Source organism: Molothrus aeneus, chromosome 29 (assembly GCF_037042795.1).
Source record: "Molothrus aeneus isolate 106 chromosome 29, BPBGC_Maene_1.0, whole genome shotgun sequence".
Taxonomy (NCBI): Eukaryota; Metazoa; Chordata; class Aves; order Passeriformes; family Icteridae; genus Molothrus; species Molothrus aeneus.
Genome location: NC_089674.1, coordinates 4,265,394 through 4,336,972, shown reverse-complemented (window position 1 = coordinate 4,336,972; position 71,579 = coordinate 4,265,394). Strand labels below are relative to the sequence as shown.

The window sequence follows — 71,579 nt, the reverse complement described above, 5'->3', positions numbered from 1 at the left end:
CTGCTGGAAATCCAAGATGTAATTTAGGATTATTGTTTGGTGTAAATGTTTGGGATGGATTTTTTTTCGCCCCCATGGATTTGTTCAAGGAGCTTCTGGATGTGGAACTTGAGGCTCTGGTCTGGTTAAAAATGTGGGATTTGGGCAAAGGTTGGGTTTGATCTTGGAGGTTTTTCCAGCCTTCGTGATTCTGTGAAATCCAAGCATCAGTGGGAAGAGTTTTAATGCAAGATAAGGAGTTTAAATGCAAGAGAAGGGTTTCTAATAATGGAAAAATAAAGCTGTGGGAGGGTGTCTGGATCCAGGAGAAGGGAAGGGAAAAAATTCTTGGGGTGCCCAAGGAGACACCGGGATAAAAAGCAAAAAAAACTAATCTCATATCTAAATGCTGAAGTCCCTCAGTGCTGCAATAATTTGGGGAAATATAATCCCAAGAAAGTAAGAAATAATTTGCTTTAATTTCTGGCTCTAATTTGATTTTCAGCATTTCCATCCAGCACCTTCTGTGTTCAGCTGCTCCTTCCAGGGTTTGATTCTCTGTTCTCCCCTTTGCCCTGTAAATACACAGAAATACACCGAGTCTTTGTTTGGAACATGTTGTTTTATAAATATCTCTGTGGATTCACCAGCACTTCCAGGAGGCTCAAATTAGCAGATCAATGGATGCAGAGCTGAAATTCTGCTGTGCTGTCTCAGAGCTCAGAGCTGGCAGCAAAACCTGCCAGCCAAGTTTGGGACTGAGGGGATATTTCAGAGGAACTGCCCAGTTTGGGGGATTTCAGCTGGAGCAGGAACGGAGCTGTCCCAGGTCAAATATTCTCCACTGCAGGGAATTTGTTCTCCTTTTCAAATTCCTTTTGGAATGAAAAATGCTGGGGGAAGTTGTCTAATTTGTCCACCTCTCCAAATCCTGCTGTTTCTTCATGTAGAAAAAAGCCTGGCTTTGTACTTTTGCCTCTTCCAGAGGAACTGCTCAATCTCTTTAATGAAAAAATAAGGGGAAAAAAGCCAAAAAAGTGACAAAATTCCCAGTGATTCCTGTGGCTTGCTGCCACCAGCACTTGCACCAATCCATCCCAAAGGCTCAGCTCATCCTTGAGGCTTGCTCTCCATCCCCCTGCCAAGCAGGAATGATTTTTCCCTGCTTTTCTGCAGACAAAGCTGTCTGTGCAGCAGATTTGGGATGGCTGAGCTGGCATTGGGAAAATGGGAAATTTGGATGCACGTGGTTTGTCCAGACTGTTGTGTTTGGTGACACCCACTTGAATTTCATTAACATTTGATTGTTTGTGCTGTAATGAAAAGGTTCTCAGAGCCTGAACCTCACTTTTTTACCTGCTGGAATCCCAAGCTTTCACTCAATGGAGATTTACAGGTGGATATTTAGCCAACAATTGAATTTATAGTGATGATGATGATGATGCAAAAGAATTCAAAGGGGGGAGGTGGGTGTGATTTCACAGGCTGAGCATGTGCTGGATCAGCTTTGCCTGGGGATTGGACAAACCCCAGATTGGCTGTGAAGAGAGGGGAGAACTCTTGGAGAACAGCTCCGAGCGTTGGACAGCAGCTGTTTGTCCAGGCTTGTGAGATGTGGTCTGGGGGTGTGTGTTCTGTCCCCATCTGTCAGAGGTGGGGCAGTTCTCTGCTGTTCATTGGGCCCTTTTTCTTTATCTCTTCCACACCTAATCCTCCCTCCAGGAGATCTCTGCTGTCCATGGGTCATTAATTATTAATTATCTGCTGTTCATGGGCCATTAATTATTAATTATCTTCTGTCCATGGCCAGTGAGTGTCCCTGCATGGCTGATCCAATTCCATCATCCCATGGGGAGATGCTCCGCCCAGGGGAGGAGCCAAGCATTCCTACCTGGATCCAATCTGAGCTTTGGGACAGCACAGCAGCCTTTGCCCCCTGCATTGCCAGAGGAGCAGCTTCTGCTGCCCTGCATGGCCAGAGGGAGCCCAGGCCCATCTCCAGCAGCCCTGGAGCTGCAGAGGAAAACTCCCCCCTTGTGCAGGATCCCTGCTCCAGCAGAACCACAGCTGGCACTGCAGGAGGGCTGAGCCCCCATGGGATGGGGCTGTGCCACCCCCTGACACACAGGGGACAGGGACTGCTCTGACCCTGGCAGGGTTGTTTTGGTTTACTGCATTGTTTATTTTATTTTTATTTTCCCCCCAAAAACTGTTAATCCTACTCCCAGATCTTTGCCTGAGAGCCCTTAATTTCAGAATTATAATAATTCAGAGGGAGGGGTTTTTGCATTTTCCATTTCAGGGGAGGCTCCTGCCTTCCTTAGCAGACACCCATCCTTTCAAACCAGGACACTGCCGGGCTCCTCCCAAGCCCAGACCCTCCCTGCACTCCCTGTCCCCTCCTCTGAGCACAGCTCCTGTCACTCACCTCTCCTCAGCCTTCAAAGCCCATCAGGAGCACCCAAAATTAGGGCAGAGCTGTGTGCTGTCCTAATAATGGGCCGGAACTTTTGGGGTCCCTTCCCTGCCAGTCTCAATCCTATAAAAACCTCTCTGTGGGCGTGGGAGCCAAGGGTCAGCACCCAAATCCCTGCAGATTGAGGAGTCTGGGAGGAAAAGTCATCGCCTGGGGGTGTCCCAGGTTATTTTGGTTGAAAACTGGAGGTTCCTGGGTGTGAGAGGCAAAATCTCCCCACAGGGTTGGGTTGGCTCTGACCTTGCTGTGGTTTATCAGCGAGGAATTGAATAATTGCAGCTTGTTAATAAATGAAGTTTATCACTCATGACTCCTGCTGATTTGGAGACCCTGATTTCCCAAATCATCAGGAGAAATTTGGGAAATGGAGAAGATTTTCCAAGTTTCCATGTATGGACAGCGGTGACATCCCCTCCCTTCCGAGGTGTGTCTGGTGCCATCAGTCTGCTCCAGACAATTTCCATAATTTCCACAATGAGCTTTTCTCCTCTGTTTTTCCCACTTTTCCTCCCAAGCTTTCCCATCTCTTCAGAGCTGTCACTTCTAATCCAATCCCCTGCAGCGTTTATTTTCAGCGTGGTAAATATTTATGTAAATATGATGCACACAAGGAAGCTACAATAGGAAGGGAGCCTGAACTGGGGAAATATTTAGGTGGGGACTGGATGTGTAAAGATTTAATGAACACACAAAATTTGGAATAATTTCTTTCACAGCAAGAGAAATTCAAGTGCACAGTCAGATCAAAACACTTTTATTTGGTAGGACCCCACGCTGCTCAGAGGGAAAATGAAGTTCAGTCCCGACTTAGAGCATTTCAAAGGTAAATGTTGATTTTTGCCCTGCAGGCCTCGCTGTTATTTCTGGAATTTATCACACAGCTCATTCATGAACTTTAAAATACTTTTGTGTGTATTTCAGAATTAATATTTGGCTGTTGGTGGCTGACTCCTAATTAAAATGTTGTCTCTAAATGCCATTAAGGATATTAATAATTAAAGGAACAGCTGGAGTTGTAGTGTAATGAGTTACAGCAAGGATTTGGCTGCAATGCAGAATGAAGAAAATTCTGTGGAGGGGGATCCCTGGTTGATATTTTCTTCAGAATTCACTTCCATCTCTATGCACAAAGCAGAATATTTCAGTTAATGCCCTTGACATCAGAAGGGATTTCCCCCTATTTTGAGGGAAGGAAAAACCGGTTTTATTGGAGAATAAAAAGTGGTTTAGAAGGTCAGGCTGTGACAATGTGATGTCACTTGACCTTTGGGTGGGGGACACAGCCACTGATGCCATCACTGCTGTCCCTGCAGGGTTGCCAGGGACAGGGTAGGGGATGAGGGGGAGATAAAACTGGCCTTAATTAAAGGCTGAGTCCACGCTGAGCCCCTGCTCTGACTCAAGAAATTTCAATTTAAACCTGAAAGTCCTCGGGCTGCGCTCAAGGGCAGGGCGTGGTCAGGGCAGAGAAGTGCTGAGCCCAGGGAAAATCAGCTGGGAGGGGAATCAGGGAACCCCGGGGGGTTGGGATGGAGGGCACCTTAAAGATCACCCAGTTCCTATCCCCAGATTAAAACTACATCTGATTTCCAGGCAGTTTTTGGGAACTGGAACGATATTTGCAGCCAGTGGTTTGGATTTGTGAACCTTTGTCTCCACCAGCCGAGAGTGATGCTAAATGGGATATTTCTCATGGGATATTTCTCATTTTCCAGCCAAGGAAAAGTGGCTGAAATTCAGGAATTGGCTGATTTCCACTCACACCCAAGGATGCCATGGACACACGTGGAATTCTGCACCAGAGCTGGTCCATTCCATGAGTTCTGCCCCTCCTGTGCCTGGAGGCTCTGTCAGGACACAGGGGCCTGTTTGGGGGGAACACGGGGTCCCGCCTCAAATGTGAGCCCAGGAGGCAGTTCTGGGGTGTGGGAATGTGAGAGACAACTGCTGACTTTGAAAATATAAAAAGGTTTATAAAACCTTAACAAAAATACAACAACAGGACTACATAAGGAAAAAGCTGCAGCACTGGGAGCTGCTCCCCATGCATACCACATGGCTGGTTCATCTTCAAGATGGATGCTTGTTGTAGTGAGTTTTCTTTCTTTGGCGTATTCACCGTTTAACTTGTAGTTTTGCAATCCCTTTGTATTGTTCTCCCCCTGGTTTTGGAGTGGCACAGGCCCCCCATTTTGTATCTTATGTTTCTAAAATTAGATTTGTTCCCTCATTGGTATTCAGTCTAGTTAAGTGTCAGTTTTTCTGTTTGTTACCTGGCCACTCCCTGCCAAGTTTCAAACCCCCTCTCCTTCCCAGTTGTTAACCCCTCCTCCTGTCCCTACTCCCTTTCCCAGAACCTTCCTTACTCCTCCTTCCATTAAATGTCAATCCCTTCCTGTCCTGGTTGAGGGCAAATTTGGGAGAAAACCTCCAAAGGGGCCCCTCCAGAAAGCAAACCCACACGGCCCCTCCCCACAACCGGGTTGGGAAGGATTCCTTGGAGAGAAGTGCAAAGAACCTGTTTATTTAACAGGCAAAGCACCCCCAGCACACAAAAAGAACAATGCCAGATGACACCACTCTGTCACCGCTCTGAAAAAGATGACAACTTCAGAAAGTCTCTCCTGGGGGTGGTCGCTCTGTTCTCAGTCCCTCCTGTGCTGGGGCAGCTGCTGCACCTTGGCCACAAGGTGCAAACTCTCGGTGTTTCCCAGGTCCCCGTCCGGAGCAGGTTCAAGCTGGTCCAAAGAAAAGGAAAGGAGAAACAGTCCAGGGAAAATTTGGACTGCTCAGCTAAACTAACTAATGAGCAGGAGCAAGAGCAAAGCAAAAAGCAAAAGCCACACCCATGTACTGCCCTCTGTGTCCCGCCAGGCTGATAAGAAGCCCAAACAAAACTTTCACTCTTCAGAGCCAGTCTTGAAGGCACAGAACATGATATCCAGCATAAACAGAATACACAGACGGAGATACAAGCATCATAATGTCACCCGAGGACATTCCCTGAACCTGCCCTTCCCTTTAGAAACTTCCCTGTCTGTTCTGTATCCTTTGGAAACGCCATTAGTTTACTCGAGCTGTTCTCCTCCCTTGAAATCCTTCATTGGTTTACACATTGTATTCCCTGCCCTGTGTTCCACCCCCAATTCTCCAATTAGCTAGAGATTGTATCCTCCCCTGAGACCTTCCCCCGTTTATAAGCTGTGTCTGCCCTCAGTTTGGGGTTCTGGGATCCTGGACTTGGGGAGTTTTACCATCGAATAAAGTTACCCCAGTTGTAGAAGGCTCCAGGTCTGCAAGGGCCCCGTGGAGGGCAGGGGCCTAAAGATGGGAAATGCCATGTCCTGGTGAAATAGTGTAGCCATGATATTTTATGAAAAATCCTTTCCTTAGGATTTTTCCTCCTGAGAAGCTGAGAGGCCTCAGGAACAAAATGTAACCAATGGTTATCTGTTGCTGTGGAATGCAACAGGTGCATCTGGGATTGGTCTCATGTGGTTGTTTCTATTTAATGGCCAATCACAGCTGTCTCAGACTCTCTGTCAGAGACAGAAGCTTTTGTTATCATTCTTTCTTTTCTATTCTTGGCCAGCCTTCTGATGAAATCCTTTCTTCTATTCTTTTAGTACAGTTTTAATATAATATATGTCATAAAATAATAAATCAGCCTTGTGAAACATGGAGTCAGATCCTCATCTCTTCCCTCATCCTCAGACCCCTGCGAACATTGTCACAAAATAGCAAGAAGCCTTTTGGACCCAGCTTATCTCTCTGTAACCCCATAGGTCACTTTCCCTTAACCCCTTCTATTGGACAATTCTGGATACCCCTATACCCTATAGAATGGGCTGTTTTACCCATTCTGGTAAGAGGAGCCGTCGCTGGAACCCTTCACAGACCCCCAGTAAAGACATGGCTGTGGAACACCAAGATGGCCTTCTCCTCTTTTGCCAGGATCTGCCGGTCGGCCTGCAGCACCTTAGCAAGCAAAAGAGCCGAACTCAAAAGAGCTGATAATCACAAAAGAGCTGATATCCCTTATGCTTGCTAAAGGTAGCCAGCGACTGAGAGCTGCTTGGGTTTCAGGCAGTCTGTCCCCATAAGAGGACTGTGCTCCCCGGCCTGTACAGTTTGATAAGACCCAGATGTTCCGATTTGGGCTTATCCCCGAGCAATGCAGGCAATTCCGGATAGCTCAGTCCCTCTGGGAGACAGAGTGCTGAATACCCAGTCAGCTCGCAGCCGCCGGCCACCCTTAGCAAGCTTGGTGATTGATTGTCAGCTCTTTGGTGATTCTCAGCTCTCTTAGGATTTCAGCTCTTTGCTTGCTTGCTAGGGCACCTTTGGCTGAGGCTGAAGCAGACGCGAGAGAGGAGAAGGAGAGTCCTGGTGTTCCACAGCGATGGTTTATTGGGGGGTCTGTGGAGGGTTCCAGCGATGGCTCTTCTTCTCTCAGATGGGCTAAAACAGCCCCTTTTAATAGGGTAAAGGGGGATCCAAACTTGTCCAATAGTAGGGGTTAGGGGAAAGGTGACCTTTGGGGTTACAGAGATAAGCTATGGGGCGAGAGGCAGAAGACAGGAGCTTATTTTGCTGTCTCATCTTGACTCAGCAGTTCCTGCTGTTAAGTCTCAATCCCCCATGGAGCTCTCGCAAGCTCTATGGAGTCAGCTACAGTGCAGCCTGCTCGGGGGCAAACTGGCACCCAGCAGGAGGCTGAATTACCCAGTTCCACCCCAGGCCCGTGCTGCTGCCTTTTGTTCCTGCACCAAACCTCCACTGATGCCTGGGATTCTGCAGAGCTCGAAAGGGGGCTCTGTTGCACCCCTGTTATCATCCAGCCGGGACTTAGCGTGTGCACTGCGACAGATTCACAACAGATGCTCAGCCTCTTATACCCCTGGGGGTTGCATCAACCGGCCCTGGCCCCTCCCAAAGTCTGTCAGTCAGCTCTTCTTTGCCATTTATCAGTGGAAACTGCTTTCTTGTAACTGGAATGGAGGTCAGGTGTTGCCATGCTGCACCCCCAAGCTTTTCCATTCCCAGCTGCCCCAGGTAAGGGGCACATGTGCACACCTTCTTTTTTGTCACCATCATATTCTCTGGAAAAATCCCTTCACCAGGATTTCTGTCCTGGGAAGCTGAGAAGCCTCAGAGGAAAAAAGGAAAACAAGAATTATCTGATTTGCTTCTCCTGTGTTTTGCTGCTTTGGAATGTGGTTTGGACATTGTTTACCAACAGGAGCTTGTTTCATTGGTTTCATGTGAATTGTTTTTACTTAATGACCAATCAGGGCCAAGCTGTGTCGGGGCTCTGGAGAGAGTCAGGAGTTTTTCATTATTATCTTTCAGCCTTGTCTCTGTATCCTTTCTCTATTCTTTAGTATAGTTTAGTATAGCATTCTTTAATATAATATAGATCATAAAATAATAAATCAGCCTTCTGAGAACATGGAGTCAGATTCTCATTTCCTCCTCCATCTGGGGAACCCTGAAAATCCCACACTTTTTGCCTGTCCTAGACAACCCAGGCTGATGGTCACAATACAGGGAGGGAGAAAGGAACTGTTGGGAGAACAGAGGATATCTAAACCACAATAACATAACTATGCATCACTAGAGCTTTTCTTGATATTCACACAATAGTTATCCTTTAATTGCAAGAGCCAATCATCTCATTATCCATCAATAACAGGAAGCAGCTCCAGCCCGTTCCCATCCCACAGGTTCCCTTCCATCAGGCAAAGGCTGGGGTTGCTCTGTGATTGTGTCTGGCTGGGCGAGGTTTGCAGCCAAATTGCTGCCAATTAACCAGCCCTGTTCAATGGGATGTTGGGAAACATTTCCATTTGTCATCTCGCCTTTGGTTAATGCAGAAAACAAAGCAAATACCAGGGCAGAACATTCCTGCTGGGTTTGCCTGGCTGATTTTTCATCCATCTCCCCTGGAATCAAGTGCCATAAATTTTCTAAGGAGGTAATTGGAGTGTGCTTCCATTTAATCCTGCCATGATTTTTAACCTTGACATGAAGTTTCTTGATGATGCTTCCCCGCCCACCCCCAACCTTTTTTTTTTCCTGTTGGTTTTTCTTAATTGCTTGTCTTGGCAGCAGGACACTTCAGCTGTCCCAGTGTAATCTCCAATTCCCTCTGGGAACGTTCCAGCAGAGCTTTCTGCAGAGTCAGCCTTTCTGAAAATAAAGCAGATCCCGAGGTTAACATGAGAGGAGCGTGCCTGGAGGTCACATTGGAAGGGTTTTTTTTGTTCTCAGCATGTGAGAAGGACAAGATTGCCTTGAAATCCCTGTGTACCTTGAAAAAAAATATTTTAAAGAATTGCTTGGTTGTTTGAATCTAATTTTTGTTTCTAGAGTTATAATAGGAGATAGTAATAATAATAATGATAGAGATAATAATAATAACCTTGTGGAATAATCAAAGGTTTCACCTTAAATCCTGAATTTAATGTGAAGAATAAATGTTTTTATCCTATTTGGATACATTAAATCATTCTTCCTTGTAAAAATAATCCAGTTATAAAGGTGAGCTGTATTTAAAAAGGAACAGAGGGTGACCCAGCCCTGAGCAGCACCAACATCCCCAGCTCTGACACCAAACACAATAAAATTCACAAAGATTAATCCTTTGAGATAAAGCAGCTTCTGTGCCAGGGCTCTCCTCAGCCAGGCTGCTCTGAGACATTAATAAAGAGATTGCAGGGATTGGATTGAAGCTGGGAATGTTTTGTGGAGCAGCCCCAGGTGTGGGCAGTGCCCTCCTCCCTGCAGGCAAATCCTCCTGGGCAGGTTCAGGGCACAGCACTCACCTGTTTGTCACAGAGGCACCTGAGAGGGAAGAGGAGTTACCCCTCTGTCCCAGAGCGTGGGGAATGAACTCCAACCTGTCCCCACTCCTGCTGCAGGGCTGGTGAGCCCTTGGGGTGGGGGAGTTTGGAGGACAGTCTCAAGTTAGAGGACACAGTCTCAAGCTACATCAGGGAAGGTACAGGTTGGATATTAGGAAAAAATTTTTTCACTGAAAGAATAATAAAGCACTGGAATGCTCTTCCCAGGGAGGTGGTGGAGTCACCATCTCTGGATATGTTTAAAAAAAGCCTGGACATGGCACTTGGTGCTATAGTCTGGGTGAGGTGTGAGGGCACAGGTTGGACTGGATGATCTTAGAGGTCTCTTCCAACCTCATCATTCTGTGATTCTGGGATTCTGTGATTCTTGGACAGCAGTTCTCCTCCCACTGACATTTGCCACAGGACACTGTGGAGATCCCGAGCTGCAGTGGGATGGGCATTTATGGTCAATAATGAGCTTTGTTCAGTGTGGGAGAGGCAATTCCACCTCCCAGGGCCTGAGGGAGCCCACAGGAAAGGTGGAGAGGGAAGATTGGAAGGGATGGAGGGACAGGAGATGAGGGAAGAGCTTCAAATGGGGAGACGGGAAGGAATTCCTGGCTGTCAGGGTGAGGAGGGACTGGGTTGGAATTCCCAGAGCAGCCAGGAAAAACTGGTATTTTTGGGGTCCCCTGGACAGAGGAGGAAATTATGAATCTGACTCCATGTTCTTAGAAGGCTAATTTATTATTTTATACTTATATAAAAGAATGCTATACTAAACTGTACTAAAGAATAGAGAAAGGATATTTACAGAAGGCTTAACAAGATACTAATGAAAAACTCGTGACTCTCCAGAATCTGACACAGCTGGACCGTGATTGGTCATTTGTGACTGTGGTCACAAGGGTTTTCAGGATGAAGAAGAGACGAGAATGTTGACTCCATGATCAGAAGGCTTGATTTATTATTTTATGATATATGTTACATTAAGACTATACTAAAAAGCTATAGAAAGGAAAAGGTTTCTTCAGCAGCTAGCTAAGCTAAGAATAGACAAGAATGAAAAACAAGGATCTGTGTCTCAGACAGAGCAAGAGCCAGCTCTGCCATGAGTGCTCAGGAAATCCAAACACCCACAGGAGACCAATCACCTGTTGCATTCCACAGCAGCAGATAACCATTGTTTACTTTGGTTGCTGAACTGCAGCTTCTCACAAGGAAAAATCCTAAGGAAGGATTTTTCATGAAAGATGTCTGCGACAGTCATTAAGTAAAAACAATTCACATGAAACCAATCAAACATGCACCTGTTGGATAAACAATCTCCAGCCACATTCCAAAGCAGCAGAACACAGGAGAAGCAATCAGGTAATTATTGTTTTCCTTTTTCTCTCCGGCTTCTCAGCTTCCCAGGAGAAGAAATCCTGGTGAAGGGATTTTTCCAGAAAAGATGTCAGTGACAAAAATGCCAATCACTTGTTTGTAAATTTTAAAAGTTTAATAGTAATAAAATGGTTATAAAAATAGTAATACAAATGAGAGCAACAAGAATTTCGACAATCAGAGTTAGAACAATAAAGGGCAATAAAAAAGCAAAGAATTACGAACGTTCGGATGCTTTCCTTAAAAACAGCACACCTGCTAACAAAGGATTAAACCCTGAAAGCAATAGCCTGCTGCATATTCATATATCTCATACATGATGCATAAATTCTTTTCAAACAAAGGGTGTTCTCTGGTTATTGTCAACTCCCCATCCCCCTTAATCTTGTTGGGGCCTCAATGTCTGGAAGGAGCTGGAAGAAATTTGGTCTTTTCCGATAAGGGGGCAATAATTCTTCTCTTGAGGATTCAGATGTCTTGTTGCTGTTATCTCTGTGTGAAGAATTTCTTGATTATCTCATCTCTTTCTTGAGCGAGTTAAAAAAATATCTTACATTGCATAGTTTCTATTTTAGCATTATGTCATAACCTTAAACTATATTTACCACACTAGTTAAAAAATACAGGAGTACTAATTAATACAACATAGCACAAACAGTATTCCTTTTAATATCTGCAAAGAGCCAGTCATGTCATATGCACTTTTCACACCCTGCCCAGCACTGCAGAGGTTTTTGAGGAGCAGATTGAACATTTCCCTGGAATGTCCAGATCTTTGCAGGATTTTTGGCTTCAGGCTCCTTCGAGGACTGTGACTGGCTCAGGGCTGACAAACCTGATATTTCCAACCCATCTGCTCAGAGCCCTTCCCTTCTCAGGGAGCCTGGTGTGTTCCACCTGCCAGGGAAGGTGTGAGGCTTCCTGGGAAACCTCTGATCCAGGTGTCTCCCTGCTGGAGCAGCCCCCCAGCCCCAGGAATGTTCAGCTGCTCCTTCCCCTTGTTCCCACAATGTAACAGCAAAAACGTGCAAGGGAGTTTATGAAATTGAGCTTGGGCAAGCTGGGAAATCGATTCTGGGCTTAAATGAGGCTTGTTATTAAAATGAAGTTGGTGTGTGCAGCCCTGGATGGGAATAAATTCAATCAATAATTTAAACAATTGGATTTTTTGGGTGGGAGACAACTGGGAACAATGGAATGGCTGCTGCTTTGACTCTTGGCTGTGTTTGGGAGGATCCAGTCCTGCACAGGCTGTCAGACCTGGGCTGGAGTGATTCAATCAATAATTTAAACCATGGCACTTTTTGGGAGGGAGACAACTGGAAACAATGGAACTGCTGCTGCTGCTGCTGCTTGGACACTGGGCTGTATTTGGGACGATCTCACCCTGCACAAGCTCTCAGACCTGGACTGGAATAAGTCAGTAAATAAATCAACAGGATTTTGGGTAGGAGGCAATCAGGAATGATGGAGCTGTTGCTGGTTGACACTGGGCTGTGTTTGGGAGGATCTCACCCTGCTCTCAGGCTCTCAGACCTGGGCTGGAATAATTCAATCAATAATTTAAATTTAAACAACGGGATTTTGGGGGGTCAGAGGCAATTGGGAACAATGGAGCTGCTGCTGCTTTGACCCTAGGAGGATCCAGTCCTGCACAGGCTGCTCCTGGGGTGATTCCCAGTCTGGATAAGGGCTGGAATGAGCGGGGAAGAGCAGATAAAGCTGGGCTGAGGCTTGGGCATTCCTCAGTCATCAGCAGAGCTCTTCAGCAGGATTTATCCCCACGAGCTGAGCCCACCCTGACAAGGAGAGGTCACCACAAGGGTCCCCCTGAGCTGGGTTTGAAGCACCCAGGGCTGGCTCCCTGCAGGAGAGGATAAATCCCTGCTCTGGGGATAATTCCCTGCCTGGGCCAGATGGTGAAACTCACAGCTTTGGTTTGCCAGGATTTCCCTCTGCAGGCTCCCCTCACTGCAGATCAAAAGGGCTCCTCGTTGTGTGTTTTAATTTAAATACAGCAATAATAAAATCATTATTGAACTCACAATATTTACTGGTGCCTGCAGATATGATCAGCTCCCAATATCTCCCCAACATCACACCAAATAAATCCATCCTTGTGCTGGGGTCAATGCTTGGAAAACAAAGCTCGTGCTGGGGCTCCTCCTTTCCCTTTCCCTTTCCCTTTCCCTTTCCCTTTCCCTTTTCCTTTTCCTTTCCCTTCCCTTCCCCTTCTCCCAACCACAAACTCACTGCAGCTTTTGGGTGGATTTTAGGCCTTTTTAGAGCAGCTCCAGAAACCTTTCCAAACATTTCTCATGTCCCAGAGCTGCTGGTGCTGAAATCCCCCTCAGGGGCTGTGTGGGGATGGCTGGAAAGGTCCCCCAGGCCCTGGGCAGGTCAGCAATTCCCCGAAAAGCTGAGCTTATGGAAAAACCCTCCCATCCTGGGCTTGCAGGTGAACACACCACCAGGCACAGCCCAGCTCAGCACTGCTGCCCCACCCCAGGCCTTTAAAGGGATTTACAGAGGTCCATGGGAACCGCTGTGAGTGAGAGCCAGAGACAGTGAGCACCCAGGGCCTGCCCCTGCCCAAACCAACTCACAGTCCTGAAATGCAGGTGAAACCTCAAATTCACACAGCCCCAAACTCACTCACAGTCCTGAAATGCAGGTAAAACCTCAAATTCACAGAGCCCCAGATTCACTCACAGTCCTGAAATTCACACAAAATCCCAAATTCGCATTCAATCCCAAATTCACTCGCAGTCCTGAAATTCATGCAAAACCTCAAATTCACAGAGCCCCAATTTCACACAAAATCCCAAATTCAAACAATCCCAAATTCACACAGTCTCAAATTCATGTGCAACCTCAAATTCACACAATCCCAAATTCACACAATTCCAAATTCAGACACAGCCCCAAACTCACACACAATCCCAAACTCACACACAAGCCCAAATTCACACAATCCCAAATTCACACACAGTCCCAAATTCATGTGCAGTCCCAAATTCACTCACAATCCTAAAATTCATGTGCAACCCCAAATCCACACACAACCCCAAATTCACACACAACCCCAAATTCATGCACAATTGCAAATTCACACACAGTCTCAAATTTACACACAGCTCCAATATCACACAATCCCAAATTCACACCTAACCCCAAATTCACACACAGCTCCAAATTCCTGAGCAATCCCAAATCCACACACAATCCCACATTTGCTCTTTTCCTGTCCTCAGTTTAAACCCTCCAAACATGAGTTTAGTTTAAAGTAAATACACATTTTTAATTCCCATATTTCTGTAACTCCCAGAGAAATCTGTGTGGCCCTGAGGTGTGCCTGTTGCTGGGTGCTACAAACCCAAATTGAGCCCTCCTAACTGTGGTCAGGTATTCAAAAACACCTAAATGATTCAATACCATCATAAATATTCTGATTCATCCAAACACCTTTGATTTGGATTTTGTAAGACTTTAGTATTTTGTTTTTCAGCTAAAATAGGACATTTCTTCTTATTGCTCACAAAATAATCCCCATACACTTTGAATTATTTATTCCTCTTCGTGTCCTTTCAAGTTCCTTTCTCAGGAAGGGTTGAATATATTTATTTTTCAGGAGTTCTGTCCCCACCTGCTCAAATTCAATACAAATTCCCTGCCTGTCCTTGCAGATTGCATTAAGCAGTCTGGGGCTGATGGACTCTTTAATAAAGTGAGTATCAGAGGCAGATTTGATAAAAGACATGCCACTGCTAACGATGCTTAATGAAAATAAAAGCTTTGGGGTTTGGTGTGCTGCCCATCCAGTTAAGTGGGATTGTATTTATTGGCCATCAGGCAGCTTGGGCAGAAAATGGAATTTTAGTGTTCCAGTAAAAATAGAAAACAGCCTGGGGCTGGGGGACAAACAGGGATTGTCAAGGGCACATAAATCCATGGAATTATTGCCACTGGCTCCAGCAGGGGTGGGCTGGGGGTGATGTGGCCAGGCCAGGAGCAATGGATGCTGCAAATATTCCTGCAGCTGCTGAAGGTTTGATGTGGAGCAGAATCCTGGTGTTTTTCCCAGTGTTCCTCACCTGATTCTGGGAAAATGGGGATGCTGGACGTGGGTTTTCCCTCTTCTCATGAGGTTTTCCTGGCTGGGCATTCCCTGTGTTCGTGGCAGTTCCAGCTCTGTGTGACACAGGTGTGCCCTCATCTCCTCAGCCAAGTGCTCCAGAGACCCCAGAGCTTTCTCTGTGTGCTCTGCACACATCCCTGCACAAACAGGAATTCAATCCATGTCAATCCATAGAGCACCTCTGAATCCTGCAAACTCTGGGGCTCTCCAGAACAGAGCAGTATTTATGATTTCCAAGAGAAATGTGGTATTCCATGACTTTATTCCTTGAGCAGAGACAGCAGAATTCCTTCCCAATATCCCACCCATCCCTGCCCTCTGGCAGTGGGAGCCATTCCCTGTGTCCTGTCCCTCCATCCCTTGTCCCCAGTCCTTCTCCAGGGAATTCTGCAATGATTTTTGTTGGAAGGGACCTTAAAAGTCACCCAGTGCCACCCCTGCCATGGCAGGGACACCTCCCAGTGTCCCAGGGGGCTCCATCCTGGCCTTGGGCACTGCCAGGGATCCAGGGGCAGCCCCAGCTCCCTGGGAATTCCATCCCAGCCCCTCCCCACTCTCACAACCGGGAATTCCTCCCCAATGTCCCATCTAACCCATCTCTCTGGCAGTGGGAGCCATTCCCTGGGTCCTGTCCCTCCATCCCTTGTCCCCAGTCCCTCTCCAGCTCTCCTCCTTCAGGCCCTGGAATGGGCTCTAAGCTCTCTCTGGAGCCTTCTCCTCCCCAGGAGAACATTCCCAGCTCTCCCAGTCTGGGTCCAGCCCTTCCTGACAGGAATTTGGGTCAGGTGCTTCAGGGTGGGTGGATTTGCAGAGCAGAGCCTGGCTGGAGGTGTGGGAGGTGCCCTCAGTGGCAGCCACAGCTCCCGGCAGGATGAGCTGAGCCAGCTGGGGTGGCTCCTGTGCCAGCTGGGGTGGCTCCTTCCCAAATCCACAGCGGCAGCACAGGCAGCACCTCCCACCTCATCTGGGAGTCAGGCAGCTCCAGAGCCTCAGATTCCTTCTGAACCTCCCACTCCCTGCCGTGGCTGCCGCTCCTGAGGGGGGATTTGTACAAATAATCTGCTCAAACTGTCAAAACCCATCTGAGCAAAAAACACAACGTGAGAGACACCCAAAAACCCCACCCGGCCTTCCCTGAGAAGACACCATGTGGCAGTAGGACACGAAATAAAACGACACCGATGCTGGAACTTCTGAGGTAAAAAGAAGGGAAGTTTAATGTGAAAAATGTCAATCACTTGTTTTTAAATTTTTAAAAGTTTAATAGTAATAAAATGGTTATAAAAATAGCAATATAATTAGAGTAATAAAAATTTTGGACAATTTGGATTAGGACAATACAAGACAATAAAAACAAAGAGTTACAGACAGTCCAGGTACCTCTTTCAGGGCAAAATAAGCCTGAAAAAGGACCCACGTTAACAGAGGATTAACCCTTAAAGCAACAGCCTGTTGCATATTCATACACCTCATCCATGATGCATAAATTCCATTCAAACACAGGATTGGGCAGTGTCAGCTGCTTCCTCTGAATCCTGACAGCTCTTCAGGGCTGAGCAAGGCGGGAAGAAGTTCATTTCTTCTGTTAATGGAGCAATAAATTCTCTTTCTCTGAAAGATTCAGGTGTCCTGTGGTTGCTATCTCGTGCGAATCCTCTCTTTAAAAAAAGTATTTTACATAGCAGAGTTTCTATTTTAACATTATGTTATAACCTAAAACTATATTGAACACACTACTTAAGAAAATTAACACAGCATAACTTTCTAACATAACACATAATAATTTGAATATTTGTGAAAAGCCAATCAAATGATAGCATTTTTCACATTTAATTTCTGACTCCAACATTCATAGATTTTCAAAAGTGACAGTGGATTGGAGGGTGACAGTGCCACCTCTCTAATGACACTGCACAAACCAACAGTCCATCAAATTTCTCCTCCTCCAGAAAAGAATGTAAAACAATAATTATTTACAGAAAAGCTGTGAGAAAGTTCATTACAAGAATGTAAACATCAGAAGGCTTAGAAGGACTTAGAAGAACAGAGCAACACCAATCCATCCCATCCTGGATGGAACCTGTGGAATTGCTCCTGGTCCATCCCATCCTGGATGGAACCTGTGGAATTGCTCCTGGTCCATCCCATCCCGGATGGAACCTGTGGAATTGCTCCTGGTCCATCCCATCCTGGATGGAACCTGTGGAATCGCTCCTGGTCCATCCCATCCCGGATGGAAGCTGTGGAATTGCTCCTGGTCCATCCCATCCTGGATGGAACCTGTGGAATTTCTCCTGGTCCATCCCATCCTGCATGGGAACCTGTGGAATCGCTCCTGGTCCATCCCATCCTGCATGGGAACCTGTGGAATTGCTCCTGGTCCATCCCATCCCGGATGGAAGCTGTGCAATCCCAGGCTGGGGCTGGGATGTTCCCGGTCTGTCGCTATAGGACATGAAATAAAACAACGCAGACACTGGAATCTCCAGGGTAAAAAGAGGGAAGTTTAATTTCTGATTCTAACATTCATAGATTTTCAAAAGTGACCATGGATTGGAGGGTGACAGTGCCACCTCTCTAATGACACTGCACAAACCAACAGTCCATCAAATTTCTCCTCCTCCAGAAAAGAATGTAAAACAATAATTATTTACAGAAAAGCTGTGAGAAAGTTCATTACAAGAATGTAAACATCAGAAGGCTTAGAAGGACTTAGAAGAACAGAGCAACACCAATCCATCCCATCCTGGATGGAACCTGTGGAATTGCTCCTGGTCCATCCCATCCTGGATGGAACCTGTGGAATTGCTCCTGGTCCATCCCATCCCGGATGGAAGCTGTGGAATTGCTCCTGGTCCATCCCATCCCAGATGGAACCTGTGGAATTGCTCCTGGTCCATCCCATCCTGGATGGGAACCTGTGGAATCGCTCCTGGTCCATCCCATCCTGGATGGAACCTGTGGAATTTCTCCTGGTCCATCCCATCCTGCATGGGAACCTGTGGAATCGCTCCTGGTCCATCCCATCCTGCATGGGAACCTGTGGAATTGCTCCTGGTCCATCCCATCCCGGATGGAAGCTGTGCAATCCCAGGCTGGGGCTGGGATGTTCCCGGTCTGTCGCTATAGGACATGAAATAAAACAACGCAGACACTGGAATCTCCAGGGTAAAAAGAGGGAAGTTTAATTTCTGATTCTAACATTCATAGATTTTCAAAAGTGACCATGGATTGGAGGGTGACAGTGCCACCTCCCCAGTGACACTGGACAAACCAACAGTCCATCAAATTTCTCCTCCTCCAGAAAAGAATGTAAAACAATAATTATTTACAGAAAAGCTGTGAGAAAGTTCATTACAAGAATGTAAACATCAGAAGGCTTAGAAGGACTTAGAAGAACAGAGCAACACCAGACAGAAACTCAGCAGTGACCTTCCCCAACGCAGAGCAGCTTCCTCACAGGTTTATTTCAGGTGGAGAGAGGCCCATGAATTTTTTAAACCAATATTGAAGCTTCTCTTCTCCTCCTCTGTGCTGTGGGGAGCTCTGCAGATGGGCAGGAGATGGAGATGTGGAAGTGTTGGGGTTTTTTCCTCCCCTCTCTTCTCCACTTGGACATAATTTGGAATGTCTTTCACAAACGTCTGTGCTACCAGGCACGTTTTAAATTAGTGATGAGGAGCCCCCACTCCTCTGATTGCAGCGTTTCTAATGATGGCAGTGATTGAGGAAACCACTCCAGACTCGGGTCAGGGCAGCTTTTAAGGCAAGGAAATGGGACATGAATAAGGAATAGGTGGGAAATGTGATCATTCCAGGGAAACTAAACCCGTGGTGTTGGTGAGAATTGGAGCTCTGCTCATTTCTGTCCCCACTCAGGCTAAATTTAAAGAGTCTGGTGTAGGGTTTCATCAGTGAGGGAGGGAAGTCTGGCTGCTGCTTTGTGGTGTCTGGATGGATGCTGAGATTTAGTGATAAATGCACCTTTAAATCCCCCTCCCTGCCCATTCCCCGTGGGCTTTGTCGTGCCCAGACCCACAGGAATGAAATTCAGGAATCTGGCCCAGGGGTGCTCATCCAGGACAAATGGTGGCTCAGAAGCTCCAGAGACATCCTGGAAGGTTCAGCTCACCCAGGCTCCTGATGTGTCCTAAATCCAACCTCTGGACACCCCAAACCTGGAATCTGGCTGTTTTCCTTCATTTTAACCCACCTGAATTTTGGCCAAAAAAGGGAGAGTGACTCCACGGGGCTGCCTGAGGTTGCCTGTCCTCATTTGCAGCTCTCTTGCTGCTGGTGCTCTGCAGTGGGTCATGAATATTTCAGGATTCTCTTCCATCCGTGCGTGCCTGCAGCACCAGCTGATTGCAGCATGAAAAATTCACAGCAAAGTGCAGCAATCCCGGGCTGGGCTGATGGGGATGAGCTGGGCCTGGGGTCCACTGAGGCTCCTCTTCTCACGAGCTGCAGCACCAGGGAAACGGCCCCAAATTATGCCATTGTGCCAGTTTTTAGGGGAAAATCCATTGTGGAAAGGTTTGGTCAGCCCTAGCAGTGGAGTCACTGGAGATGGAGGAAAAGTGGGGTGAAGAAGGGTGGGAAATTGGAAAATTGGGTTATCCCAGAGATGTTGTAGATTCCCCTGGATCCCTGGAAGTGCCCAAGGCCAGGCTGGACAGGGCTTGGAGCACCCTGGGACAGTGGGAGCTGTTGGGGCTGGAATTGGATCCTTCAGGGCCCTTCCAAGCCAAACCATTCCAGGATTCTGTGATTCTGTGAATTCAGAGGTTGAAAAGAAACAGGAAAAAAGACATTTTTGTTTTCCCATGGAGTGAGGGAGGAGGAGGAGGAGTGGAATATTGACTCAAACCAAAACCAACCTGTCAATAAATGGCTTTTGGGGGGCTGAGGGCAGGGAAAGGTGCAGCCCACGGCTCCTGCCAGCAAATTCCAGCTGATTTGGGGATTTTTTTTCCTCCTGCACCGGGAGGGATTTAAATCCTGTGGATGTGGCACTTGGGGACACGGGTGTGTGGGGACACCGCCGGGGATGGGTGACTCAATGGGCTTTGAGGGCTTTTCCAGCCTCAGTGATTTTATAATTCTCTCTCTTTCCCCCTTTTTGGGGGCTGGGCTCTGCAGAGTCCTTGGAGCTGGGCAGGTTCTTGGTTTCCCTTTGCAGGGATCACTTCAGGGGTGGTCAAAGATCAAATCCAGCAAAGCACCAGGTACTGGCTGAGGTGTGGACATCAGGGGGTTAATGAATGTGCTTTGGGGCTGTTCCTGTGAGTCCTTCTTGCTGTTACAGCCTAAAAAACACCACCATGGGCCCCTGTCACGGGATCACTGAGTTACTGAGGCCAGAAAAGCCCTCCAGGGTCACCAAATCCAGGTTTGGCCAAATCCCACCATGCCCATAACCCACATCCCAACCCAGATTCTGACACTGCCCAGGGAAGGGAGGGGGGGCCCACAGGGGTCCCCCAGGTCAAAGAAATCAACCCAGAAAAGGGGCTGAGCATCCCCTGTGCAGCCAGAGCAGCCCAGCAAGGGCTCTGAGATCTGGGACGTGGGTCAGGGGCAGAGGAGCCCAAATCCTCCTTGTGGACACCCCAAGGTGAATCCTGGGGAGCTGAGGCTGGGATGGAGCTCCCAGATTCCAGGGGAGTGAGCAGAATGTGCTGGAGGGTGGGAAATGCTGGATTCCTGTGCAGCTGCCAGGAATGGGAGCCCTGGAATTTGGGAGTCAGCCCCTCCTGTGGCACCATCCCACCATGGAAAAGGGATCGTGGCCTTGGGATCTGGCTCCAGGAGCAATGTCCCTTGGGCAGGGGGGGTTCCTGCTGTTCCCAGGTGTGTTTGGGGAGGGAAGGTGTCCTGAAGGGCATGAATTGTGTCCTGAAGGGAATTGTGTCCCAAAGGGGATCGTGTCCTGAGGGGAATGGCATTATGAAGGGTGTCAATTGTGTCCTGAAGGGAATGGTGTCCTGGAGGGAATTGTGTTCCAAAGGGAATTGTGTCCCAAAGGGGATCATGTGCCGAAGGGGGTCATGTCCTTAAGGGGATCATGTCCTTAAGGGAATGGTGTCCTGAAGGGAATGGTGTCCTGAAGGGAATTGTGTCCCAAAGGGGATCGTGTCCCAAAGGGGATCATGTCCTTAAGGGGATCATGTCCTTAAGGGAATGGTGTCCTGAAGGGAATGGTGTCCCAAAGGGAATTGTGTCCCAAAGGGGATCGTGTCCCAAAGGGGATTGTGTTCCAAAGGGAATTGTGTCCCAAAGGGGATCATGTCCTGAAAGGAATGGTGTCCTGAAGGGAATTGTGTCCCAAAGGGGATCATGTGCCGAAGGGGATCATGTCCTGAAGGGAATGGTGTCCTGAAGGGAATGGTGTCCCGAAGGGAATGGTGTCCCAAAGGGGATCGTGTCCCGAAGGGGATCATGTCCTGTCCCAGTACTTCATTGGGAGACCCCACCACAGGGTTTTTCATTCTCTGTTAAATCATCTCGTGCTCTGAAGCCCCATCACGCTATGGAGCTGGGCAGGAGGGATTTTTGGGGTGACCCAATTTAGGAGCACGTTCAGGAGCTCTCAGCAGCTCTTTACCGTGCCTTTCCCACCACTGGGATCCTGGGATTTTCCTCTCCGTGATGGCTGCAAAATGGAACATGGAAAACACATTACTGCAGTGCACTCCAGGACAGGCAAAAATAGATGTGGAGCAGCTCATCCCTGTCTCCATGTAAGAACAGCTGTAACAGGGATGTTCTGTGTGCCTGCAGCCCCAAGCAGACACACCCGAGCTCTGTCCTCATGTGTTCTGCCTGGAAATCTCCTCCAGGCTTTCCCAGCACTTCTTTCCCCACTGGAGGAGCAGTTCTTTCACTCCATTTCTAAATTCCTGCTGAAATGGTGTGGGGTTTATAATTTCTGCTGTTAGCTGGGGCTGGGCACTCAGATGTGTTCTGTGAGGGTGTGACCCAGGGTCCTCCCTCCTCCCAGTGTTGCAGCCAGCCCAACGCCGTGGAACCACTTTCCCTTCCCTAATGGCTCCTGCAGACACATCCATCAATATTTCAGCCTCTGATTTTGCCCTGAGACCTTCTAAAGGCCGGGGCCACGCTTTTTGTGGAATTATTTATGGATCTCGTGTCAGGAGCAGCCTGTTAATCTCTGCCACTTTCCTGAGGGTGGCTTTGGGGGGACCTGGAGGAACGCTGGGGACTCCTGTTTGCTCAGCCCCAGAGGAGGTTGGAAGCATCCAGCAATGCCATACTTGGGAAATCATCATTAAAGGGACGATTAATGGCACTTCTCAGCCATTATTAAAGAAATTGAAGCGGCTGAGGCTCACATTTCAGCACTGGGGGGGTTCTTGGGGTGTCTGTGCTGGGCCAGGAGCTGGTTGATGATGCTGGTGGGTCCTTTCCAGCCCAGGATATTCCATGATTCCCTGGTTACTGATATTATTGTTACTGATATTATTGTTTCTGACATTATTATTACTGATATTAATTATTATTATTGATATTATTACTGATGTTACCAGCCACTGGCACAGGCTGGCATGGTTGGAACCATTTTGTGGCAGCACTGGGGACCATGAAGCCCAGTTCGGTGGCAGACAACGAGCAAGGTGTGAGTTCAGGGAAACCTGCACTGTGAATTTTCCCCATGAGTTTTCTCATCAGTGGGCTCATCCTGCTGCCTTTTATCTCCTCCTTTGTGCAGAAGGTGATGATTTATGCATTGCTACAAGGCTGCAGAAAATCTGCTGGCACAGGGAAGCAAAATCCTTAATTTCAGGTTGCCAGTGACATGAATTATTCACCTGGACAAGGGCTGCTAGGAAAAGGCTTGGGTTAAAACCTGACTCAGTTAGAACTGGCTCTTGCTGTGAGGAGCTCGGAGCCCGGCCTGGAGTGGAGTCACGTTTGGAGGGCTGGGATCAGTTTATTCCCTGCCTGGTGCCTCTGTGTCTGCAGATCCAGCGTTCCCTGGACACAGCCCAAGGTCAGGAGGTGCTGGCAGTGCAGAATTGATCCCTCAGCTCCTCCTTCCCCACAGCCCATTGCCCTCTAACGGCCAGCACGGAATGTGCACGGCAAGAAGGGGCCACAATCCTCAGAAACCATTTGATGAACAACAAAAGAGAGGGGAAACCCCAACTCTCTAGGAGGTCTGAGGAAAGACTGAGGAAAAATATGAGGCAATATTCAAGAAAGATTGAGGAAAAATATGAGGCAATATTTAAGCATCAACCCTGAAACAGCAGCCAGACAAATCTTATTAAAAACATATTTTGTCACCCAGGTGTGATTTAATACACAGAGAAAATTGGAGAAATTAGACAATTGGCAAGAAAGGGGATTGGAGGGTTTCTCAAGAGAAGCACAGAAAATGTACACCAGGAGGGATGAAGAGAAAGCAAAGGAAAAGGCCAGAGTAATGTTATCTGCCATTAGAGAAGGACAAATTTGGTTTTATTGTAAGAAAAATGGACACTTCAAGAGAAATTGCCCCCAAAGGGAAGGGGACCTGACAGTTTTTAAGAACAAGCAAAGAGGGGAGGTAAAAGACTAAAGATATCAAGGGCTTTGCTTCCTGCGGACAAAATCCATGAAAAACCCTTAAAAAATAAGTCCCCAAGAAGAAGAATTTAAAAAATGAGCAATTCTGAAGGTGGGAGAGGAATTCCAGAGGAATTCTCTCTGTTGGGATGCTCTGGATTTCCAGAACTCCCTAAAAACCTTCACAGAGAAGGTTGGGTTTGGGGTGCAAGGAGAAAAGGGGCTGGTAGCACCATCCTCAGGTGCAGGTGGAGGAAAAGTGGGGTGAAGAAGAGTGGGAAATTGGAAAATTGGGTTATCCCAGAGATGTTGTGGATTCCCCTGGGTCCCTGGAAGTGCCCAAGGCCAGGCTGGACAGGGCTTGGAGCACCCTGGGACAGTGGGAGCTGTTGGGGCTGGAATTGGATCCTTCAGGGCCCTTCCAAGCCAACCCATTCCAGGATTCTGTGATTCTGTGAATTCAGAGGTTGAAAAGAAACAGGAAAAAAGACATTTTTGTTTTCCCATGGAGTGAGGGAGGAGGAGGAGGAGTGGAATATTCACCCAAACCAAAACCAACCTGTCAATAAATGGCTTTTGGGGGGCTGAGAGCAGGGAAAGGTGCAGCCCACGGCTCCTGCCCAGCAAATTCCAGCTGATTTGGGGATCTTTTCCTCCTGCAGTGGAGGCTTTTGAGCAGCAGATGTCACATTTGTACAACACAACGAGAGGTTGTAGCTACACACGGAGTAACCACGGGTGTCCCGGGGCAGGAGGGGCTGGAAATCAGAACCTGCTCTGGGTGGGAATAAATCAGATATAAAATGATAGAGAAATTATAGAAAAATAGAATATTTTTCTGAAGTTTCTACTCCCGGTCACTCTGAAGGAGAATTTTTGATCTCAGTCCTGGGCTCGCCCTCTGCTCAGGGCTGGGAATGGAGGAGTTCAGGTATGAGCAGGTCAGGATTTGGTTTTCTGCAGGAAAAGGCAGTCCAGGCTCCTGGTTTGGAGCTGAATCTCAGAAGATAATTAAGAAAAAAACAATTGTCTAGATTTGCTTCCAATCTCACAATTCTTGGAAAATTCTGGCGTACTCCCAAAGGTTGGAAATCAGGAAGAAACAGATTTGAAGATGGCAGAAAAGCTGTGTTGGAATATCCTGTCAAGCCTCATTATAAATGGAATTCAGCTTTCCTGGCTGACTTGGCAGGGCTGACAACACCTGGGAATGATCTTTTTGCTGCAAATTGGGAGTTTTAGGGCTCTGGCAATGTCAGAAATGACCCCACTTCACCCTGGTTTTCCTGTGCTTCATGATGGGTTTGAAAGGACACAACAATTACTTCCTGTTCAGACAGAACTTTAATACAGAAATCTCTGTAAATACATTAATTACAGCTCATAAAAAATAACTTCTGGATTTTTACACCCCAGTCAAACCCAGGTGGAGATTCCAATCTGTTCCTGGCTCAAATAAAGCAGCAGTTATCCAAAGAGGAAGGAAGCTCTGCTCTTCCAGTAACATCCATCCTCATCCAACACAACCTCAAAGGAAGAACTGAAATTCCATCACATCCCTGTTTTGCAGGGAATGGCATCCTCAACAGGGAATTTAAGGATTGTGGAGAGAATCCAGAGCAAAGGATCTTCCCAGAACCATTCCCAGTGTGTCTCATTACTTATTCCATGTCCATCTCAGACCCTGGGGACACAACTTCTCTCCCCAGGGCAGGATGGGTTTGTTTTTCTCCATGACTTGCACATGAGGGAGAAATCTTTGTATTTCTGAGGGCAGAAAGGGCTGGAAAAGATCCAGAAATGGAGCCAAAAAAAAAAGTTTGCAATTCCCAAACCTGCAGCAGCCACACTGTCCCTGCTCCCCTCAGCTCTGGTCCCAGAGGAGCAGAGGAGGAGCAGCCTCATCCCACAGTGCTGGCCCAGCAGCTGGGGGTGTTCAGCAGCTTTTGTAACTTACTCCCAGTTTACACCTCGGTGCAAGTGGTGACTCTGCTCTGCCTCCCTTGGACAGCAGCTCCATGTCACCACCAGAGCTCCTCACTGCCTGAAATCCCAAATCTTTCCAGGCAGCTCTCAGTCAGTTCTTAAGGAGGAGAGGGAGATGGTCCAGGATACCTTTGCCAAAAGTGGAGGAATCGAGGGATGAATTGTCCCTGGAAACTTCAGGTGGCCCACCCAGCTCTGCCTGGGAAGCCTCAGACTCTGGGATTCATGGGGGGCTTTAAAGCCTGCAGGGAAAAGGAGCAGTTAAATCCCAGCAGTTTCAGGGAATTCCATCCCCAGAGAAATGATGGGAATTCCATCCCCAGAGAATGTATGGGAATTCCATCCCCAGAGAACTGATGGGAATTCCATCCCCAGAGAATGGATGGGAATTCCATCCCCAGAGAACTGATGGGAATTCCATCCCCAGAGAACTGATGGGAATTCCATCCTCAGAGAATGTATGGGAATTCCATCCTCAGAGAACTGATGGGAATTCCATCCCCAGAGAACTGATGGGAATTCCATCCTCAGAGAATGTATGGGAATTCCATCCTCAGAGAATGGATGGGAATTCCATCCTCAGAGAACTGATGGGAATTCCACCCTCAGAGAACTGATGGGAATTCCACCCCCAGAGAACTGATGGGAATTCCATCCTCAGAGAATGGATGGGAATTCCATCCTCAGAGAACTGATGGGAATTCCACCCCCAGAGAATGGATGGGAATTCCATCCTCAGAGAACTGATGGGAATTCCACCCCCAGAGAATGGATGGGAATTCCATCCCCAGAGAACTGATGGGAATTCCACCCTCAGAGAATGGATGGGAATTCCATCCTCAGAGAACTGATGGGAATTCCACCCTCAGAGAACTGATGGGAATTCCACCCCCAGAGAATGGATGGGAATTCCATCCTCAGAGAATTGTTATTCCTACCTGAATTACCTGGGGTGGAGGAGCGGGTTTGCCTTTGGGAACAGGCACAGGAGGAGCTTTTCTCTCTGGAGCCTGGAACAAAATGGGGTTTAAATGTCACTGGGGTTGTCTGAGCAGCTGCAGAACCTCCCCAGCCCCAGCCACCCTCAGCCTGCAGCATTTTCCTGCTGCAAAATCCCAGGAATTCCCATCTGTCCATGTGCAAGGGGGCAACAAAATACAAATACAAGGGGGCCAGGTCTGTTTCAGAAGACACTGAGCTATTCCCAATATTTAAATATCGATATCCAAGCTCACACAGTGGGATTTAAATGTGGCTTATAATTGATACATGGGGATATTTTATATCTTATATTTTATATATTACATTTTATATTGTCCTGACCCATGTTTGTGCAGGCAGCACCCCAGAGCTGTGTCACCAGAGTGAAGATGGATTTTACACCCTCCTGCCAGGGGGGCAGGGGGCTCAAATGCTGAGATGGTGAACATTTGAGGCAGGTATTTTCTTTTAATTAGGATGGTTTGGGTTTATTAATGAGAAATAGAACCATTCCTCTGGGTTCTTACAAATGTGAGACCGACCACATCTCTGCCACATAGGAACCCTCACAGGCACCTGCAATAGCAAAGTTACTCATCATTTACATTGTGTTTACACCTGAAATGCCTCTTGGTTTAAACTCCAGCCACTGAGTTTGCTTCTGATGCCTTGGAGGACTCCCTGGCTGAGGAGGGATATTTGTGCAGTTTAGGATTACATGGCCAAAAAGGTGATTCCTACCCTAAAAGTCTGCACTTTGAATAGCTGCGATTTTAAATTTTTACTTTAAATCAGAAGCTGCAAATATGAATTGGGATCTGATAGGGATGAGGGAAGCTGCAGGGTTGTACTCACAAACTTCTCCTCGGGGTGGGAAGAGCCAGGTTTGGGGGCAGGAACGGGAGGTGGGGGACCCTTGGGCCTCAGGGCAGGCTGGAAAAAACAGAACATAAACCACTTTAACCCTCTGTGTGTGCATCCACGCGTTCCTTGGGAATGTGCAGGCTGGAGCTGGATATGAAAATGCTTTAACGGGCTGGGGATGGGGGGGGTGCAGGGATGCTGTCTGAGAAAACCGAGCCTGCTCTGGAGCTCAGGGATGTCCCTTTGGGATCAGGGGTTTGTGATGTTCCCTAATCCCGCAGGAAAGCAGGGACATTCCCAGAAATACTCACACTCTGACGCTGGGGTTTGTTCTCCTGAGGTGGAGGCACGGGAAGAACTTTCTTATCAATTACCTGCGAATGGGAACGGTCACAAATGGGGTGGAGCCCTTATCTCACCTCCTGCCTTATCTCCTGCCTTATCTCCGGCTGGCCCTGCCCTGCCCCGGCTCACTGGGGACTCAGAGCCCCCCTCGTGCCGGCATTCCCAGCACTGTCCCTCCCCTCAGCATTTTGGGAATTTGTGCTGGGATTCCTCCCCTCATAATTTTGGGAATCTTGTGCTGGGATCACCAGCCTTGTCCCCTCAGCATTTTGGGAATCTTGTGCTGGCATTCCCAGCACTGTCCCTCCCCTCATAATTTTGGGAATCTCGTGCTGGGATCACCAGCCTTGTCCCCTCATCATTTTGGGAATCTTGTGCCAGCATTCCCAGCACTGTCCCTCCCCTCAGCATTTTGGGAATCTCGAGCTGGGATTCTTAGCACTGTCCCCTCAGCATTTTGGGAATCTCATGCTGGTATTCCTCCCCTCATAATTTTGGGAATCCCGTGCCGGCATTCCCAGCACTGTCCCCTCAGCATTTTGGGAATCTCATGCTGGTATTCCTCCCCTCATAATTTTGGGAATCTCATGCTGGCATTCCCAGCACTGTCCCTTCCCTCAGCATTTTGGGAATCTCATACTGGGATTCTCAGCACTGTCCCCGCAGCATTTTGGGAATCTTGTGCTGGGATCCCCAGCCTTGTCCCCTCAGCATTTTGGGAACTCGTGCTGGAATTCCTCCCCTCAGCATTTTGAGAATCTCATGCTGGGACTCCTCCCCTCATAATTTTGGGAATCTCGTGCTGGGATCACCAGCCTTGTCCCCTCAGCATTTTGGGAATCTTGTGCTGGCATTCCCAGCACTGTCCCTCCCCTCAGCATTTTGGGAATCTCATGCTGGGATCCCCAGCCTTGTCCCCTCAGCATTTTGGGAATTCGTGCTGGAATTCCTCCCCTCAGCATTTTGGGAATCTCATGCTGGGATCCCCAGCACTGTCCTCTCAGCATTTTGGGAACTCGTGCTGGAATTCCTCCCCTCCTAATTTTGGGAATGTCGTGCTGGGATCCCCAGCCTTGTCCCCTCAGCATTTTGGGAATCTCATGCTGGGACTCCTCCCCTCATAATTTTGGGAATCTCGTGCTGGGATCACCAGCCTTGTCCCCTCATCATTTTGGGAATCTTGTGCCAGCATTCCCAGCACTGTCCCTCCCCTCAGCATTTTGGGAATCTCGAGCTGGGATTCTTAGCACTGTCCCCTCAGCATTTTGGGAATTTTGTGATGGGATTCCCAGCGCTGTCCCTCCCCTCAGCATTTTGGGAATCTCATGCTGGGATTCCTCCCCTCAGCATTTTGGGAGTCCTGTGGAAGTGCAGTCCCTTGGGCTGATGGTTTGAGCCCTGGGGACAGTCCCCAGCTGTCCCTGCTCTCACCTTCTGGGCAGGTGGCACCAGCACAGGCTGTTCTCTGCAGCTCTGCTCCTGATCCACAAACACCTGGTTGGTGGCTCCGGGTCCCCTCCTGGTCTGGTGGCTGTCAAAGATTTCAAATCATGCTCAATTTTAGTTAACTGAAGAAAAAACTGTTGAAGCCCTGCCTTACTCCTGCTGGTGTTTTGTACCCATGTCCTTGATTTCTTTCTTCCCTTTATTCATTTGGGATTATTAAGGATTTATCAAGAGCTCCATTTCAACTCTTCCATCCCCTCCCAACCATGGGATTTCTGATGCCTCCACAAATCTCATGGACCATCTTCCTTCCCTTCCAGAGTCTAATTCCCCCCACCTCCACTGCAAACTCTGCAGGGTTTTCCTGGCTTTGGTTTGTGGGTTTTAGGTGGATGTGGGAAGGATTTACCTCTTGTGGAAGCCTCGGAAGCGGGTGAGCAGCACGGCTGCAACTGCAGTGACAGCCAGGACAGCCAGCACGCCAGCAGCCACAGCAATGCCTGGCAGGGACAGAAACAGCCCTTAAACACCAGGGATCACTGAGGGCAGGGACAGAAACAGCTCCTGAACACCAGGGAATCACTGTGGGCAGGGACAGAAACAGCTCCTGAACAGCAGGGATCACTGAGGGCAGGGACAGAAACAGCTCCTGAACACCAGGGAATCACTGTGGGCAGGGACAGAAAGGATCAAACACCAGGGATCACTGAGGGCAGGGACAGAAAAAGTTCCTAAACACCAGGGATCACTGAGGGTAGGGACAGAAAGAATCAAACATCAGGGAATCACTGAGGGCATGGACAGTCCTTAAACACCAGGGAATCACTGAGGGCAGGGACAGAAACAGTTCTGAAACATCAGGGATCACTGAAGGTAAGGAGAGAAAGAATACTAAAATACCAGGGATCACTGAGGGCATGGACAGTCCTTAAACACCAGGGATCACTGAGGGGGGACAGAATCATCTGTTGGGACAGAAACAGTTCCTACAAAATCAGTGGGGACAGAAACAGTTCCTAAACATCAGCAGGGACACAAACAGTTCTTAGAACATCCCAGAACCACTGAGGGTGGGAGAGACCCAACAAGATCCACTATTATTAAGAAGTTTCCCATCACCACTGATGAAGGAATTTTATTATCCCTGTTCTCATTTTATGGGTTCTTCTCCTGCCAGAAATGGTGATGGAAAGGGGTGAACTCCTGCTGGTTTTGCCATGTTTGAAGTCAGTTGTTGTTGCCTGAGTTAAGCAAACCCTGAACGAACCCTAAACCATCCCTGCCCTTTCCACTGACCCTCAAAAATCCTTCCCTGTCCTTCCTCTCCTCTGTCCCAGAGGCTGTTACCCAGAGAAGGGTGCAGACCTTCAAACTGCCCTCAAATAAAATTTCTTTCACAATTTTCAACAAAACTACTCCAAAGCCTCAGCCAAGCCAGAGGTTCAGAGCTAACAGTGCTCTGGAGAAGGTGAAGAGAGGACAGAAATATTCCATATTATAAATGAAATAAAGGCTTTTTTTCCCCCCTAACACATGAAAATCTGGACACAAATTATTTTCCCTCAGAAGTGGATCAGTTAAGGACCATGTAGATGATAAATGAACTTGTCCAGCTCCCTCACAGCAAAGCCTCTGGGATCCTGGCTCCACTGAGCAGAGAACTCGTTATTCCAAGAATAAACAGGAGAAGCCTGTTGCTCTCATCTCCAGGGGGAATCACTTGTCAGCTTAGGGAGGAAAACACCTTCTCTACTCCTCCCTGCAGGACTGAGAGGGGCTCAGAAATCAGCTCCCTGGAGATACAGCATTGGGATTTAGCATGGATATGAAGAGAAATTTCTTCATGGAAGGGGTTGTCCAGCTCTGGGACAGGCTGGAGCTCCCATTCCTGGAATTGTTCAAACCTGTACCTGTGGCAGCTGAGGACATGATTCAGTGCTGCTGGGCTTGATGAGCTTAATTATTCCAATTAACAATTGTATGAGCCACTCTGGTGCTGGGCCGTTCCCCTGGAGCTCCCCAGCTCCTTCTGATACCTTTTTGGGCAGATTCACAGAATTCCCAGAATCACTGGGTTGGAAGAGACCTCAAAGATCATCGAGTCCAACCCAGCCCCAACACCTCAACTAAACCCTGGCACCCAGTGCCACATCCAGGCTTGTTTTAAACCCTCCAGCGTCTGCACCCAAAATGGATAATGGGTCACAGGATTCACACTTTTATAAGTTTGGTCCATTTGCATTTTGGGGTTAATCTTCCAATTACAGCTGCAGGTCATGAAGTCATTGACCCCAAGTTTGCTGCCCCCAACTCCCTTTTGTTGCCATCTCTGGGCCCTGAGGCAGTGAGGTGTCCTTGGTTGCCAGGCCTGGAGAGGAATTGTTGTGTCTGCCCCAAATGGGAGAGCAGCAGCTCCCACTGGGTATGGAGTTCAGAGTTATGCCCTAAAGAACTGCAGGATTACAGAGAGATGGAAAATAGAAAAGCTGAAATCCTGGAGAGGAATTGTTGTGCCTGCCCCCAGTGGGAGAGCAGGAGCTGACACTGGGTATGGAGTTTAGAGTAAACATTAAAAAATGCAGGATTACAGAGAGATGGAAAATAGAAAAGCTGAAATGCTCAGGGATCCCTTGCAGCCAGGAAAGGACACATTCCACGGTGTGGCACTTACTGGTGAGGGCTGGGGAGCTGTCACAGTTGGGGGGTGCCCAGCCCTCCTCACACTGGCACTGCAGCTTGTGGTCACACACCTGGGGGCACAAACAGGGACACCAGTGAGTTTGGGTGCTCAGAAAGTTTCTGAGTGAGGATGCTGAGAGGTTTTTTTAATCTCTCTGTTTATTTGGGCTAAAATTTAGCACAGAAAGGAGCAGTTTGGGGTGTTAAAGGACAGTCCTGATGTCATGCACCTTTTGCTTCTGCAGGGAAAGCTTCTCTACAGAGTTAATCTATTTATCTGTAGGTCTCTGAATGGTCAAATACGAGCAGAATTCTCCTCCCCAAACCAAACTAATCTAAAAGAGAAGAGCTGTGATACCATGGCTCAGGGGCAGGGTCAGACACAGGGGCTGTGTCCATCTCCTGGGCAAAAATACTGATGTTCCCTCAAGTGAGATGTGTTTTCATAAAAAGTTTTTAAGTTTCTGACTCCTCAAATTGGACAGATTTGTATCAATGATTTAAACACTGTCAGCGAGGAGGTCTGAGGCCGATCTGCATAATTTTCTTGGGGTTTTAAAGTGAATAACATCAAATGCTGGTGTCTTACAGCATGGCCAGAGCACTTGGCAGAGCAGTTGGTGGATCTGAAGACCTCCTCAGCCTGGACACACTCCCCACGGCTGCACACCTGAAATGAGAGCAAACCACAGGGACTTGGAGCTTCCAGGACAGGCAGAGTTTGCACTTTATCCTGTGAGGGGATGGAGAACAGCTCAGGAAATCCCTCAGACCCCCTTTAGGAGTGGGAGATGAGGGGTTAATTTTCCATTTGGGTGTTTAGCAGAAAGGGGAGTGACAGAGATGTGCAGACATCACTGCTTCCCACTCAGTCCCTCATCCCTCCTTTCAGTAGGAGTATTCAAGGAAGTGACTGGAAACAGTGATGAGGGACAGCCATTGTGGAAATAATTAAATACAATAATTAAATGCAATAACACATTAATAATTTCCTAACCTCTCAGACAAAGCTGTGTTTCTGCTGCCACACATCTTTGTGTCAGTAAAGGGAACGAGGCAGCAGCCAAGCCTAAGGAAATGGGAATGCTGCCAATTCCTGTTTGCTTTGCTGCTGGGTTGGGATAAAAGTTGGGAAAACAGATCAGCAGAAGTTTGGGGTGCACTCACTCCTCCCTGTTTAAAATCTTCCCTGTACAGGGCAGAATTCTATCAACAAGACTGAAAGAGGGGGAAGAATAAAGGAAGAAGTGATTCTGCACTCACCATCCCATTCCCACACTTGGTTCCATCCAGGATCATCCCCAGGTCGTCCTCCCCACTCCTGGGGAAGCTGCCTTTGCAGGTCCTGAAGGACAGCAGGCTCCCATCCCGAGGCATCTCCCTGCCTCCAGAACAGAAGAGCTTCCCACACATTTTGTCTCTGCAAGGAGAACAGGAGCAGTTACCCCAAGGACAAGGCCCAGCAAACCCCTCTGAGCTGGGCTCTCCTGCAGCCTGAATTCCAAGGAAATGGCTGCAGCAGGGAATGCTGGTGTGGCACCTTGGTTTGAGCAGGTGACATGTTCTTAAATCCTGCTGAGCTTAGGAGGGAACACAAATTCATTCAGAGAAATGAGCATTTAACTGATATTCCTTCACTTCTGAGGTTCAAATTCCTTATCCCAAAATCCCTGGAGTTCCCTGCACACCCTCACAATCATCTTCCCCAGCAGCCCTGCACAGATAATATAATATAATATAATATAATATAATATAATATAATATAATATAATATAATATAATATAATATAATATAATATAATATAATATAATATAATATAATATAATATAATGTAATGTAATGTAATGTAATATAATGTAATGTAACGTAATGTAACGTAATGTAACGTAATGTAACGTAATGTAACGTAATGTAACGTAATGTAACGTAACGTAACATAACATAATATAATATAATATAACAAACCATGATGTAATGTGCTCTCTCACCTCATGATTTAAATCCACTTTTCTTAGAAATTACTTCCCACAGTTTTCAGACAGAACAAGAAGGAACACAGGGCTGTGCCTCTAAAATAGGGTGTTCCTGGCTTCTGTCTCCTGATTAGAGTAGGAATGGCCTCTCTTCCCAAACCCCAGCACATCCCATGGCCCAGTGCTTACTTTCTCTTGCAGGGCAGGTAAGTGCCATGCTCCTTCCTGCAGTACCCAAAGTACTTCCCCCTCTCGTTCACATTGTAGCAGGAGGCTTCGCCCACCGTGGCCTCTGCAGGGGGAAAACAATAAATGGGGTGAGATTGGGATCCCAAACCAGAGCTGGGAATATTCCAGCTCCTTCCTTTGCTCAGGAAATGGCTTTTCCCAGCCAAGGGCCCATGGGCATAAATGACTTTCTGGAGAAGGGAAAGCTGCAGTGAGAGCTCAGAGCCCCTTCCACAGCCTTAAGGGGTTCCAGGAGAGCTGGGAAAGGACTGGGGACAAGGGATGGAGGGACAGGACACAGGGAATGGCTCCCACTGCCAGAGGGCTGGGATGGATGGGATATTGGGAAGGAATTGTTCCCTGTTGTAATATAAGTTATAAAATAATTCGTGCTGAAGGAAATTAAAAACCACAGCATTTTGTGTACTAAAGGCAGTGTTGGGCAACAAGCAGTAATAGGCTGAGTGATGAGGATGGAGATTCAAACACCAGGAGGACACTGTCTCCAGGGATGGATATTTCAAGGGATTTTTTCATCTGACAAGACCCCAGCAGGAGGCATTTGATAGCATCATCTCTAAGGTAATATTCGACTCCAGATGTTTATCTCAGAACATTTTCACCTGACAGGATTTCAGCAATTATTCACCAGTTCTGAGAAACGTGGCAGCAAAAAAGAAAGCTATGACAATATGCTAAAGAAGGGCCCCTTCTAGAGCCCAAAAGACTGTACAAAACAAACTCTTTAGAAATAAATGACATTTGGAGACCGATGGGGATTTTGGTGCAATAGAGGCCAAATCTGGGTTTCCCTGACTCTGATCGCCTGGCTCAGAGTCAAATTGCTTGTGGCTTTTTCCAAATTTATGCTTTGATTATTTAATAAATTTCGTTAATTATTAAATTGGAGTATTCATTTATAACACCATGAAGGTGGGAAGGGGCTGGGATGGAATCCCCAGGGAGCTGTGGCTGCCCCTGGATCCCTGGCAGTGCCCAAGGCCAGGCTGGAGCCTCTGGCACAGTGGGAGGTGTCCCTGCCATGGCAGGGGTGGCACTGGGTGGGATTTAAGTCCCCTTTCAGCCCAAGCCATTCCCCAGCTCTATGAAATGCTGCTTTCAGAAGCACCAGACGTGCCAAATTTGGCTGTTAATTTGAAGGACAGACATTTCCTCTTCCTATCTGGCCAAAACCACTTCCCCAGCTCCATTCCAAACAACTCAGACATGTTCTGCGAAAGAGGAATGTGCTCCCCACTTCCCGTTTCTCTGGAAGCACAGAGCAGCTCATGAGCCACAGCCACTGACAGTGGGAAATATAAAAATCATCATTAATTACGCTACACACTGGAGTTTATTTTTATGGATGGGCTGTCACTGTCATATTTTCTGAAAAATCCCTTTGTGAGGATTTCTTCTCTTGGGAAGATGAGAAGCCTCAGAGAAAAAAACAATATTATCTCATTTACTTCTCCCTGTTTTGCTGCTTTGGAATGTGGCTGGAGGTTGTTTACCAGCAGGTGCATGTTTGATTGGTTTCATGTGAATTGTTTATACTTAAGGACCAATCACAGCCAGCTGTGTCAGACTCTGAGGGGTCAGTCACCAGTTTTTCATTATCATTCTTGTAGCCTTCTATCTGTATCCTTTCTCTATTCTGTAGTATAGTTTAGTATAGTATAATATATAACATAACATATTATTATAATAATATAATATAATATAATATAATATAATATAATATAATATAATATAATATAATATAATATAATATAATATAATATAATATAATATAATACAATACACTAATATATAATATAATATAATATAATATAATATAATATAATATAATATAATATAATATAATATAATATATTACACTAATTAATTTAATAATAATATAGAAATTGTTATATATTATTATATTATTATTATATTATTGTATTATTATATATCATATATTATATATTATTATACTATATATAAAATAATTTATTAAGAAATTGTTATTATAATATAATAATATATAATATAATAATATATAATATAATATAATAATATATAATGTAATGTAATATAATATAATATGATATTATATGATGTAACATAACATAATGTGATATGATATAATGTAATTTAATGCAATGTGATGTAATATAATGTAATGTAATGTGATATAATAATAAATTAGCCTTCTAAGAACCTGGAGTCAGATTCACTCATCTCTCACCTCGTCCTGGGGACCCCTGCAAAAACCACAGGTGGTGCCCTCAGACCTGCAGCCTGAGCTGAAGAGCAGCCCCACAGATGGGCTGTTCTGAGGTGCAATGGGTCTGAGGATTTGACGCAGAATTCCCTCCCCTGTCTCTCACGTGCCCAAGCCAAGCTGATTTTTCTGGTGCCACGGGGTACTCACCTGGCCCAAAGACATCTTTGCACTGGCTGTCGCGGGTGGGACAGGTGCCCATGTAGCAATATCCCTCTCCAAAGCTGCAGGGGTGCCCGTTGACACGGAACCGATCCTCGGGGCAGCTGGGGGAGTGCCCCGTGCACATCTCGGCCAGGTCACACTCGTCCTTCACCGCCCGGCACACCGAGCCCGACTTCTTGAACTGGGGAGGGAGAAAATGCCACACTCAGCACCCAGCTCCTCAAACCACCCAGCTGAGGGCTGAAAACAGGCAGGAAAGCCTCACTGCACAGGGGTGGGTGCAACAGCCTGCTCACAGAGTGAGAAAACGGCTTTGTGTGCTCACAAGGGACTTGGGAGACTTTTGAGGGAGTTGTAGAAAAACAATGATCACTTGTTAGTATAAACAACCTGCAGGTTGTGTTCTCCTACTCTTTCTGTTCTTCTCAAGGACTGGTTGTGAGAGGTGTTTTTGTTAATTAGCCAATCAAGTAGAATGTGTCAAATCTATCTATAAAAGAAGAGAATTTTCATATTAAAGCTGCTCTTTTGCAAACCAGCCTTGCAGTGAATCTGTGTCATTTCTTGCTCGACGGTGACACACAGGCTGTGTGAGGAGCAGGGTCCATATCTCCCTTCATGTTGGATCTGTCAGTTCTCAGGCTTTGCCTCCTGTGCCACAGCTTTTATTGCCAGGGGAAAATGGCCAACCAAAGGGCTCATTTCTGCAGGGAGTGGGAGATTGAGGGAGGTGATGGTGGAGGTTTGGGCTGGGCTGGTGGGCAGTGACAACACCTGAGGGAATGGCTGCAGCTGGGCCAGGGGGTTTTAGGTTGGATTTTGGGAAAGGCTCTTCCCCCAGAGGGTGCTGGCACTGCCCAGGCTCCCCAGGGAATGGGCACGGCCCCGAGGCTGCCAGAGCTCCAGGAGGGTTTGGACACTGCTCCAGGGGTGCCCAGGGTGGGATTTTGCGGTGTCTGTGCAGAGCCTGGGCTGGATCAGTGATCCCACGTGTCCCTTCCAGCCCAGGCCATTCCATGACTCCATGACAGTGCCCTTGGCAGTGCTGTTAAACACAGGGGACCAGTTCTGGTGAAAGGTGAGTTCCTGCTTTATTCCAGCTGGGGTGAGGAGCTGCAGAGGGGAGGGGTCTCACCTGGCAGTTCTCACAGGGGAGGGGAGGGGTCTCACCTGGCAGTTCTCACAGGGGGGGTCTCACCTGGCAGTTCTCACAGGGGAGGGGGGGCTCTCACCTGGCAGTTCTCTGAGGGGAGGGTTCTCACCTGGCTGTTCTCACAGGGGATGGTCTCACCTGGCAGTTCTCACAGGGGAGGGGTGGTCTCACCTGGCAGTTCTCACAGGGGAGGGGGGGCTCTCACCTGGCAGTTCTCACAGGGGAGGGGGGGCTCTCACCTGGCAGTTCTCTGAGGGAGGGCTCTCACCTGGCAGTTCTCACAGGGGAGGGGGGGCTCTCACCTGGCAGTTCTCACAGGGGGGGTCTCACCTGGCAGTTCTCACAGGGGAGGGGGGGCTCTCACCTGGCAGTTCTCACAGGGGGGGTCTCACCTGGCAGTTCTCACAGGGGAGGGGGGCTCTCACCTGGCAGTTCTCACAGGGGGGGCTCTCACCTGGCAGTTCTCTGAGGGAGGGCTCTCACCTGGCAGTTCTCACAGGGGAGGGAGGGCTCTCACCTGGCAGTTCTCACAGGGGGGCTCTCACCTGGCAGTTCTCTGAGGGGGGGCTCTCACCTGGCAGTTCTCACAGGGGAGGGAGGGCTCTCACCTGGCTGTTCTCACAGGGGGGGCTCTCACCTGGCTGTTCTCACAGGGAGGGCTCTCACCTGGCAGTTCTCACAGGGGAGGGTCTCACCTGGCAGTTCTCACAGGGGAGGGGAGGGTCTCACCTGGCAGTTCTCACAGGGGAGGGAGGGCTCTCACCTGGCAGTTCTCACAGAGGGGGTCTCACCTGGCAGTTCTCACAGAGGGGCTCTCACCTGGCAGTTCTCACAGGGGAGGGGAGGGTCTCACCTGGCAGTTCTCACAGGGGAGGGGGGCTCTCACCTGGCAGTTCTCTGAGGGGGGGCTCTCACCTGGCAGTTCTCTGAGGGAGGGCTCTCACCTGGCAGTTCTCACAGGGGAGGGAGGGCTCTCACCTGGCAGTTCTCACAGGGGGGCTCTCACCTGGCAGTTCTCACAGCAGTCCCCGTGGGCACAGGCAGCTCCTGAGCTCAGCTTGCAGCTCTCGGGGTCACAGCACTCGTTGGTGCACTCCTGGGACAGAAGCAGCAGTCAGAGCTGGGGACAGGGACCCCACACCACTGTCCCTGGCTGGGATGGAAGTCTGGCACCTGCCCTTGGCTTTGCTGGGGAGCACCTTCCCTAAAATGCCTGGGTTTGGAGGTGGAAGCTGTGCAGGGAACTGGGGGTTTGTGTGGTGCTGTGGGGATGGCTTGGTCCCACTCTCAGTTCCTCTGTCCTCCTCCTGACAAAGCAGGGCTTCATCCTTCCCAGCACGTCCCCAGCCACCCCAGCTCAGCAGTTTGATGACCACAATTTCTGCTTAAGCAAGAGCTTTCAGACTACAAGGAATTCATTTAGAATAATGACAATTTGTGTAGAGTTTAAGCTTTCTAACTTCTGTGTCTGGAACTGTTTTTATATACTCCAGAAGGGCCTTGCCAGCCATTCTGGATTTGCTGAGCAATGGCTCAATAGCAATTAGCAATTGCTCAATAGCAGGGTTAATTGAGTAGTTGTAGACAATAGTAGCAGGGTTAATTGAGTAGTTGTAGAATCCTACTGTTGATGTCCATTTTACCAGGCTGGCATTGCCTGTGTGGCCATGGGATCATGGTGCTATTAATGGCATTAAGATCTAAACACAGCAGAGAGTAGTCATGAGCCTACTGAGTTTAGAAAAGAGAAAGATGACTTAACATTTACTTGAGCAGGAACTTTCATTCCAAGTCTGTATTTTTTATTTGAAACATTGTGCAGCTCCAAATCACATGCATTAACATGTGAAGCCAAAATTCAGCCTGTTTTAGTTTTACTGGGACACAAATTTTGCAGCAATAGTTTGAAGTCCTCATTCAAAAAAATCTGATGATTAGAAGAGCTCACTGAAACAATATATTTTATATGTATCATTGCACTTCAATTGCTTCAGGGCTACACCAGAAGAACAGAAATATCCAGCGCAGGGACTGCCAGCCAGCCGCTGTGCCCTCCCCAGGGTCCCCAGGTACCTCAGGAGTGCCGCAGTCGCACTCCTCTCCCCTCTCCAGGAAGCCGTTCCCGCAGGAGGCGGGGGCGATGATGCTGCCCAGCTCGGGGATGTTGCTCAGGCACCGGGGCATGGTGGCCAGCATGAAGGACTCGAAGCTCTGCAGGCTGCACGAGCTGAACTCCTTGGGGACCACCGAGCTGGGGGGAACACGGGAGGAGTTCTGGGTACGGGTAGGGAGGCACACACCCCTCGGGAGAGAACTGAACACCTGACTGTCCCCACAACTCTTGGGGTAAACATTTTCATAAATACACATTTACCATTTAATGTTTTATATATATATATACACACATATACATATATATATATATATATATACATATATATATAAATATAGCATTATATATGTATATATAAAAATTTATTATTATATATTTAATTATATATACAAGTTAATATTTAATAATATATATTTAATATCTATTATATAAGGGAGGCAAAGACCCCTTGGGAGAGAACTGAACACCTGACTGTCCCCACAACTCTTGGGGTAAACATTTTCATAAATACACATTTAACATTTAATGTTTTATATATATATATACACACATATACATATACATATACATATATATATACATATATATATATATATATATAAATATAGCATTATATATCTATATATAAAATTTATTATTATATACTTAATTATATATACAAATTAATATTTAATAATATATATTTAATATCTATTATATAAGGGAGGCAAAGACCCCTTGGGAGAGAACTGAACGCTTGACTGTCCCCACAACTCTTGGGGTAAACATTTTTATAAACACACATTTAACATTTAATGTTTTATATATATATATAATATTATATTTATAACATTATATATCTCTATATAAAAATTTAATAATATATATTTAATTATATATACAAATTAATATTTAATAATATATATAGAAATATATATTATATTATATTAAAATTATTTTAGCTATATATATCTAAATATTATATATATTTAATTATATAAAAAATTAATATATATATTTAATTATATATACAAATTAATATTTAAGAAAATATTTTATATATTATATATATTTATATATATTTTATATTTTTATATATATTATATATATAATATTAAAAATATTATATATTTTTATATAAATTATTTTAGACGTATCTATAAATAGATATAATATATATTTAGATAGATATAAATTTAATAATAATACATTTAATTATATAAAGGTTATTATTTAATAATATATTTCTATAGAAATATATATAGAAATTATTTAGAGATATGTATCTAAGTATATATAATACATATACAGAGAGAGATATATCTAAATAATAATTTAACATTTTAAATGTTAAATGTACATAAATAAATGTAAATCTATAAAATAAACAATATAAATATATAATATATAATATATATAGAGATACATATATCTAAATAATAATTTAATGTGTTAAATGTACATAAATAAATGTAAATAAATAAAAAGAAATATTATAATATAAATATAAATATAAAATATACATTTAGATATATATCTAAATAATAATTTAACATTTTAAATGTTAAATGTACATAAATGTAAAAATAAATATAAATAAATAAATGTAAATAAATATACACATAAACATTTTTCTAAATATACAGGGACTAAAGTAGTTTTGGGTTGGGTTTTTTGTGGGATTTCTGTCTGGGAATATCTGACAATGGCCTGGGATTTGATCCATTTTGTAAAGTTGATTTGTTTGAATAATTGAATGGAATAATCCCAGACAGCAGCCCTGTCCAGTCTGGGCGCTGGCAGCCTGTCCAGAGCCCCTCTCCAGCCCCACTGTTCCCCAGCCCCACCTGACAGTGTCGGTCATGATGCAAATGTCGTCGTTGCACGAGCAGGCCTTGGTGTCGTGGCTCATGCCCAGGTTGTGCCCCATCTCGTGGGCCATTGTGGCTGCCACTGCAACCTCGTTCCTGTTGTGGTCCTGGGGAGCGAGGAAAGCTGTTTGTTATTCCCATGTGTGTTTTAGAGCAAGCAGCAACAACAGAGAAAACAAAAGTGTGGTATTCACATGCCCTCTGAAGAGAGAAGCTGTGAGACAAGCAGAGGAGAAGGAAAACACAATTCTGATCTCGCTTGCTGTGCCTGTGTTGTGCCAAAGTAGAATGCAATATGGAGATTGGTTACCCAAAGTGAGGATGTTTGGTTTCCTTTTGTTTCCCTGTCAGGGCCAGGAGTGTGTGGGTGTAGGACTGTCATGGGACAGTCAGGAGAGAACCAGAGGTGAGTGCAGTGTGAGCAGTTGTGAGCAAGAGTGAGTGCAGGGCAGATTCAGTTTAGATACAATGTACACAGTACAGTATAATAACATCATTAATTAACTTCTGATTTCCATGGAGTCAGATGCATCATCATTCTCTCTCATCACCAACGTCAGAGGTCAGAGTCACCTTCCATTCACAATAAAAAAACACAACAGTTTTTCTTTTACCCATAGCCTATCATAGCTGCTATAATTTCCATATTCATGTCACTGTTCTCCAGTCACTCACAGTCAGTACATTACAGTTTAAGCCAGAAGTTGTTTTTCAGTTTTTTTGCAGTGGAAAATTCTGAGACTTTTTTCCTACTTGCCACATTTGCTGCCTTCTTTGCCTGTGCTCTCTCTCTGCTTGGTAAAAACATCTTCTTGTTTGGGGTGGGTTTATCCTTTGCTCTAAGCCATAAAAATCCCTTCTAACTCACACACCCTTTGCTCCTTGGTTATCCAGTGAGACTGGCTCAGCAATTCTTTTCTTCTATATCAAAACTTGCTTTCATTTTATTCCATCTTCAGATTCTACATTTAAAGATCTTTCTGCCATGCACACATATCTGTGAGACTTTCTTGTCAAACTTTCATCCTTCCCAACACAAGCAGAACAATCCTCATGATGCATGAGGGGTCACGTGGTGCTCACCCCATCAGTGCATCTATTTGGATGATATTATTTAATATTTAAAGATATTTATAGATAGAAAGATGTTTATTTAAAATAAATATATTTATAAAATAGGCACCATGGAGGTGTGTACATGATGTGTTTGCTTTCTTTACCCCCCTGCACTTCATTTAAAATAAAATCCCAAAATCCCAGAATGGTTTGGGTTGGAGGGGACCTTAAATCCCATCCAGTTCCAGGGCCAGGACACTTTCCCCTCTCCCAGGTTGCTCCAAGCCCTATCCAGCCTGGTCTTGGACACTTCCAGGGCTCTGATTTTGAATTTTTACAGTCCAATAATGAACCAGAGAACTGAAAGTGCCCTAAACACAACAATATTCACAAAGGTTCTTCACTGGCAGAGCGAAAAAAAACCATAGGAAAGGCTTTAAAAAATGAAATAAAAATGAATCAGACCTGAATAATACCTGCAGAAAATGAATCACTGCATATGGATTTGAGGAAGGCCAATCCAATCGTGGTGCCCTCAAAGTCCAGGCCTCTGGAAGGAAGCACAAAGACACAGTGAGATCAGGGGGTGCCCAGGATGGGCTCTGAACTCAGGGATCTTCTCCAAACCAGGCTGGAGGTTCCATCCCCAACTCCAGATGGAATCTCACATCTAATCAAATATTTAATTTTAAGATCCCTGCAAATAAAATTTTTAAAAAAAAAACAATTGAAGCACCTTTTGTATTAATATTTACTTAAATTCCGTGGTGGTTCATCAGATTTAAAGCATTTGTTGGAGTGTAAAGAGGTCCAAATGCAGCGACAGCTGAGATGAGTCAGGACCTCTGGACACAAGACAGAAAAGTGAGGTCAATGCTGGTTTAATTTGGTGTTTCCCACATTTTTGGGGAAATTTAATCCATCATCTTCCTGGTAAACTTCATGTTATGACTCTTTAAGTTGTCAGACTTTGCTGCAGTGCCCAGGACACTCAACTTTATTGAGTGAGCAAAACCAGAAGAGTCTTAGACAAGGGAAAAATTCCCATTCCCTGTTTTTGCAGGGATTCTGTTGGAAGGATTGGATGCTGTGTCCTGGCAGGAATTTATTTGCGTTCCATGACAGAAAAAAAAAAAAGAGAGAAAAAGAATTTGGATTTATTTTTTTGTCCTGGAATTGGTACAAGCCAGTCTCAGAATGGGTGAAATCCAGGTCAGGATTGTGCCACTGATTGGTGACAAATTTTAAAGAATAAAAAATGCCTTGATTGTGTTTGGTGAGTGATTTTTAAGGAATAAAAAGTGCCTTGACTGTGTTTGGTGAGCAATTTTTAAGTAATAAAAATGGCCTTGAATGAGTTTGATTAGTGAATTTAAAGGAATAAAATGTGCCTGGAATGTGTTTGATGACCATTTTTTAAGGAATAAAAAGGGTCTTGAATGAGTTTGGTGGGTGATTTTTAAGGAATAAAAAGGGTCTTGAATGAGTTTGGTGGGTGATTTTTAAGGAATAAAAATGGTCTTGAATGAGTTTGGTGGGTGATTTTTAAGGAATAAAAATGGCCTTGAATGCGTTGTTGACCAATTTTTAAGGAATAAAAAATGGGGAAGGGAAGGGAAGGGAAGGGAAGGGAAGGGAAGGGAAGGGAAGGGAAGGGAAGGGAAGGGAAGGGAAGGGAAGGGAAGGGAAGGGAAGGGAAGGGAAGGGAAGGGAAGGGAAGGGAAGGGAAGGGAAGGGAAGGGAAGGGAAGGGAAGGGAAGGGAAGGGAAGGGACCCACGTGATGAGCTGAGCGTTGTCGTTCCTGTTCCTCTTGAGCAGATCCGACAGGCGCCACTTGGAGAAGGCGTCCAGGGTGAAGCCTGCTTCCCTGCTCAGGGGAATCTTGTCCCCATCTGTCCACACCTCCAGGCCAACCAGAGCCACGTGGGTGTTGATGGCTTTATAAACCTGCAGCAGAGAATTAATTAAAAATAAATAAAAATTAAACAAAGCCTCGCCCTGGTACTTGGTCAATTTTCCACTCCAATATCCACTCCGGACCTAGCAAAGCCTTTCCAAGCTCTGAATTCCAAAAAAGTCTCACCCAAATAAACTGAAAATCTGATTTCTCATCACATTTCAACTTTAGAATGGGGTTAAAAAAATATGACTTGCCTAAGAAATGAAGAATCAATTTATTCTTTTTGCAACAACCTTTCACTTGACAAGTGATTAAAAAGCATCTTAAAGTATTGGTAGAAATAATTGAAGTAGGAGTAGAAATAATTAAAGTAGGAGTAGAAATAATTCTTATTAAAAATCTCATATCTGAAGGCAAAGAACAGGAGAATAAATTACCATGAAGTTGAGCTTTCATTCATTCCTACATGTAATAATGGGAATTTATGACGTTTACAATAGAATTTATAAACCACTTGGATTTCAATGGTTTCCAATAGAAAAATATTTTAAATAATTTGGATTTCAATGGCTTTCAATAGAAAAAAATATAAATCATTTGTATTTCAATCTTTTTCAACAGAAAAAAATTACAAAACACTTGGATTTCATTGCCACTTGTTTGCTCTCACCGTGTTGATGTAGTTGACTATTCCAAATATCCTTTGTCTTATATTTTTAACATCTTCATCATATTTCTTGTACTGAAAAGGCAAATAAAGCATGTCAGGAAAAGGAGAGGGAAAAGGGGATTTATTAGGAAATAAATATCCCACAGAAGATTGGTTTGCAAACCATGCCATGTATAAAAATTCATGCTTTATTTTATGTTTGATGCAGGATTTTATCAGATGTTGGGTTTCAGTATCAGCCCCTTCCAAAGTGTGAATTTCTGTGCAGGGTGCAGAGAAGGAGTTGGGCTCAATGATCCTTGTGGGTCCCTTCAAGGTCACGATTATCCCTTCCAAATCAGGATATTCTCTTCCAAATCAGGATATTCCCTTCCAAATCAGGATATTCCCTTCAATTCAGGATATTCCCTTCCAAATCAGGATATTCCCTTCAATTCAGGATATTCCCTTCCAAATCAGGATATTCCCTTTAAATCAGGATATTCTCTTCAAATCAGGACATTCCCTTCCAAATCAGGATATTCCCTTCAAATCAGGATATTCCCTTTAAATCAGGATATTCCCTTCCAGCTCAGGATATTCCAGCAGGACAAGCACTGCAAGGTCTTTTCTGAATTCCTGTCATCTCCAGGCAGGAATTTCAAATGAAATCCCCTTTAGAAATCCCATTTCCCAGCCAAGCCCTTGTAGCTCATGTAGGAGCCCAGGAATACAAGTTGGGATACCCTGGAAAGCTCCTGTGGGGCTGATCAAACATGAAATAATAATTCCAAAACTCACCAAAGCGTTGTCTGCAACGACATAGAGCTCCAGGTACTTCCTTGCTTTCAGGTAGGCTTTCATCTAAAGGAATCATGGATTTAAAATTACTTTTAAGAGCCTTTCCTATCCCAACCTCTGCAGTTTCAAAGCTGTTTGTTAATTACTGAGGGGATTTCTTTGGCCAGGTCATTCAGAAGGGACTGGTTTGGGTTTAAATGATAAGAAGTAGGTTGGATATTGAAATTTTTATTCAGATATGGAAGGTAAAATAGATATTAATGGGCATTTAGGTGTTAAAGGTGCACTGGGCACCTGTTAATAAAGGCAGGAAGGTTTAACTCAGCTGGTGACTCTGAAATCTCAGATCTGCAATATTTTGTTCAGGTTTTTAAGATCTGATCCCACTTCCCTGTGTTTAAACAGCTCCTTTGTGAAGGTGCCACCAGACCAAGTGGGATTTGGGCTATTTAGGGTTTTCCAGTGGCCACAAATTCCCTTTTTGTGATGGGACAGCCATGTCCTTACCTCTGGGCTGTTGCTGGACTTGAAGATGCCATTGATGGGGTCACTGTAGTCCTGTTCCCAGGAGTTGTTGACCAGCCCACAGGTTTTGATGGGCTCTTGTTTCAGGGCCTCGTATTTGTAAACCACGTGTTCATCCCTGTCCGAGGCTCCCAGGGGCTCAATGAGGAACTTCTGGCCACGGGTCTCAAAATAGCCACTAAAAATGGGTTGGAATGTGAGGTTTTGGATCAAGGCAGCATTTATCCTGAGCACAGAGACCCTTGGAATATTCCAGCAGCCTGAGGCAGCATGCAACACTTTAGAAAAAGAAATTAATTATGGAAGATTTGGGTGCTCTCAGTCAAAGAGAAGCTCGGTTCAGCATTAATTTGATTTAAATTCTGGGGGGGTTGTGCTGACAGAAGTGGTAGAAAAGTGGATTTCATTCCAGGGAGAAATTCAAAGATGTTTTCATCCTGATTTGAGTTGAAAAGCTGAAATGTTGTAAGGAACTAAGAATAATTACTTTTCTCCCTTCTCCCTCTGGTTTTTTTTGGGAAACAAGTTTCCAAAGCCTGAATAAAAATCACATGACTTCTTTCCATCCTGATTCTCTCCTATTAGAACATTTATCCCAGAAGCTGCACCCTCTGCTCCTGGGACCCAGCCCCTCTCACCTGAGCCCTGTGCAGGTGCTGATGCTCGCCACAGACTCAGCATCACCCTCCACGTGGCCTCCATAGTAACAATGATCCTGGTGGGAAAAAATCCTCAATGTCAGCTTGGGGTGTCCATGGGCTCCACTGGATCCAGGGATTTCAGAAAACAAATTAAACCATCTACAAATTACAATGAAGTGCACTACTTGAAGAAGTCTCACATTAGGAGATGCTTAAAAGGAATTTTAAAAGTTCATGACCATTTCCACGTTGGCTGTGGACCCATTATTTTTGTCCTTCAACACACAAATTGTGACAAAAAACAACAATTCTGGGCTCTGGTCAAAGCACAGCACAGAAAAATAAGAATATTCCGACTCCCTGCTCCAAATTAAGTACACACTGCTGGGCTCTGCTCAATAAAGTCCACACCAAATGGTTTCCTTGAGCCCAAATTTCAAGAAAAGGCTTTTTAATTACCCATCAATTAAATGCATTGATTTCAGTGAGATTAAAATACAGGTATTATATTAAACATGGGTAGGGGAAACTGTTTTGGGACTTAATTGGCTTAAGGATTTATGGTTTCTGTTTCTGTGTTCAAAGAGACTTCAAAGCCACTGAGGGTTTGTGGAGAATTTTACCCACAGCATTTTCCTGAATGGAATTCTTAAGAATCTGTATCCAAGCCTTCATTCCCTGTGCCTTTTGTTTCCTTGTGTGGATTTTGGTTTAACTTTATAATTTATTTGTCTTCCACCACAAAATACCAACTTTGTTACAGGGAAAAAGACATCCACAAAGGGAAAGTTACTGGGGAAAAGAGGAGGATTTGTCTCCATCCTTTGGGGATACAAGAGGAAAAACTCCTGATCACAATCCAATATCTCCAGGGTAGGAATTCTCTGTTCAGCACATGTAGGGCTCTTCGAGTTTGTCTTTATCCAGGTTTTTCACTGGATTCATTCAGGGAGTGGAAATAATTGGAGCACTCAGAAAAAATAACCCAAAATAATCAACCCAGAGTTATTTATGCACATTTATTTAATTCAAAATCCTCCTAATTGCACCTAACAGAGAAAATTGGGCTTTGAATTCCAGACTGTGTTGTTAAAACCCATCTCATGAGCTTGGAGGAGAACTTCAGGTGGGAGCTTTGGGGAAGATCAGTGTGCAGTGAATGAAAAAATCCCTTCCACAGCAAGCCCCGTCTGTGTGCAGGTGCAGAAGTGATTTGTCAGGGCTCAGAGGAGGCAGCTGGGCTCACAGAGCGTGGCTGGAAACGTGAGCCGGGAGGAAATGGGGCTTTATCGGGCTGGGATCTCCCTGGGATCGGGCGGAACTCAAGTCACGGGGCTGGGCAGGTGGAGCCAAGCGTGCACACTCGGCAGAGTCGGGAGCTTGAAAGCTTTGGGATGGCCCTGGCTGCCAACAAAAGGCTGGAATTCGACCCAGACATTGCTCAGCAGCCACAGAGGTGCTGCCTTCCTGGAAGCCAAACCGTGGAGCTGATTCCCAACAGGCACCAGTGACCAACCCCAACTTCCCATTCCTTCACCCTAAATGGCTTCAAACCTGGATTTCAAACCTTTCCTTTCTGTCTCATATCTCCCATGATTTCACAGATCCATGAATCTCATGTGGACCTCAAGACTGGAAGCAAAGGGGAGAAACCCTTCCTGTATTACCTTGATGCGAGGAGTTGTCATTATCCGTCGGCCCTCAGCAGAATAAAGAGTTTCAGAGTAATCCCCAGCCAGGAGATCCCTGCAAGAGGCCAAGCAGTCATTATTCCAAGGAAATTGTTGCCATGTAGAAATGAGGTGATGACACAGCACAGGAGTATGTGGGGAATTCAAACAATTACTCAGGTTATTCTTAGTATCGGAGAAATTCGGGAAGCAAAAGCTGCAGGGAGGGGAATTCTGCTTGCTCATAATCCTTACTCAAACAAAAAGACTTTCCTAAAAGAAGAAAGCAATTAAAGTGGGCTGATGGCATTGGGATGAACTCATCTCCTGGCAGATCTGGATACAAATGTATAATTACATATTGATTTTTTTTTTTTTGGTCCTTTTTACATCTTCCTAAAAGCAGCACATCTGCAGTGACTCCCATTTGGGCAAGTCTCTTCCACTGCCACAATCCCATTTCCCTTCAAAGAACAGAATCTAGTACAACACATTTCCCTCCCCCCACCTCCAAATATTTGGATTAGATTAAAACAGGGGCAAGCAGTTAATTACAGGCTATCTTTAACATGAATTGATTATGGCACTACTGTATTTGCACAGCCTCTGGAAAAGCACCCATTAACCCAGGCTTGTTGGAGTGTGTGTTAATGTTCTTCTGGAGCCAGACTTTCAATTTCCAGGAAGATTTGGTCAATGCCAAATTATATTTGGTTACTCCAGGTTCAAGAGAAGTAGTGCTAAGGTAAATATCTCTATCTATCTATCTATCTATCTATCTATCTATCATTTACCTTTCTATCATTTATCTATCTCCATATCTGTCTGTAATATAGGGGTATATAAATATAGAGCCACAGAATGATTAAGGTTGGAAAACACCTCCAAGATCATTGAGTCTGTCCTAGAATCATGGAATGCTTTGAGTGGGAAGGCACCTGAAGCTCTTCCACTTCCATGGGCAGGGAATCCTCCACTGTCCCAGATTGCTTCAGCCTGGCCTTGGACACTTCCAGGGATCCAGGGCCAGCCCCAGCTCCTCTGGGAATTCCATCCCAGCCCCTCCCCACCCTCCCAGGCAGGAATTTCTTTCTAATCTCTCTCGCTCCATTTAAAACCATCCCCCTTGTCCTGTCACTCCAGGCCACAATTCTATAACCCACAGACTCTTCGTGGTCACAGAAAACTTGTGAAATAATAGAAAAATATCAAATATGCATTGGATTCAACAATTTAGGAAGGAAATGGGGGAGCAGAGGTAGCAGGAGGGGAAGTCCCTCCATCATGGCAATGTCTCATCCCAAGCACTTCTTCCACATTCCCAGAACAGTGACAGGATGCTTTCTCTCCCTTTTTCTTTCCTTGCCATTGAAATGTTGCATTTCCCAAACCCCTTCTGTTTCACAGGGCTCTGATGGCTGGTTTTTGGCAGGAACACCCTGCAGTGGCTCCCAGTGAGGAATAAGGGCAGAGCTGAACTGAACCTACCGATTTTTTCGGAGCTGCAGCACCACTTCCTCTCCATTGGCTTTGATCCCATACTTCACTATGTCATCATATTTGCTCTGTAAACAGATTTAAGTGTCAGAAAAAGCTCTGCTGCAGCTCCTGGCCTCACCAGTGGTGTTATTGGAATGCCAGGCGTGTTCTTTTCCTCCTCTCCTCACCAAAAACAAGGATTCTGCCAGGAGCAGGATAAGCAGGAGGTCGCTCTGTTGGAGGGGTTTTAATTAGAGGAGCAAATTTGACTTTGCAAATTCATTTCTGCCTCCATAAGCACAAATCCTGTGTGCTTGGGAAAGGGCTGAGGGGATGGCTGGGTTCAGACACTTCCATAACACCTTCTGGAATTGCACAGACCATGGCTGCTTTTAATTATTGCATCCATTTAACCCAAACTCAAGTGTCCACAGGTTATTAAAACTCTGAGTAGTATCAAACCCTACATCTTTCTTTGCAGAGACACAAGTTCAGAGATGGCCTTAGGGATTCTCTTCTCTGAGGACACCTCAGCTCCTCCTCACTGAACACCACCTCACTTCTCCACATTCTGTCTTTTGGAAGAGCAAATGTTTGTCCAAATTCTCTTAACCTTGGAAGCCAAGGGTGTTTTAACTCCACAAATCCTTCCTCATCTCCCAGAATCACCCAAGAAATGATCTCCTTTCCTACCTCTGAGCTTGTTCCTGCAGCTCTCCTGTGCACGGCGTGCAGTTTCTGTGGGTAAACGATTTCATATTGCTCGGCTCCAGAGAACTTCTCTCTGCTGCTCCCTGGGGATTGATGAAAACACAATTTTCATTTATTAAACACCCAATTTCTTGGCTGGCCAGGTGATTCTTTGGGTTCTTGCAGCACCTCGTGCTCCCCTGCTTTGCCTACATCCCCTGATCCAACACCAGAGGTTTTCACATCCTGCATTTTGGAGGAGATGCCCTCCCTGGCAACTTCCAGGTGTCCAAACATTTCTTGCAATTCCCTTTGTGTTTCTTCCCCCAGCTCTGAGCAGTTCAAGTCCCAACAGGCCAGCCCAGCCATGCCAGGGCAGCCTTTCCCTCTGCATTTCCCAGTGACATGAATGAATGGATTTGGGTTTGTGGAATGAGCGATCTCCAAACCTCAGCACGTGACAGACAGGCCCAGACTGCCTCTGCACCAGCAAATAAACTTACACAATGCAATAAGAGTCCTGCTTTGGAAGGCTCTGGCATGTACATAACTGTGGCAGAACTCTAAAAGGGGGTGGTAATAAATAATTACAACTTTTACCTCTTGGATTGGGTTGAAGGAAGGACAGCAGAAGGTTGGGGGAGACATTTGGACATGGCCAGGTAAAATAATGGGAGATAGGGAGGAAATCAGGAAAATCTTGAAGGTGCAAGGAATCCAGGAGGTTCCTTAAGACCATTTTGAGCGGTCTCATAGGTCTGGAGGGGCTGTAAAGAGCTGGGTGAGGAAATGCAAGGTTGATAAAAAGAATTTCTTTTTGTTTTCTGCTCTGAAGCTCAGCAAATGCAGAGCAAAGTTAATTTGGGGCCTGCCCTGGCTACACCCTGCAGTCCATCCTGGCAGCTGGGGGCCAGGTTTTGGGAAAACAGGGTCAGGCAAGGGAGATGTTGGTTTGCCCCAAGGCAGCAGCAGCTTTTAGATACCCCTGAACTCTTTAATCTCCTGCAAAAGGGAATTTCATCTGAATTGGTGAATTCTTGAGGGTCTGTATTTGAAAAATAAACCAACAACAACAAAAAACCCCCCTAAGCTGCCCAGAAAGGCAATGAGATCCCACAAAAACAAAGGAGCAGAGCACCTCCCATGGTAATTCCTGCCCCAGGGCCAGGTTTTTCCAGGAGAGAGGTCTCCAATTACTGTAATTTTCTCTCTGGAGCAGGAGAGCACATCCTCGTGCAAATTGTGGCAGTAAAACAAACTGATCCATTCTTTTATCACTGATTTATTTGATTCAACCCTTTCCAAAAGTAATTGCAGAGCAAACCTGGTTGTATCTTGATAAAGCTGTTGATTTAATGGTGCAGAGGGATCCTGTGGCAGCTGAGCTGTTGCACCAAGCACGTGCTGGGAGCAGCTACCAGGTGTAACTTTACTCCTGCCACTCACAACCGTGGTTTATGGGTTTTTTTAAGCAACTAATTATGTTTATTTTCCAAAAAAAATCTGCTGCTTTTCAGATTTCTCTGCACGGGCTTCAAGTGTGTCCTTGTGCAGCAATCTCAGGAATATTTCAGGCCTCCTGGAACAGAGATCCCCAGTTTTATCTCTCCACACCCTTTGTGCAACTCCAGCCCAGAGAGTTCAAGTTAAGGCAAGGTTTAAAGGGACACTCAGGACTAAACTCATCCCTTCCCTGCAGCCTGATCCAGACAGAATTTCGAGGAAAACTGGTTGGTTTTGTTTGGAATGAATCCTTTCTTCGAGGGAGTTTCTTAATCAGTGCATTGTCTTTGCTACCTTCAGGCTTTATTTTGAGCTTGAAGGAGGAAGGAAATTCCTCGGGTCTCCTACAACAACTTGTAATAAGGAACAAATAATTGTGTGCTTTTCCAAGGGCTTCAACCAGCAAAAAAATCATTAGGGAGGATTTTATTGACAATGAAATTGTGGTTTTGTCAAGGTAAATAAGGTAACACTTTAATGGTGTGCACATTTTCAGATATTCTGTGCAAAAAAACAAATTATAGATTTGTGCCTGAATGCTAATTCTATGTTTAACTATGGATATAAATCCTGTACATGTTTGTGCAGGCCAAGCTCTGAAAAATTCCATTCCCTGTTGACAGGTATTAAAAGAAATTGTGGGGAAAAAAAAGTGGGATCTGCTCAGGTGGAGTCACTTGACTATAACCTGAAGTATCATGCAGATAAATAAAGACTGATCAATACTTTAAATCAGGTAATGTTGTAATTGAATTCATACAGAAATCTGTTATTTTATGGCCAAAATGCTGATAAATTGGTGTGATTGGGTAAATTGGCCTCTCACTTGCAGGGTAAGTATTGCTTTAGTGGCTTACAAAACCAACCAGTTGTGTGTCTTTAGGCAATTTATGGCCACTTTTCAAACAAGTAAATGCTGCTCTAACTAAAGAATTACAGAGAATCGCTTTGAACAGAAAATCCCAAATATCCCTAACTCCATTTCCCAAAGGCTTTAACTCGCTGTTCCTCCCTATTATCTACCAGTTAATAATTAAAACTTCATACAGCATTATCCACAGCAAAAGTGGTAAAGGACTAAAAAAGTGCAGTACCTTGTTGGAGGAGATGCAGCAGAAGAGCAGAAATGAGGAGGATTCTCATGCTCTGGGGTGGCTGGGGCTCCTTGGGGTGGAGATGTGGCGCTCCCAGCGTGGCCCTGTCCGCCAGCTGCTCTGGGCTGCGAGTGAGAGGCAGGGACGGGCTCAGCTTTATTCCTGCTCCTGCAGGAGGAAGTGTTTGCTCAAGGTGTTGCACAACACCCAAGGCACAGAGTGTTACAGCAAGGGGAGTTCCTGCTGCTGGGTCCGTGCCCCAAACATCGGGACAGGGATCGACCGCTGCTTTGGATCGGCTTCCCTAAAAACGGGGAAAAGGAAATGATTAACACCAATCAATCCATCAATCAATAGATTGGGAGATTGGAGCTGTCATTGAGTTATAGAATGGTTGGGCTGGTCCTAATTCCACCTATTCATGGTCTGGCTGGTAAAAGCTGAAATAAAACCAGTGGAATGTCAAGGAATGGGAGAGTTCCCAGGATGTTTGGGGTAAAACAGGTCAGCAGGGCTGGGGGCAAAGCTGTGCTTTAATTCTGGGTATTTACCCCTGAATCTGCTCAGTGAATCACTGACAGAATAAACACTGAGCAGAGCCTTTGCTGCCCTGTCACCTCTGTTAGTAATGTTTGCTTCGGGCTCAGGTGAGTCAGTGGAGGAGGCAGAGCAGTGAATGATGCAGGTGAGTTCTGTCCAATAATAATCCAAAAATCTCTGCCAGAAAAGGACCCCACTGACTCAGTCAGCTGTAATAGAGGAGTGATAAAATTGCTCAGGCTACAGGTGTCAATACACAACTGCTTTAGAGAAGGTGAACTTTTCCTGGGTTAAAATAGAGGTTACAGAGTACAGAGAACTGGAGTGGATCATCTCAATATAAATTTATATTCTTACATGGTAGTGTCAGCAATAAATATGACAAAGTAATTTATATATTCATAATTTTTGTTAGTTTATAAATGAGCAAATATATCTGCATAAATCTGCAGGGGAATTATATCCACAGGAGAATTTTACTGCCATTACTCTTCTCACATAAGCATTAGTAAATAACTATTTCTCTGTTGAAAAGTTCTGATTTTTTGAACATTCTTAAGCCAAACTTTCCCCTTAGATTTTTGCCGGATCTCCAGACGTTCTGAGACAGATTGGGAGCTGCAAACAGATGGGTTTGGGCTTTTATTAAGTGTAGGATGGTGCTAATTGATAACAATTTTTGGCAGCTGCTTGTTTGCGACACTTCAGTCAAATATTTCAACTCATGTTGGCATCCCAGGTTAGGAAAGAGGCCTCCAGGGAAATAATTCAGCAGGATTTGGACATCTCCCTGCCAGGTGCTCATCTGAGTTGCTCAAAATCAGTCAGAAGTTGTATCATTAAATTTAGGTTGGTGCCTTTTAAATTCTGTGGAGATGAAAGGAGGACAATTCAGTGTTTTAAATGTTCTATGAATAAAAATAAGCTGGGCATTCTTGGACTGCATCCCTGCCTCGCAAAAAAAAATAAATAATTAAGAGAAATAACTGTGAACAACTGGTTTTAAAAACAAGTGGCTGCTGGCCAAGCATTGATCTCAGCTCATTCTCTCAGCATGACGCACGTGAAAATGATGTGTGACCCCCCCATCTCCAGAGTTAATGCTCTTAATAAGCTGTGCTTTCCAGCAGGATGGAAGGGAGAGTTCCATCCCAACAAAGGGCTGGCAGGAAGAAGGGAATGTGAGGGGATGAAGGTCTTAGGGAGACTTGAAAGGGAATGGGATGTAATTTCCTTTAGTGACTGGAGAAGCTTTTGATGTTTCTGCCCTCGCTTCAGCGATTCTGGAATAATCTGATCCTGGCTTCTTCCCCTGGAGTGTTCACAGAGGTGTCCTTGAGGTCTCAGCTGGCTTGGGATTTTTTGAATCCACTAAACAACTGGGAAAAGTTCAAGTGAACAGTTTTCATGTTCCAAGGGGGTGAAATTGGATGGAAAGTTTGTCTCAACATTTAGTAGCTGAATATTGGTGGGTTTAACCCAAGTGCTCCCAGGGCAATTAAAGAAAGAAGCAGCAAAGGGGGAATTTCACCCCTACACTGAGGATCTGCACTGCACGAGTCCTGCCTGGATTGGGGGTAAAAGGAGACTTGTATGGGCAGCACTTGGCAGAGCTCAGGACAAATGCAGGCCTGAATCACTGCTCTGCTTCTGCCTTGTCCCAAAGTTTGTGTTGAATGAGATTTGGAAAGGTACTGAGGCACCAAACAGGGATTTTCAGGAGTAACCAGAGTCTCCTCCAGTAGACCCACGTTCAGCCACCCTGAGACAGAGCTGAGCAGCTGAGGGCCAGGATTGTGCCTGGTTCTGTGCCTGGTTCTGCTGCCCCCATCCACCCCAGCACTGCTCAGCAGCTGTGGGATTGCACAGGCAGCCAGGGCTCTATTGCATCACTGCTCAGTCGCCTGCCTTCCTCCTGCCTCCATTCCCTTCTCCCAAGCCCTCCTGCAGGTTATTTTTCTCTAGAATACAAATAAAAGCACATGGCTTTGCCTCTGTGTCCCAGCCCTTCGCTCCCCTTGGCTTCCTCCATCTATTCCCAGCTGCATTCCAGTGTCCCCACAACCTGCCTCTCCCTGGAGCCCCATCCCTTCCTCTCCACTTCCAGAGTGATCCAAAACCCATTGGAGTCAACAGAACACTTTCTGTGGCCTTCCAGGACCTCGGATCCGCTCTTGGATAAGCTCCGTTCCTCTTTAAAAGCTCTTCTTTAAATAAAGCTTTCCCTTGTGCTTGCCTCTGGTGTCTCACACATTCCCAAAGTGAATAATCCTCCTCTTCCTCAATGATGAGCCCTCAGTGTTTTGCTTTCTGGTGTTTTGTTGAAGGAAATGATCCAATGGTTGCTTTTGACCTGAGTGTTTGGAAAAGTTCTCTCCCTTGCAGCTGTTTGTTACCAGCTCCTCAGCTTAAATGCAATGTTTGTACTACCAGGCTTTAATATAAAGTAAATATAATCTTTTCTCACTGAAATGATGATTGAAACTACCTTAGTAAGCAGCAGCTGAGTTATTTTTGCTGTGTATTTAATCAGGTCAGTCTGTCATCTGAGACTGACTAATGAAACCTCATCACAAATATTTTACATCTTGGCAGCACTTTTCGCTATAAGATCACAGACGTATTTGGTGTTTCAAGTGTGTGGCTTCCTTCCTTCCTTCCCTTTTCTTTGAAATGAAAGGCCAAAAATCAGTTACTTCATCTTCCCCCTTCGTTAGCTCCGTTTTGCTTAATTACCCTGCCCCAGGGTGATGGAGGCTGTGCAGCTCCAACCACTGCAGGCTGCACGGAGTTAACTGAAGGCACGGGACCTTGTCATGGATTTCTCAAGAGTCACGAACTTCTTGTAAGTTCTTAACTGGATTAAAGTGATTTTTTGAAGGTTGAATTCTCCTCAGAACACACCTGCAGCCCATTTCTGGCCGTGGCTCCTGTTGTGTAATTGTGTGCACACGTCCGAGCTGTTTAATGTTCTCCACAGCACAAGTGACAAAGCAGATCATGGTGAATTAAGGAGCCTTTTTTTTTCTTGCAGGTGTTACTTCTGGTATTGTTTATCCTGGTCCTACGTGAGGGCTGGCTCCCTTTTCCCAAGGGATGGGGAATTCTGCCTGCTCCTACGTGGGGTTGAGCACAGTTCTGGGCTGGCTGGAATCCTCCAGGGCTCTGCTGGCCAGGCATGAGGGCTCCGTGCTCAGAGTTCAGAGGGGTGTGGGCAGACCCAGAATCATGGAATGGCCTGGACTGGAAGGGAATTTAACCATCATGCTGCCCCAAACCCCCTTCCATGGGCAGGAACACCTCCCACTGCCCCAGGGTGCTCCAGCCTGGCCTTGGACACTTCAGGGATCCAGGGGCAACCACAAGTCCTCTGGGAATTCCATCTCAGCCCCTCCCCACCCTCACAGCCAGGAATTCCTTCCCAATATCCCATCTAAACCTACTTTCTATCAGCTGGAAGTCATTTCCCCTTCTCCTGCCCTCCAGGGCCTTGTCAATAGTCTCTCCTCACCCTGTAGGCCCCTACAGTTAATCATGGGAGGCCACAATGAGGCCACCCCAAAGCTGCTCCTCTCCAGGCTGGACAATCCCAGCCCTCCCAGCCTGTCCTCCCAGCAGAGCTGCTCCATCTCTCTGATCACCCTGGTGCCTCCTCTGGACCCTCTCCAACATCTTCAGGTCCCTCCTGTGCAGGGCCCAGGGCTGGACCAGCTCTGCAGGTGAGGCCTCACCTGAGTGGATCCAACCCTTGGCCTCCATGAGGTGAATCTGGCCAGGCTGGACAGGGCTTGGAGCAACCTGGGACAGTGGAGCTGTCCCTGCCCATGGCAGGGGTGGAATGGGATGGACTTTGAGGTCCCTTCCAACCCAAACCATCCCATAATTCTGTTTTCACATCTCTCAGCGGATGCTGCAGGAACAGCCCTGAACTCTGGGAATCTGCTGGGCAGGAAGGCCTGGAGGGACAGGACACAGGGAATCACCTGAATGCATCCAACCCTCGGCCTCCATGAGGTGAATCTGGCCAGGCTGGATGGGCTTGGAGCACCCTGGGACAGTGGAGCTGTCCCTGCCCATGGCAGGAAGTGGCACTGGATGGGCTTTAATGTCACCCCAACCCAAATAATTCCACGATTCTGCCCATCCTCTCCTTCTCTCACCCCCACATTGCCATGGAAGGTTTTGAAGCTGCTTTTTCCCCTCACGTGGCTCTGCCTCAGTCAGGCCCTGAGCTCCTCTCTGACCCCTCACAGGAGCTCATGGAGGGCAGCCCAGGGTGTTTTGTGTCCTGGCAAACAAGAAAGGGGAAGCAGAACCCTCTCACCTGGATAATCTCAGTCTCCAGCCCAATGGACTCCGCTCTTCCCACACGGAGAGCAAACAGAGATCACCTCACTGAGTCATCCCTGCCTGTGCTCGAGGCCAGAGCAGAACAAAGGAACGACTGTCCAGCCTGGGCTTCCTCTGCAGCACGAGGCTCTGCCATGGCAATCAGTGACCAAAACCCGAGGCTCTGCCATGGCCATCAGTGACCAAAACCTGAGGCTCTGCCATGGCAGTCAGTGACCAAAACCTGAGGCTCTGCCATGGCCATCAGTGACCAAAACCTGAGGCTCTGCCATGGCCATCAGTGACCAAAACCTGAGGTTCTGCTCTGCCATGGCAGTCAGTGACCAAAACCCCCTGTGCAGAGGGAGCCACCAGCCAGGCTCTGCTTGGAGCAGCAGAGAAGGTGCTTGAGGAAAACAACCCCTCAGGTCCAGGTGTCCATGGGGGGGTGAGACAGCCCCTGAGTGGCCCCAGGGATTCCTTGATATCGTCCTGTGAGATCTGGGGAACAGCTTGCCCAGAGGTGTCCAAGGCCAGGCTGGACGGGGCTTGGAGCAGCCTGGGATGGTGGAAGGTGTCCCTGCCCATGGCCCAGGGTGGAATGGGATGATGTTAAGGTCCCTTCCAACCCAAACGTTCCAGGATTTCAAGATCATTTGCACTGAGCAGGTGCCTCCCCTGCACCTCTCTCTTATTAATAAAAACCAGACCCCAGACTAACAGTACCCACCTTTAATGCAAAGCCTTATACACTTAACAGCAACACTTAAACCACTTGGACGATGGGGTGAATTTGAATATTTTGGCCTGTTGGAGCATTCCCACCTTAGGGATGAGTGAACTGGATGTGCAGATGGGGTGGCATTCTCTGCAGTGCCCACCTGGCCTGGTGGAAGCTCCTGAAGCAGAGCTGGGGCTGTGTGGAACAGAGCCCAGGATAAGCTTCACCCCTTGAGAGGGGACACGGACTCAGGGAGGCCTTTCCCAGCTGGGTTTGCTGGTTTGCCATTTTACTGAGCTGCTGGTTTGATGTTTCAATGAGAGCAATTGTAATGAAAGCAAAATAAATGTTGAAAAAAACATGAGAAATGTAAAACTGAGAAAGCAAAGAGAAAAAAAACCAAATGGATTATGTATTTTTTATTTATTTATTTATTTATTTGAATCTTCTGGTCCCTGTTATTTTTGAGGCCTGGTTGATGGCTGTGAAGGCTGGGATTTGGCAGTCCTGAGTCCTGACCTGAACATTCCTTTTCCCAAAGAGGCTGCAAGCTGTCTGAAGACAGGAGGGGAATTAAAGCAGGTTTACTGAGTGAGTGAGTTAATCCTGGTTTACTGGAACAGGACTTTGGAGAGCTCAGGACTAAAGCATCAAAGCCTCCCAGGAAGTTTGTAGAGGCATAAGGAATTGTTCTCAGGCCCAAAGTCTTCTCTTCAATGAAGCAGCCTAAGGCCTCCACTGATGATGGTGTGTTGCTTCTGGACACCTGAGAGAAAACTGGTTATAAAGGAAAATAGAACAATGAAAGGAAAAAAAGAAAGAGAGAAAGAAAGGGAGAGAAAGAGAGAAAGAGAGAAAGAGAGAAAGAGAGAAAGAGAGAAAGAGAGAGAGAGAGAGAGAAAGAGAGAGAGAAAGAGAGAAAGAAAGAGAGAAAGAAAAGAAAGAGAAAGAAAGGGAGAGAAAGAGAGAAAGAGAGAAAGAGAGAAAGAGAGAGAGAGAGAGAGAAAGAGAGAGAGAAAGAGAGAAAGAAAGAGAGAAAGAAAAGAAAGAGAAAGAAAGAAAGAAAGAAAGAAAGAAAGAAAGAAAGAAAGAAAGAAAGAAAGAAAGAAAGAAAGAAAGAAAGAAAGAAAGAAAGAAAGAAAGAGAGAAAGAAAAGAAAGAGAAAGAAAGAAAGAAAGAAAGAAAGAAAGAAAGAAAGAAAGAAAGAAAGAAAGAAAGAAAGAAAGAAAGAAAGAAAGAAAGAAAGAAAGAAAGAAAGAAAGAAAGAAAGAAAAAGAAAGAAAGAAAGAAAGAAAGAAAGAAAGAAAGAAAGAAAGAAAGAAAGAAAGAAAGAAAGAAAGAAAGAGAGAAAGAAAGAAAGAGAGAAAGAAAGAAAGAAAGAAAGAAAGAAAGAAAGAAAGAAAGAAAGAAAGAAAGAAAGAAAGAAAGAAAGAAAGAAAGAAAGAAAGAAAGAAAGAGAGAGAGAGAGAGGAAGGAAGGAAGGAAGGAAGGAAGGAAGGAAGGAAGGAAGGAAGGAAGGAAGGAAGGAAGGAAGGAAGGAAGGAAGGAAGGAAGGAAGGAAGGAAGGAAGGAAGGAAGGAAGGAAGGAAGGAAGGAAGGAAGGAAGGAAGGAAGGAAGGAAGGAAGGAAGGAAGGAAGGAAGGAAGGAAGGAAGGAAGGAAGGAAGGAAGGAAGGAAGGAAGGAAGGAAGGAAGGAAGGAAATTATTGAGTGGAATAGCTGAGAAATGAAGGTCAATGGGAAGAGCGCAGAGATTTGGCCATGGAGGGTCAGTTGCACAGGGACAGCTCCTGGACTCCAAACTCCCACAGAAAGTGATCCCTCACCTTGTGATCAGAACTGGTTTCGTGTGGCTCACGTTCCTGGGCCACCTCCCCGTGCCCTGGAGCAGGACAGGCCTCGGGCACCAGAGGAGGAACAAAGGCCAAGCTCAGCCCTGTTTGCTCACTCCACGCACTGTTGTCTTCCATCAGATAAGCCCCTGGCCAGAGGATGGAATATTTCCAGATCCAAATCAGCCAGAAAAGAAGTGAGACTGCCAGACAAACAGCAGAGCTCTCGAGTTTCATCTGTCTGAGGAATGTTCCTGTCATATGATGGGGACCAGGCTGCCATTCCCAGGCACTGGGAGCCTTCTGGTTCCATCCTGCTCCAGGCTGTGCCTCTTGCTGCAGGTGCATTTTCCTGCAGCAGGATTTTACCCATGAAACAGCACAAGCAAGGGAAACAGCAAGGGAAATTTAGGTTGGATGTTAGGAAAAAGTTTTTTACTGGAAAAGTGATAAAGTTCTGGAATGTTCTGCCCGGGGAGGTGGTGGAGTCACCATCTCTGGTGTGTTTAACAAAGCCTGGATGTGGCACTGGGTGACAGGGTTTAGTTGAGCTGTTGGGGCTGGGTTGGACTCAATGATCTTAAAGGTCTCCTCCAACCCAGTGATTCTGGGAATTCTGATTTTGTGATTCTGTAAAACTGGCAAAGGGGGATGAAGGAATCAGGTGCTGGGAGGAAAAGCTACCCCTGCCCCGTGGTGGCTCTGGAAATGCCATGACAGGAGATATGGGAGGGCTAAGGTGGCAGGAGCCAGCCCTAAGGGGACACTCTGGGGGCTGGAGACTGGCAGGTGACAAAATCCTGTGGTGGATCTTCACAACCACACATCCAGAGAGGAGCAGGAGGTTATTCCATTCACATGCCCTGTCAGAGAAACAAAAACTTTGCAGCTTTTGCCTTTATTTTGCTTTCTAAGCTGGAACAAAGCCAGGATTTAATGGATGTCATTCAGCCAAAATATATTTACCTGCTTTTCCTGCTTTCCCTGTGACTTTTGGCCAGTTGGAGTATTTTAATTGGAGGCAAAGCAAAGACTGCTTTAAAGTGCTGTGGGTACAGGAGCAGTTTTTAACCAGCCTGTCCAAAGAGTGCCTGTGCTGAGAGCCAGCCCAAGTGTGCACAGGGACCTTCCAAAGAAAATCTCCTCCCCAGTTATTACCTGCAGAAGGCAAAATTCTGAAAATTAAATGGAGTAAAACAAACTTTTAAAAGCATTTAATTGAAGTTGGCCGATTTTACAGAATACCACATTTATTATCTGGCTGCTTTTAAGCTGCAAATCCATTTTTTCCTGTTATTTTTGCTGTTTCACTGGAGAAAACAATGAAGACCATTTTTAGAGGGCAGAGTTAATGAAGGATTTCAAAGAGAAGGCAGTGCACAGCAGGAATTTGACTCCAGCTTCACACATCTCACCAGCACTGCAGGGGATATTCCATGTGCTCCATGGCAGGAATTCCAAGGTCAGTGGCTCGTGCTGTCATTGTCTTTCCTTGTTTTATCCCTTGTTTTATCCCAGCTCGTGGCTGTGGCTTTGTAAAGCCACCACTCTCCCTCAGCTCGTTGGTTTGAGGTTCTGACAGCAGCAGGAAAGATTCCCAAATCCCTGCTCTGGATGAAGGTACTGTCAGCAATCACTTGGCTTGGCAAAAAGTTCTTGGGGTGTTTGCTAATCCCAGTCTAACACGGCCATAAAAGCATTAATACAAAGCAGAGAGAAAACCTCAGGAATTCCTTTCCTGCTGCTTCCAGTCCAAGGCAGGGATGGCTTTGAATTTGCACCGCTCTGAAGGAGGAACAACAGAGGCTCTGCTGGATTTGGAACTTTGAATCAAATCAAAAAAGTTGGAAAAGACCTCCAAGTTCATCAAATCCAACCTTCAACCAAATCCCACCATTCCTGAGAACTTTGCCTGAGTTTTGGACACTTTTTGGATGCTTTTTGGACACTCGTTCCCTTGGTGCCACCACTGTCCCTAAATTGAGCTTTTTAAGGGTTTCCTGCTGCCAAGGATGAATTTCACACATCCACAAAGCACATTTTTCACATCCAGCCCATGAACTGGTTCTGTTGGCATTCCCACCTCAGGGGAAGGATTATGGAGAACATTCCAGGAGAAGGGTGGAGCCAGGCTCTTTCCCAGGAAGCAGTGTCAGTATAAGAGGAAATGGCCTCAAGTTGCCCCAGGAGAGGCTTAGATTGGATATTAGGGAAAATTTCTTCATGGAAAGGGTTGGAAAGCCCTGGAATGGGTGGTAGAGTCCCCATCCCTGGAAAAGTTCCAAAAATGTGTGGATGTGGCACTGGGAGATGTGGTGCTGGACTTCATGTTCTTAATGGTCTTTCCCAGCCTCAACAATTCCGTGATTCAATGGGCTTTGACTTGTACAGAAAGACAGAATGAAATATCAAAAGAAACCAAAGAAATATCGAAAGAAACCAAAGAAATAGCAAAAGAAACCAAAGAAATAGCAAAGTCAACCAAAATTTCAGGGGTGTTTCTGTGTAAAATAAACCACAGAAACACCCCTGAAATTCTGCTGTGAACTTGAACCTGTGGCTTCTCACCTGAGTCTTGGTTTCGCTGGATCCAGAGCCAACATTTGGAGCCTTCCTGGTGTGTCTGTGTTGATAAGAGAGGAGGAGAATGGCCCAGAGAGGATTAAACCCCTGAGCAAATACCCCAGGCAATCTCTGCTTTGTGCCTCTGGCCATTCTGGTTTAAACATTTCCAAGCTCCTTTCTTAAAATAAATCAGGAAGAGATTTCTGAGCTCGGATCCGATTCCCACCAAAATTAATGTGGTTTTTTTTTCCTCTTGTTTTCAATCATAAAAATGTGAGAAGGGCACGGTAACCTTGGAAGCTTTTTAAGTTACAAATCTGAAGCCAGATTTTAAATTTTTTTAAATTTCATAAATCTTCAGGCAAATATTTTTTTAAAAAAATATATTTTGGTTTTCTTCTGAGCATCTTGGCCTTGGGCAGTCCTGGGCTAAAAAGTGCCACAATGCTCCAAGAAAAGCTGATTTTGTTGTATTTCCACGTTTACTGGTGCCATGAAGTGGTAAAACAGAGTTAATGAGAAAGAAATATTAAGGAATAAGATGTTTGGAGATGCAATTGCCCAAGTACTTACTAAATCAACCCTGTAACTTTTAAGGACTCTTGTCAGCTATGGAACGCAAAGAAAATGAATAAAAATTTTATATTGTTTATTCATGTTACAGGCACCCAATTTCCTTATAGATTCCAGGGTGAGTCCAATAAGGACATGAATAAAAGTAGAAAAATATCAGAGGAAATTCTGTTTTCTTGAATTGCAATGGGTTCTTACTCTTTAATACATAAATAACTCCTAGGACTTTATTCCTCAGTATAGGCTTTGATTTATTTTGCACTTAATTTCATATTTATATTACATTTAACTTTTTATATTTTTATTGCATTTTAAAAGCAAATAAACCCCGCTTTTTAAATTTCCTGAGTATGAAATTCTACTGCATGTCATGAAACAGCATCAGCAAAAGTTCCTCTGTGTGTTTAACCATCGTGACTATCAGCATTCAGGAGAATTTGCAAGCAAGGGTTGGGATTTGTGATGGCAATTCCTCAGAAACTGGGATGTGGCACTGGGACCCTTCAGGGGAATTGCTGTGGCTGAGCTCAGAGGGGACCCAGGCACCAAGAACTGGACTTGGTCATGTTGGAAAAGGGGCTGGATCTGGGTCAGCCCCTGAGGACAGGCCAGGATGGAACTGAAGTGGGAAAAGTCAAGGGATGGTGGAAAAGATGGATCTTCTGGGTAATTTATATCCATATTTGGGAAAACTGGTGTGATTTTTCATCCCCAACTCCCACTCATTTCTGCGACAGCCAGATGTGTCACTCCCAACCACAGAGTTCTCTAAATTCTCTGGTTTCTGCTCTTTGAGGTGTTTTAATCACTGCTGGGGGAGCAGTTTGGGGTCACCGAGTCACCAAGGCTGGAAATGACCTCCAGAATCACATCCCATCCAAGCTTTGCCAAATCCCTGTTCCAAAGCTCCACATCTGCTCCTTTTGGTGACTCCAGCACCACCCTGGACCAGGCTTAACCCCTCCTCAGTGAAGAGATTTTTCCTAATACCCAGCCTGAACTCCCCTGGCACAACTGGAGGCTGCTTCTTGTTGCACTAAGCCCTTTTCTGACCCAGAGATGGGGCAACTGAGAGGCATTTTAAGAACTTTTATTCCATTTTCAGTCTCATGAGAAGGATGAGACAGTACAGATGTTATAATTCAACTATTTCCTAATTACAATACATTGTAAGTGAAAGTATCCCACACCTCATCTCCTAGAAGAGCCTGACCCCCCCTCAGCACAAAATCTGGTTGCAGAGAGCAGCCTGGATCCATCCAGAGCTCTCAGGACATTCCTGCTTCCAGGGAATGGGGGATGAACCTGAATTAAGAATTGAATTCTATTGTATTTGCTGGGAATGCCCCAACAAAGGCAGGAATGATGAATCTGACTCCATGTTCTCACAAGGCTAATTTATTACTTTATGATACCATATTATATTAAAGAATACTATACTAAACTATACTAAAGAATACAGAAAGGAGACAGACAGAAAAAGATAATAATGAAAACTCCTGACTCTTTCCAGAGTCCTGACACAGCTTGGCCCTGACTGACCAAAGAGTGTAAACAGCTCACACCAGAGTCCAATGGAACAATCACCTGTGGGTAAACAATCTCCAAACACATTCCACAGGAGCACAACACAGGAGAAGCAAATGAGATCAGAATTGTTTTCCTTTTCTCTGAGGCTCCTCAGCTTCCCAGGAGAAGAATCCTGGCTTGTGATTGTTTCATTGGATTCTGCTGGGAGTTGTTTTCACTCTTTGGCCAACCAGGGCTAAGCTCTATCAGGACTCTGGAGAGAGTCAGGAGTTTTCATTATTATCTTTATAGCATTCTGTAAGTATCCCTTTTGTATAGTATAGCATAGCATTCTTTAATATAATATAGTATCATAAAGTAATAAATTAGCCTTGTGAGAACATGCAGTTGGATTCATCATTCCTCCCTGCCATGGGGATCCCTGCAAATACAACACACACTTCCTGATCTATGCCTTTGTTTTGCTCCCTTGTTCTCTGCCTCCATTTCTCAGCATCTGTCATTGGTCACACTCCGGGTCTTTCACAGGCCTCTGTTATCCAGGTCTTGCAGTCCTGGTATTTGGTTTCTCAGCTTCTTCATTCTTATTTTAGCACAGATTCTGTCTTAGTAACCTTGATCAACTCCACAGAGCCCTGAGAAGATCCTGATTAAGGACAGTCACAGACGGTATTATTGAATTTGCAGGCAACCCCTGATGAGGGGAGAGAGAATGATGCATCTGACTTCATTTTATCAGAAAGTTAATTACTATATTATAATATTCCATACTATATTACATTTAAACTGAATCTGCCAAGCACTTTACTCTGCACACACTGCACAGAATCTCAGCCAACAGTCCCAACACACACACACACACACACCTGGTCCTGACAGGCCAAGGAAACAAAACACCATCACTCTGGGTAAACAATCTCCATATTGCAGTCTACTTTGGCACAAACACAGGCACAGCAAATGATAAGAATTGTTTTTCCTTTCTCTGAGGTTCAGAGAATGTGAAACCCAGAAATATTCTTGGGAAGAATTGTGCCTTGCTTTTCTCTGTGAGGAGAAATGTGGCGACATGGAATGGCTGGTGCACACTGAGTTGTTCAGATGCATTGCTGCAGTCTGGCATTCCAGGGAATGCTGCAGCCCTCAGTGGCTTTTCTTGGAGCATTCTGGCACTTTTTAGTGCCATCCCTGCCCATAAGCAAGCCCTGCCCCAGCAGGCAGCAGTTATACAGTGCCTGGCCTGGGCTGTGGACAGGCAGTGGAGCTCACCAGACCTGGAGTTCTCCTAGAAACCTCATTTCCACTGTCAGCTTTCCCTGATAAACCCCCTTGGAATGGCAGCCAGCCTGTGATGGGAGGGAAATGAGCAGCCAGGTCACCCAGAGAGCTGCCAAGATAAGGATTTCTCCAAACAGCTCTGTTTGTCCTGCAATTTATCAGTAAATTGCCCTGTCTGAATGGACTTGATGGGATATGGATCACAGCTTGCAGCGTGTCCCCAGCTGCCATGTGTGCCCCTGGTTGAACCAGAGCAAACCTGAGCCTCAGGAGGTGATATTTAAAATACCTGAAATTTATTCAGCACAGCTCAGAAAATCAGTGCTGAGAGCAAACTGTCCTGACAGCGGCATTGGCCAAAAATTTGGGCCATGACTTCTCTGCCACCTCGTTGTTATTTGCACTTGTTAGAGTTTCTTTGGATTCATAATTCCCTGGAGAAGTTTTGACAAGAAATAGTGAGGTCATGGAGGTCAATATCTGTCATTCTTTTTGTTAAAATCTTAAACTTTAACCCCCATTCTGTGCCCTTTTTAGAATGAGTCTCAGGATTTTATCCTTCCAAAACTTTAAGGAATGGGTGGAGTTATTGTAGGGGATGAAGCATTAAAGAACTTTTTGTTCCAATCTGGTGTCCTGTGCTCCTGCCTCATCCTCACAACCACTGCCCATGGGCACACCCACCCAGATGGCATCAAAGGTCCCTAAAAATCCATTTTTGAGGGCTGGGATGCATTTCCTGAATGTTTCCTTCCCAGTCCTTACTCCCATACACGGCAAGGACACACAAAGGCACCTGCCCTCCCTTCCTCACTCACACTCTGCTCTATTTCTCACAGAAACTGAGCTTTTTCCATCACTCCGTGAGAGGAAACATCTGAATTACATCAATTTTTTCCTGTGTCTGTGCGTTGGTGCCACCTGGCACAGAGCTGAGGTGGCAGGGAGCCTTGGGGACACACAGGGGACACACACCTGTGCTTGGAGGTGCCCAGGGACACGAACAGGTGCACACAGAGAAGGGATTCATCATTTTCAACCTGAAAGCTCTCATTTCTGGGGCAAAAATAGAATAAACAGCATTTTTCTTCTGATCAGGAATGTGTGTTTACTCCTTTCTGTGAGCATTTCTGAATCTCTCCCTCACCCATCCATGTTTTTCATCCAAGAACAACCAGCTAAGCATCAAACTCCATGTTTTACCCAGGAGACTCCAAATGTGAGGCTTTGGTACCAGGCTGCAGCTTTTAAAGACCTTTAAAGCAGTTTTGGAGACATTGACATTTTCCCTGTGACACCAGAGCGCTCAGGCTGAGCTGCCTCAATTAGCAGTTTAGTAAATGATTAATTGCATGAGGCTGGCCAAGGCATTTTAAGAGCTGCATAAATATTAATAAATCTGTTTTACAAGGTGGGAAACAGAAGAGCCAAGCAATGACAGAGCCATGGGAATGGGCTGGGGTGGGGATGGTGTGGGATTGGTGCTAAATTCCAGGGGCAGGTCCCAGGGGGGATCTGGGAGTGAGGATCAGCAGGGATCACTCGCCGAGTTCCCTGGGAATACAGAGCCCAAAAGGAGGACAAGCCAAGTTTTACGGAGTTGGGGGAGGAATTAGGAGAATTAGGAGTGATTCAGAGGCCACATCATCCTTCTCGTGCCCCGAAGTGGAAGTGGCATTTCAGGCTTCTCAGCACATCACGCTGTTCAAAATTTAGAAATTATTGTAATTTGAGGATTTCAGCATGGCCGAAGCACTTCAGAGAAGTTTTGCAAAACTGAAATTCACCCTTGCAGATATTTTGAACATCAGTCTGGACTCCAGCTTCCCTTTCACACAGGGCTTTGTTCACCATGGACCAGGACAAGGTGCAACAGAGGAAAACAGAAGTTTCTCGTTACCCAGGGGCATCTAGAGCCCCTGGAAAGGTCTCTCCTCCCTGGGATATTTCAGGCATGGAGGGAGGGATTCATTGACTGAGGGCAAACTTTGGTTCATTTCACAACAGCCTAAAATTTAAGCAAAGAAAGTTGAATTTCCAAACTTCAATGGTTTTGTGGGAGTGGGTTTACCTTAGAGCATAAATTAGGAGAATTAGGAATGATTCAGAGGCCACATAGTCCTTCTCATGCCGCAGAGTGGAAGTGGCATTTCAGGTTTCTCAGCACATCACGCTGTTCAAAATTTAGAAATTAATGTAATTTGAGGATTTCAGTGTGGCTGAAGCACTTCAGAGAAGTTTTGCTAAACTGAAACTTACTCTTTTGAACACCACTCTGGACTCCAACCTCCCTTTGTTCACCATGGACCAGGCCAAGGTGAAACAGAGGAAAAGCCCAGGGGGAGAAGCTGAAGTGATGGCAGAGAGTGAAGGAAGCCAGGCCCCGCTCTCCACAGCTCCAAACATTTTTATCAAGTCCTTAAGATAAGGATTGATTGCAGCCCGGGCTGTGGGCTGAGCTGTGCCAGCTCTCACGTTGCTGAATAATTCCCCTCGCTGGTTCCAAGCCAGCGGCTCCAGATTTGCGTCATCGAAGGCGCTGAGTCCGAACGAGCGCGGAGGAAGCGCGGCTGGAACTCTCCCCGTGTCAGGAGAACAGGAGGAGGCTTTGCTGCTCTCAGCTCTATTTATCTGCCCCCATTCCCACACCACAGGCCCAGACCCACCTCCAGCCCCTGGGCCTGGGCAGGATTAGCCCTGCAGAGAGGAGAACAAGGAACACCTGTGTGCCCCTGGCATCGCCGTGTTCCTCTTGAGCAGGGATGAGGAACTGGCCTTGAATGGCTCCTTTAATACCCTTTGAAGTCAGCAGGTATTATGGCAAGAGGAATCTTGTTTACTTTACCCTCCCTGCATCTTGGGCAATTGTCTCTGGTTTCCTCATTTTGGGTGTCTGACAGTGCTGCCCGTTTTCCTGGGGGGGCAGGAAAGAGGTACAGGACATTTCATTCTCTTTTTTGTCATCCTGCTGTCCTGCAGTGAGAAATTCTGCTGTTGACAACTCAGCTGTGCTGTTCTTGATGCAGGAGATCCCATTGCTGTTGTTTGCCAGCCTAACTGTGCTCAATGTCATCTGTCACTTTCAACAGATGCCAGGTTTTTAACCCTTGATTCATGGTTTTCCTTTCAGAAAAGCAGATTTCATGCACATCTCGCTCTTAAATATTGCAGATTTTCTGATAGTAAACTCTAGGAGTGTCAGTTATTGCAAAGATGCGAGAACAAAAGTAATAGCGCTCCACTGTACCCATAATTCTCAGTGGATGCCAGGTTTTTAACCCTTTATTCATATTTTTGTGGCACTTTCAGAAAAGCAGATTTCTTGCACATCTCATTGTTAAATATTGCAGATTTTGGTAGCAAACTCTAGTCAGTTATTGCAAGGATGAGAGAACAAAATTGTAACTGGGCTCCACTGTATCCATAACTCTCAGTGGATGCCAGGTTTTAACCCTTGATTCGTATTTTTGGTGGCACTTCAAGAAAAGCAGATCTCATGCACATCTCACCCTTAAATATGCAAATTTTCTGACACCAAACCCATTGCAAGGCTGAGAGAACAGAACAGGAACACTGAGAAATGACTGCTAAAAATAGAACAGTCAGGAGAGAGGAAGGATGTGGGAGGACAGGAGATGAAGGAGACATTATTTCAAAGCTTTTAGTGAGGCTTTGAGAATGAGCTGTGAAAACCCTGCACAACAGAAGGTGAGAGCACCTCCTTGGATGAGTCAATCCAAGGGAGATTTGTGCCCTCAGGTTTGGAGAGAGGTGAATCAGTTCCGTTAGAAAAAGCCATGGAGCCACCAAATGATGCCTGAGGATTTCAGCTTTTGTATTTTCCCTCAGATCCTGTCCCTGCCCACCAAACTACCACCATCAACTGCCTCAATCTTCCACCACGCTGGAGAAATGAGCCCTTTGGTTGGCCATTTCCTCCTGGCAATAAAATGGTTTTCCCACTCTGGGCAGACACAACAATTCTTCTCCAGGATTTCAGCTTTTCTATTTTCCATCCATTTGTAATCCTGCAGTTCTTTAGGGCATAACTCTGAACTCCATACCCAGCGTGAGCTGCTGCTCTCCCATTTGGGGCAGACACAACAATTCCTCTCCAGGCCTGGCAACCAAGGACACCTCACTGCCTCAGGGCCCAGAGATGGCAACAAAAGGGAGCTGGGGGCAGCAAACTTGGGGTCAGTGACTTCATGACCTGCAGCTGTAATTGGAAGATCAACCCCAATATGCAAAAGGACCAAACTTACAAAAGTGTGAATCCTGTGACCCATTATCCATTTTGGGTGCAGCCCCTGGGAGGCTTTTTCTGCCCTAAATGTCCCTGAAGGCCCTTCAATAAATAATTTTTTATTTATTATTATTATTGTTATTTATTATTATTATTTTGAATAAATTTTTATTTATTTCATGCTTTTTATTCCCTTAATTTTGTCTGGCCTCTGTTTTCAGGTAGCCCCAAAAGGCATCACCAAGCTCCTGTCCCCTGGCTGTGACAGTGCTCAGAGCTGAGCAGGGACAGCTGATGGCACAGGAGTTGTTTCCCAGTTTCCCAGCTGCTCCCAGTTTCTCGTTACCCAGGGGGATCTAAAGCCCCTGGAAAGGTCTCTCCTCCCTGGGATATTTCAGGCATGGAGGGCAAAATTTATCATTGGCTGAGGGCAAAATTTATCATTTCATTACAGCCTAAAACTTAAGCAGAGAAAGTTGAATTTCCAAACTTCAATGGTTTTGTGGAGA

At 45.8% G+C, this 71,579-nt stretch overlaps 1 protein-coding gene across 1 annotated transcript; it reads right to left on the bottom strand.

Annotated features, from left to right (window-relative positions):
* Positions 1–25,484: 25,484 nt before the first annotated feature.
* LOC136567723 (zinc metalloproteinase-disintegrin-like NaMP) lies at positions 25,485–53,561 on the bottom strand. Its single transcript, XM_066567420.1, has 24 exons — positions 53,458–53,561; positions 50,864–50,964; positions 50,180–50,256; positions 48,689–48,767; positions 47,019–47,095; positions 46,363–46,558; positions 45,856–45,918; positions 45,076–45,147; positions 44,283–44,452; positions 42,970–43,054; positions 41,425–41,555; positions 39,559–39,736; positions 38,492–38,581; positions 36,318–36,513; positions 33,863–33,965; positions 32,963–33,119; positions 32,289–32,369; positions 31,692–31,770; positions 29,430–29,520; positions 29,006–29,105; positions 27,541–27,603; positions 27,221–27,298; positions 26,332–26,394; positions 25,485–25,626 (listed from the first exon to the last, which is right to left on the bottom strand). The coding sequence occupies exons 1-24, from the start codon at positions 53,504–53,506 to the stop codon at positions 25,594–25,596; spliced, it is 2,412 nt and encodes an 803-aa protein (XP_066423517.1). The 5' UTR covers positions 53,507–53,561; the 3' UTR covers positions 25,485–25,593.
* Between the last annotated feature and the right edge of the window lie 18,018 nt (positions 53,562–71,579).

Bases quoted from the DNA above. Each gene is read 5' to 3' on its own strand.
- LOC136567723 (XM_066567420.1), bottom strand. From the start codon at position 53,506: ATGAGAATCCTCCTCATTTCTGCTCTTCTGCTGCATCTCCTCCAACAA. The intron at 32,370-32,962 runs GTGAGTGCAGAA...CTCTCATTTCAG, and splicing joins CCAAGTGTGGGAATGGGATG to GTGTGCAGCCGTGGGGAGTG. The intron at 29,106-29,429 runs GTAAATCCTTCC...AATCTTTGACAG, and splicing joins TTCCGAGGCTTCCACAAGAG to CCACCAGACCAGGAGGGGAC.